The 71,347-nt window shown below is 48.7% G+C and overlaps 1 protein-coding gene and 1 pseudogene across 2 annotated transcripts; both read right to left on the reverse strand.

The window, feature by feature from the left end:
- Nucleotides 1–750: 750 nt before the first annotated feature.
- Nucleotides 751–60,245, reverse strand: LOC102395261 (Fc gamma binding protein). Of its 2 annotated transcripts, XM_044932333.2 has the most exons (21): nucleotides 59,430–60,245; nucleotides 42,529–42,585; nucleotides 39,843–41,090; nucleotides 37,346–37,692; nucleotides 32,511–33,081; nucleotides 29,943–30,547; nucleotides 25,732–26,299; nucleotides 24,381–24,973; nucleotides 22,526–23,120; nucleotides 22,222–22,421; nucleotides 20,225–20,366; nucleotides 17,103–17,440; nucleotides 15,420–15,993; nucleotides 14,482–15,098; nucleotides 13,348–13,891; nucleotides 10,977–11,548; nucleotides 10,073–10,646; nucleotides 8,876–9,075; nucleotides 4,855–5,238; nucleotides 1,036–1,304; nucleotides 751–914 (listed from the first exon to the last, which is right to left on the reverse strand). In XM_044932333.2, the coding sequence occupies exons 2-21, from the start codon at nucleotides 42,581–42,583 to the stop codon at nucleotides 905–907; spliced, it is 9,006 nt and encodes a 3,001-aa protein (XP_044788268.1). In that variant the 5' UTR covers nucleotides 42,584–42,585; nucleotides 59,430–60,245; the 3' UTR covers nucleotides 751–904. The 2 variants fall into 2 exon arrangements, with proteins under 2 accessions (XP_044788268.1, XP_044788269.1); XM_044932334.2 differs by lacking the exon at nucleotides 39,843–41,090 and having other exon boundaries at nucleotides 59,430–60,230.
- Nucleotides 60,246–65,265: 5,020 nt separating this feature from the next.
- Nucleotides 65,266–71,347, reverse strand: part of LOC102396031 — a 7,761-nt pseudogene continuing 1,679 nt past the window's right edge.

Here is a 71,347-nt window from a genome sequence, read left to right on the forward strand (position 1 = left end):
CTACTGCAATGGGTTGCCATTCCCGTCTCCAGGGGACCTTCCCCACCCAGGGATCGAACCTGGGTCTCCCATATCACAGGTACATTCTTTATCATTTGAGCCACCAAGGATCCCAGGCTCTAGAACTGTGTGAAATTTAAATGTTTGTTGTTTATAAACCACCCATTTCATGATATTTTGTTATAGCAACCTGAGTGGACTAAAACATATGAAGAAACTGAGTGGCAGAGAAACTACCGTGCCCAGATTATAAAGTTAGAAGCTGTTGATATTTTCATTTTCTACTTCTTCCCTCCATCCAAATGTTCATTTTCTCATCCATCCATTCTTCTCATCATCCAACTGCCCATTTTCCCATTTCCCCATCTACATCTTTCCCAATCTATCTATCTGTCTCCATCCAGCCATCCCCTCACCTGCCAGTAAATATTCATCATATGCCAGGTTCCCCAGGCATCTGACACCTGATGTGCAGGAAGGAGGGGCTTCCCAGGTGGCTCCGTGGTAAAGAACCCACCTGCTAATGCAGGAGATGTGATAGACTCAGGTTTGATCCCTGAGTCGGGATCCCCTGGAGGAGGAAATGGCAACCCACTCCAGTATTCTGCCTGGATCCCATGGGTAGAAGAGCCTGGCAGGCTACAGTCCACAGGGTCGCAAAGAGTAGGACATGACTGAAGCTACTTAGCAAGCACGCATGTACAGGAAGGAAGGTCATGGATAAGCAGACATGAGACAGACACACTGGTGTGCAATTTAATCGAAGATATTTATTGAATGCTTTTCCGGTTGGCCTCGGTGGCTCAGCAAAGGGGTAGAGCGGAGGGGCACATACGATGACAGTGCGTCCCTCAGCCTCCAGAGGCTTCAGGTCCTGCAGTCTTCCTTCCCGCTGGATGACTGATCAGTCCTGACTGTGAGACACAAACACTTAGCACTTTTTGTAGACAGAGCACCCACCCTGACTTCCCCCTTCCCATGAGGACGCAGGTGCCCCAGCTCCAAGAAGCCTGGCCTCCGAGCTGTATCCCTTACCATGGGGAGAAGTCCTGTGCTTTCCAATTCTCCAACGTTGTCTCTTGGGAGTTAGGCCAATCGTTGCTCCAGTCTGCGTCAAAGTTTCCACAGGCCCCACACACCTTCCCAGCATGGTCATCGCTGACCACCACAGCCAGCTGCCCATCAGCGCCAAGCTTCACCTGAACCCCCTCCTTCTGCTGGACTAGCACAGAGCCGTCAGGGTTCTGACTCACGGACACAGATGCTAACACCTCAGCTGGGAGATCCACTTGGAGACCATTCACCTGGTGGTTTTGGCAGGGGGAAAGGTGGGTGAAACACAGAGGTGAGGCTGGAACTACAGAGAAGCTGGACTGTTACAACAAAGGAGACCCCAAGGAAGACAACGAGTCCAAGGAGCAAACGCAGAGAGGCAGATGCTGAAAGAGATAAGGCCCAGATGGATGCACCAAATGGAGAGATGGACACCTAAGATAATCAGAGATGTGGATGAATGGATAGAAGCACAGAGAGTGGATGGATGAAGAGATGGATCGATGCATAAGTAGGTGTGCACACAACATTCCAAAGGCACCTAGGGTTGGGGGGAGGCACTTGCACCAGAGAGATAAACAACGAGTCAAACCCCAGCATCATCCTGTCTAATTCTAGTTTTCAAAATAAAAAGAACCCTTGAGCATGTCCTGTTAAGTTACTGGTTCCCTAACAAGGCAACTTCATCCCTTATTTTTGCCACGCTGATGTCTGAAGACAAGTCATGACCTAGCCAGTGTAATAATCATGTGAGAAAATGACCGTTTGTCCATCACAGGCTGTGGACTCAGTAACCTTGGTAACCTGGTGTGTTTTTTTCTTTTAAATAAGTGTTGTCTGTTTTCTCTGATGAGTTAACCCTTGTAAAGTTAGACTCCCTGGAGAGCCTTCTTTCAAAGAAAAGTTTCTTTTTTTCAAAATGCTTTTGTATGTGACGCTTCCTCTGCCAGATGACTGGAAAGTCGGGTACATAAGAAAGATAGGTAGACAGATCTGAAGAGGTAGATGGATGGACGGATGGTGAATCAATGGAAGGAAGGAAGGGAGGCAAAAAGGAAGGACAGGTGGAAGGAGGAGAGGAGGAGGATGGATGGATGCAGTGAAGGACAGCTGGAGAGGCGGGCAGGAAATCTCAGCAGGCTGCAAGCTTAGATGGTATAAGAAGTGGGACTGAGTTATCTGTGTTCCCCAGCACATGGCCTGGTGCAGAGGGAACGGGGATGAATGTAGCCACAAAACCAGCTGCTTCCTGGGGCCAGACCCTGATCTGGGTACTGGTAACAAAGTGACGACCAAGGGGAACAGGATCCCTGCCCACCTGAGGATTATATGCCAGTGAGGGAGCATGTCAACAAACACAAAGAAATAATGGATGACTTCAGAGAGTGACTAGCACTGGAAGGGGATAAAACAGAATGACCTCACAGAGGCTGGGCTGAAGAGGGAGAGCTTCCGTAGGGAGTTGGGAAAGGTCTCTCTGTAGAAGCGGTGAGACTGGAACTGAGATCTGAAGGATGAGAAGGAGCCGAGGCTTAGGAAATCTGGAAGGAGAGCACTGCGGCAGGGGGAAACGCAGAGGCCTGGCGGTGGGAACAAGCGTGGTCCACTGTGTGAACAGCATAAAGGCCAGCTCGGCCTGTTAGCAGCACAGCCCATGAGCTCAGGAAGGAGTTGGAGGCGATGAGGTTGGCGAGGCCAGCGGGACTCTGATCGCATAAAGTCTTCCAGGCCATGGAAGGGAGGTGGCTTGAGTTTGAAATGTTGCTCTGAGAAGTCACTGCAGAGTTTTAAGCAGCAGAATGGCCCAATCTGATTCACATTTCTAGAGCATCTGTCTGCTGTGTAGAGAATTGTTTCTGGACAGATGAGCAAAGGAAGGTCCTGAGTAGGGGTCTGCAGTAATCTCACTCCTGGGCATATATCCAGAGAAAAAACACAGATCAAAAAGACACATGTACCCCAGTGTTCATTCACTGAAGCACTACTTACAAGAGCCAGGACATGGAAGCAACCTAAATTCCATCAACAGACGAATGGATAAAGAAGATGTGGTACATATACACAATGGAATATTACTCAGCCATAAAAAGGAATGAAATTGGGTCATTTGTAGAGACATGGATGGACCCAGAGTCTGTCACACAGACAGAAGTAAGTCAGAAAAAGAAATATATTAATGCATGGATTTGGAATCTAGAAAAATGGTACAAATGAACCTATTTGCAGGGCAGGAATAGAGATGCAGACACAGGGAATGGACATGAAGACGTGGAGGAGGGCAGCGGGATGAACTGGAGGTCGGGATTGACCGTATACGCACGGCCACGTGTAAAACCGACTGCTATCGGGAGCGTGCTGTATAGTGTGGGGAGCTAGGCGCTCTGGGACGACCTAGATGGGTGGGAGGAAGGTGAGGGGACACACGTATATATATGCCTGACTCCCTTCATTGTACAACAGAAACTAACACAACATTATAAAGCAACTACACCCCAATACAAAAATTAAAACCATATTCAACATAACAAAAGAGTAGGGGCCTGTTCACCTGAATTATGCGTCCAGCAGACAGTCAGTCAGAGAAAGAGTGACTGGTCTAGACTATGCTAAAGAGAGAACACAAGCTTCCTGGCTGAAAGCAGGGCTGAGTCTTGGACCATCTCCCTGCACGGGGGAGGAATGCAGACCATCCCCTTGGGGAGGGGGGTGTGGAGCATAGGCTACACCCCTACTGGACCTAGAAGACACTGGTGCGTGGCTCTGCAATCCAAGAACAGGCCATGGAAACAGGACACGGGAGCTTTAGAGCAGCCTGACGACTGTGTTTGGTCATGAGGCTCTATGACACAGGCCATGGCGGAGCAGACTATGAGTCCACATCAGCCCTCAGTCCGGCCAGAGAGACTCTCTCTAGACATTTGGAATCAGGGTGGTGAGAACTGTGGAGTTTGGCAAATGCAAGGCAAGGATAAGTCAGTGGAAGTCAAGAGACAGAAGGGAGGACCCATCTAGGCTGGAATGGACTCAGGAGACAAACAGTGACAGGCCTGAGGGGACCCTGAGAGCAAGCTGAAAGACAACTGAGGGCAGAGGCAAGTGGCCTGGAATTGATGGAGTTCAAAGAATGGTCCCACTGAGCGAGCACTGCGCCTGGAGTCTATCTCGGTCCCCTGTGTCCACACCGTCACCACCAGCACTCCATTGCCATCAAAGTGGTTCAGGGCATGGGTGGTGCTTGTGGGTTCAAGGCTTGGATCTCTCAGGTACTCTCTGAGTGACCTGAGTAAATGACTTCACCTTTTTGGGCCCTGGTTTCCCCTCTGAGTAAACATAGATAATGATAATCCCTGTTTCATGAGTATGTTGGAGGGAGTCACAGAGAATGAAGCTGACTGGTGATCAGCAAGTCTTAAACACAGAGGTACAAATCCAGGGCACCTAGATCCAGCCACTGCTGAGGCTGTGTCCCTGGATTTTCTAGTTACATGGGCTGATAAATTCAGTTTTGCTCAAGGCACTCTGAAATTGGTTTTCTCTCACTTGAAACCATAGAGTCTTGCTTAACACTAACATCTAAATGGGTAAGTTACTTGACTGTGCTTTTGCTCCTCAAGAACTCAGCCGGAAGAGAGGGACTAAGTTTGAAGTATTGACACAAATACAAACCCAGAGAAACAAATTGCAGAGATCTGTGAAGAAAACAGACGTTAGGACAGATAGACAGTTCCACAAGGAACGTAGGCACACTGCAACAAGAAGAACAAAGCCCAGGGGAGACACAGTCCCTGTGTCCTGGCTTACCCATACGCCCTTGTTTTGGGTCACAGTCACCAGCCCGTCCTGGAAGAAGATATGAACCCGGGCCACGGCTTCCACTTTGCCTTTGCAGGGCTGGACATCGGCAACCACACGGTACCAAGGCACGGTCTCCTGTGATCCTGGGCAGCGGAAAGAGATCTCGTAGACACCAGGGGAGCTGACGGCGCTGTGGGCCCCATCGAAGGTGGTGAGGTTGGCACCCACAGAGAGGGAACAGAGGCCATGGGGGACCCAGCAGTCCCGGGTCCCCGCCTGGACCTCGCATACACGGCCCAGTGGGCAGCTGGCTTCCTGGCATGTCAGGCCGGTGCTTGAGGAACAGGAACAGCGCTGGCTGCAGTCTGAGGTGAGCAGGGAGGAGTTCACCTGTGCACAGAAAGGGGCAGGTGACAAGGTGCGGTGGACTGCAAACGCGGCCACCACCTTCCACCCTCTGCATCCATCCAGGGTGACTCTGCAGTAACTTCCTCTAAGAAATGGAGTTTAGGACTTGCCTGGTGGTGCAGTGGGTGAGTCTGCCAACCAATGCAGGGGACCTAGGTTTGACCCCTGGTCCAGGAAGATCCCACATGCCGAGGGGCAACTAAGCCCGTGGGTCACATCTACTGAGCCTGTACTCTAGAACGAGAAGCTGCCGCAGTGAGAAGCTCAGGTACTACGACGAAGAGTAACCCCTGCTCACTGCAACCGCAGAAAGCTCACGTGCAGCAACGAAGACTCAACCCCAGCACAGCCAAAAATAAATAAATAAATTTTTTAAAAAAGAAAGAAATGGAGTTTATTTCCCGTTTCCCATTAATCTGAGCTGGACTCAAGACTATGCCTTGGTTATTGCAATGCAGCAGAAGCAATGCTGTGCCAGGTTCAAGCCTGGACCTCAAGAGATCTGACAGCTTTACTACTCTTTCTCGGAACCCTGTCCAGCCACCACAGGCTAGCCCACCCAAGGAGGAGAGATCTCATGGAAGAGGGATGGCCAACCCTCAGCTGATCCACTGGGGGACTACAGAAGTATGAGTGAGCCCAGGGATGGCAGAAGAACTGCCCTGCTGAGCCCAGGCCAAACAGCAGAGCTGCAGAATTGTGAACGGTTTTTTGTTTTTTTGTTTGGCATCTTCTTTCCAAGAAGTCCTGCACTTCTAGACCCTCCAGGCTACCATTCTGCTATTAATAAAACCAGGATGAGGGACTTCCCCGGTGGTTCAGTGATTAAGACTCTGCCCTGCAATGCATGGGACACGAGTTCAATCCCTGGTTGGGGAACCAAGATCCCACACACTGTGGGGCAACTGAGTCTGCATGCTGCAACTACAGAACCTGTGTGCCACAACTAGAGAGAAGCCTGCATGCTGCACTAAAGACCGCATGCAGCAAAAAACCAAAAACCTGGGATGAATGGGGAAGGAATGTGGTAATCTATCTTTCCTTTATTTGACAAACATGCTTCTGAAGAAGCAGGACAGCCTCATGGTTCAGAGGTGAGTCCAGGCTGCTGGGGTATGAACCGCAGACTCCTCCCTTGCTAATGGGTAGCCTTGGGCTGACTTCTCTTTGTCATCTGTAAAATGGGGAACATAACAATAGTCCGTGTCTCGCAGAATTGCTGTGACTATCGAATGACTTAACATCTATAACCAACTTAGTGCATAGTGAGAGCTCCAAAAACATCAATCATGGGCTTCCCTAGGGGTCCAGTGGTAAAGAATCCATCTGCCAATACAGGAAACACAAACCTGTGTCGAACCCCATTCCAGGTCCAGAAAGATCCCATATGCCTTGGAGCAACTAAGCCCGTGTGCCACAACTGTTGAGCCTGTGCTCTAAAGCCCGGGAGCCACAACTACTGAGCCCACATGTTACAGCTACTGAAGCCCATGTGCTCTAGAGCCTGTGCTCTGCAAGAAGAGAAGCCACCAAATGAGAAACCCGTGCACCACAACTAGAGAGCAGCCCCCACTTGCCACAACTACAGAAAAGCCCGACCAGCAACAGAGACCCAGCACTGCCAAAAATGAAATAATTTTTTTAAAAATCCATCACAAAAATAAATCAGCTCTTAACTTTCGATTCCCATTGTTAAATGGCTATAGTTGTGCTACCTACTGCTGCTGCTGCTGCTAAGTCGCTTCAGTCGTGTCTGACTCTGTGCGACCCCATAGTCGGCAGCCCACCAGGCTCCGCCGTCCCTGGGATTCTCCAGGCAGGAGTCCTGGAGTGGGTTGCTGATTCCCTCTCCAGAGTGCTACCTACTACACTGCTGTAAATTATTGTTATTTTTCCTGGGTGTGATGAATGTGGAGGGTGAGGCCCAGTGCTCAGCGAGTGCCTTTCAATCACCCCTGGCTCCTCAGACACCTAGGGTGCAAGGATGATGGTTAACCCCCTTTTACAGATAGAGAAAATGAGGCTCACACAGAGGACTGCAGTAGGTCCAATAACACCCTCTCTACAAAGATATCAGGTCCTAATGCCTAGAGCTACTAAATGTCACCTTATATGGAGAAAGGGTGTTTGCAGATGTGATTAAGGATTTTGAGATGGAGAGATTAATCCTGGTAGGCTTTAAACACAGTCAAGTGTATTCTTAGAAGCAGGAGGCAGAGGGAGATTTTAGGGCACACAGCAAAGACGGGGGGACATGTGGCATGGAAACAGAAATTGGAGTGATGTGGCCATAAGCCAAGAGCTTCCCAGGTGGGCCAGTGGTAAAGAATCCACCTGCCAATGCAGAAGATTCGGGTTTGGTCCCTAGGTCAGGAAGATCCCCTGGAGGAGGAAGTGGCAACCCACTCCAGTATTCTTGCTTGCAGAATCCCATGGACACAGGAGCCTGGCAGGCCACAGTCCATGGGGTCGCAAAGAGTTGGACCCAACTCAGTGACTAAAATAGTGAGGGTTAGTTGTTCTGTCCTGTCTGACTCTTTGCGACCCCATGGACAGGAGCCTGCCAGGCTCCTCTGTCCATGGGATTTCCCAGGCAAGAATACTGGAGTGGGTTGTCATTTCCTTCTCCAGGGGATCTTCCCGACCCAGGGACCAAACCTGCATCTCCTGCATTGCAGGAGGATTCTGTACCATCTGAGCCACCAGGGTAACCAAAAACAACCAAAGACAAGGCCATAAGCCAAGGAATGCCTGCAGCCACCAAAAGCCAGGAGAGACAAGGAACAGATTTCGCCCTAGAGCTGTCATCTTGGCCCACCTATTCTGGTTTCTGACTTCTGGCCTCTATAACTAAACAAGAGAATAAATTTCTCTTGTTTTAAGGCATCAAGCTACGGTCATTTGTCACAGCAGCCACAGGAAACTAATACGGGGACTTCACCAGCATTGAGTCACAGCAGGGAAATGTGGCAGCCTTCCTGTCCCCATCCTCGAGGGGGTCAGCACAGAAACCCTGAGTCTCCACAGACTTAGAGGATGAACTTATGGTTCCCGAGGGGGAGGATGGGATGAAGAGATAGGGCATTCAGGATGGACATGTACACACTGCTATGTTTAAAATGGATAACCAGCAAGGACTGATTATATGGAACTCTGCTCAATGTGATGTGGCAGCCTGGATGGGAGGGGAGTTTGGGGGAGAATGGATACATGTATATGTATGAATGAGTCCCTTTGCTGTCCACCTGAAACCATCACAACATTGTCAATTGGCTATACCCCAATACAAAATAAAAAGTTAAAAAAATAAAATAAAATACAGAAAATCTGAGTCTCCCTCAAGCTCCTCCATCCTCCTTGTCCACCTCAAGCTCCGTGCTGCTGTTTAGTCCCTTCAGTCATGTCTGAATCTTTGCGACCCCATGGACTGCAGCCCATCAGGCTCCTCTGTCCATGGGATTCTCCAGGCAAGAACACTGGAGTGGGTTTCCATTTCCTTTTCCAGGGGATCCTCCTGACTCAAGGATCGAACCCGCATTTCCTGCATTGGCAGGCGGGTTCTTTACCTCTGAACCTCAAGCTCCTCCACCCTCCCTGCCCACTTCAAATTCCTCCTTACCGGCAAGTATCGGCCATCGTGGGTGCAGCCGCAGTCTTGGACAGGAATGCAGACACCCTGGGACAGCAGGAAGCGGTCGTCACACTCACAGCCCTCAAAGCAGCGGGTGGTGCAGCCCGTGAGGCCAGAGAGAGCCGCGCAGGAGCCCTGGCAGGAGCGCGTGCAGACGGAGTAGTGGCTGTTGGCGGGGCACTGGAGCGCTGCAGAGAAAGGAGTGGGGTGCGGTCACAGCTGCTCGCTGAGAAATGAACGGGACCCACTGCACACCTGGATCTGAGCTGCCGGTGCTGGGGACACAGCTCCAGCCCCTGCCCTGTGGGGCTCATGTCAGTGGGACAGACTGTGATGGCCAGTGTGATCAGGGGAAATACAGACAGAAGGTCAGGGCCAGGACGGGAGCTGTGAGGACCCAGGGGAAGCACGCATAGTGAGGGCCTGGGCTCTGGCTAAGCAACGGGTGGATGGTGTGGCTGCCTTGAGATGACGATCAAGGTTGAAAAATAAGAAGATTATGTTTGGGGTGAAATGCTGATGTCACATGGGAACACAGGAGGTGTGTGAGGGCCCCCTAAGGACACCTAGTGGAAAATGCTCAGGAGGTCACTAGACCCATGAGGCTGGCAGTCAGGAGAGAGGTCAGAGAGGGAGACAGACAGTGTCCACTGCCTGCGTGTAGGTCCTGCCCTGATAAGAATGAAGGAGACACAGCTCGGCCCTGGGGTCATGAGTGGCCACTGCTGTGTCCAGGAGAGTCCAAGGAAACACAACCCTGTCCTGGGGGTTTGAAGGAAACAGATAAGCCCTGACTGGAGGTTAGCTAAGAGGTACAGTCTTGGGCTAGGAGTCTGAGGAGCCTGCAATCTTGTCCTGAAGGATCTAAGGGGTGATGGTTCCATCTTGGCGGGGGTAGGGCGGGGGCCTGGGTGAGACTCAAGTTTTACTGTGTGACCTCCTGACCTGCCCGACCCACCCTCCCAGATCACCACAGATGTCCAGGAAGGGCCCTGAGAACTGTAAGAGAAGGTTTCAGGAGAGCAGGCCCCTGAAAGGAGTCAGAAGGGCCAGTCAGCCGGGCAGGAGTGAAGCCAGGAGCAGAGTGTGCTAAGGGAGGAACTGGGGCCCTGCCCCTGAGATGCAGACAGGACAGGGGGCACCGAGCCCAAGCCGGAGTCCTCCCAGGGGTCCCCAGACACTCACGGCAGAAGCTGTCTGTCCTCCAGGGCTTCACGGCCATGCCGGCCGCCTGGCAGGCCGATGTGTAGGCTGCCAGGCTGCGGCAGAGGTAGGTGACGTTGCCCTTCTGGGCACAGAGGTCATACACGCACTGGCGGAAGTACTCAGAGGGGCTCAGCGCCGCGTGGCAGGCTGAGAAGGGGCCGTTGGCGTCCCGGAGCTGCCCGCAGGCCTCGAGGCTCTCGTATGGTGCCGTCTGCTCTGCTGAGCACACAGGGCAGCCTTGGGGTCCACAGCCCTCGCTGCAGCCCTGGGAGGAGCCAGGCGCCCGCCATGCAGCTCCAAAGGCATCCACGCTGGGGGCCGTGGTGCCGCTGGGCAGGTCAAGGTCGTCATTCCAGTTGCCATTGAAGTTGCCACAGAGGCCACAGAGCCGGTTGCGGAAGGGGGAAGGGATGGATATGAGGATGTGGGCGTCGCCATCAAAGAGAAGCCGCAGGTCGTTGGTCGTCTGAAGAACGATGTTCCGGCCCTCGGCCGTCACCCGCACATGACCCACAGCCACGGGCAGGGCTACGGCCTCACCATCCACAGTGACCTGGACGGAAGGGCCAGGTGGGTCAGGGACTCAGAGAAGCACAGGTCAGCCTGTCCCCTCGGACTCCCAGGCTACAGACTCTCTCTCAGTTCCACTGGGGTGAGGCCATGTCCCCCAGAGACTTCCCAGGGCAGAGTATGCTCCCTTCAGAGACCCCAGGCTGACAATGTCTCCTCAGTCCCCAAGGCTGGGGCCATGTCTCCTTCAGGCCCCCAGGACAGATCTATGTCCTCCTTAGTCCCCTTGCACTGGGTTCATATCACTCTCAAAATCCCTAGGTTAGGCCCTCTCCTCCTCAGACCTCCCCAGGGCAAGGCCGGGTCCACTTACCTGCGGCCCTCGAGCCAGGGTCACCACCTGGCCGGCCACAGTAACCACCACACGTTGGGGATCTCCAGCTGCATTCTTCTCAAGCACAATTGTAAAGTCCTCGTCTCCAGGCTGTGGGTGGCAGACCTGGGCCAAGATATAGGAGCAGGAGCCATGCAGGTCATAGACGCGTCCATCCAGGGTAATGTAGTGGATGCCCCCATTGGCCAGGCAGCGGCCACAGCCGGTGGGGCGACAGGCCTGGACGCCGTCCTGCACCCGGCACTCCTCGTAGGGCCTGCAGGTCTCGCCCTCCTGGCAGCTGACTTGGCCGCCGGATCCACACTGGCAGCGCCGCCCACACTCAGGGCCCGGGTAGAAGGTCTCGCCCAGCGGGTAGTAGCGGTCCTCGTGGAGGCAGCCGCACTGGCCCACAGGCACACAGGTGTCTCCGCTGAGCACGAAGCCGGCGTCACAGACGCAGCCCTCACGGCAGGTGGACTTGCAGCCCTCAGGCGCTGAGAGGCTGGGGCAGCTCACAGGGCAGGAGTCACCGCAGAGCTGGTAGTGGCTGTGGGCAGGGCACTGGAAGGCTGCGGGGACAAGAGGGGAAGGAAGCAGGGCGTGAGGGAGGGGGACGCTGGGGAGGCACAGAGCAGGAGAAGCTGCTGGGGTGACTCTGTGTGTTTTGCCCGGGATATCTCATGAGCGAATCTGTCCAGGGATCTGAGTGAGGCGTCTGACCCAGCACGGCTAGCAGGGGATTCAGTGTGGGGATCTGGGAAGCAGGTCTCTCCAGCCAGGCTGCGTGCCAACCTGCTCAAGTATTTCTAAAGATCAAGTCGGTCTGACTGGGTGACTCCAACCTCATATATCTGACCAAGATATGCAGGATTAGAACTGACCGTGAGTATCTCAGGGTGTGAATCTTGCTGGGGTGTGGGGCCAGATGCATCTTGGGGTATGAATCCATCTGAGTATGCCTGCCTGTGGATGTCTGATCTGGAAGCCTCTCACAGTCTCTCTGACAGGGTCTGTCAGTGTGTGACTCTGACCACACGTGGATCATTGGGTGAAGCCGACAGGATAAATGTGACCAGGAGATCTGCCTGAGGGGAACTGCCCAGGATTCTCGGACCATGAACCTGTATGTATCTTCCTGGGGCTATGTCAGGGTCCTGATTCCACCCTGATTCCACCAGATAGGTATATTTGCCTACGTGTGTCTCTGTGTAAATGTGACCAAGTGTCTCTAACCAGAGGAGGCCCTGTCTGAGGTTATGAGATGAAATCTATCTGACCCTGTGCATTACCCTGTTTTAAAAAAAAAAAAAAAAACAGTCTAGAGGCATCTGGAGCTTCCCTGGTGGCTCAGTGTAAAGAATCTGCCTGCCAATGCAGGAGACCTGGGTTCCATCCCTGGGTTGGGAAGATCCCTTGGAGAAGGACATGCCAAACCACTCCAGTATTGCCTGGAGAATTCCATGGACAGAGCAGCCTGAAGAGCTATAATCCATGGGGTTGCAAAGAGTCAGACACAACTGAGCAACTAAATACCACCACCACCAACAGAGGCATCTGACCAGGTGTAGCTCTCTAGGTCTCTCTGACCAGAGGTAACTGAGAGAATCTCCTGGGGTGATCAGTCACCCCAGTCTATCTGAGTGCATAAATTCTGACAGTGTACTGGACTGGATATGGACATCTCTTTGCTGACAAAGGTCCATCTAGTCAAAGCTATGGTTTTTCCAGTAGTCATGTACGGATGTGAGAGTTGGACCATAAAGAAGGCTGAGCACCAAAGAACTGATGCTTTCGAACTGTGGTGCAGGAGAAGACTCTTGAGAGTCCCTTGGACAGCAAAGAGATCAAGCCAGTCAACCCTAAAGGAAATCAACCCTGAATATCCATTTGAAGGACTGATGCTGAAGCAGAAGCTCCAAAACTTTGGCCACCTGAGGTGAAGAGCCAACTCACTGGAAAAGACCCTGATGCTGGGAAAGATTGAAAGCAGGAGGAGAAGGGGACGACAGAAAAGACAGTTGGATGGCATCAGCGACTCAACAGACATGATTTTGAGCAAATTCTGAGAGATAGTGAAGGACAGGGAACCCTGGTGCTCTGTAGTCCACAGGGTCACAAAGAATAAGACACAATTTAGGGACTGAACAACAACGGGACCCAGGGTTTCTAGCCACGTGTATGAGTCTCTCCCATTGCAGTATGTCACTGGGTATATTCCAGTGTGTGAATGCCAAAGTATTTCTTTCACAGGCTAAGGGAAGGCGGGATGGTGCCTAAGCCCTACGGAGAAGGCTCTTGTCTCAGAGCCCAGCAAAGAGGGTAGGAGGACAGACCCCACTATGTGTACCGTGCATGGATCACTACTCACGACAGAAATCCGGCCGCCTCCACTCGCCGAGCTGAGCCCCAGCGGCCTGGCAGGCTGCCACATAGGCGGCCACGGCAGGGCAGAGGCCTCCTGGATGGCCCTGAGCCTGGCAGGCGTCCAGCAAGCAGGCCTGGAAGTACTGCTCGGGCGGAATGAGGCTGTGGCAGGGAGCCAGCGGGCCTTCGGGGGACGAGATCACGCCGCAGGCGTCGGGGCCGCCGAAGGGCTCCTGTTGCTCGGGCGTGCAGGGTTTAGGGCACGGCCCGGGCACGCACTCTCCGCAGCCCGCGGCGCCGCCCACTTGCCAGCGGTCGGGGTTCCCCTCCACCGCGTTCAGGTCGTCGTTGGGGTTCTTGTTGTAGTTCCCGCACAGGCCACAGAGGGCGCCCGCGTACGCCGCCGGCACGCGCAGGCGCACGTTGCTGCCTCCGTCGAAAGCAAGCGAGATCCCGGAGGCGGTGGTCACCACCACGTCGGCACCGCTCAAGTAGGCGTGCACACGGGAGTCCAGCTGGAAGGGCAGGGCGACCAGCTTGCCGTCCACCTGAAGGGGCGGGGTGGGAGTGGGGGTTACTGAACGTCGGAGGCACAGGTTAGAATCTTGACTCCACTGGGGGCGGGGGCGGAGACACCTTGTGCTCGTCACCTTCCCCTCCTTGTAATAGTTAATAGTTGTAGCAGTAATAACGAGGGCTTCCCCGGTGGCTCAGTGGTAAAGAATCCACCTGCATGCAGGAGAACCGGGTTCGATTCCTGAGTGGGGAAGATACCCTAAAGAAGGAAATGGCAACCCACTCCAGTATTCTTGCCTGGAGAATCCCATGGACAGAGAAGCCTGGTGAGCTACCGTCTGTGGAGTCGCAAAGAGATGGACATGACTGAACTAATTTTTTTTTTTTTTTTATAGACAGGATATCATTGGCTCCTCACACTACCCTCTGAAGCAGGTACTTTTCTTAGACCCATTTCACAGAGGAGTAAACTAAAGCTTAGACATGGGGAAGCCCCAAACCCCCTACTGTGAACCCCTCCATCTGCCCCCTTAGCCTGTGAAAGGCAGTCAAGGAATTGGCAGACCCCTAACTGTCCCAGGAAACCCCAGGGCTGGCACGTGCTGGTCCACAGACCGCTCACCTGCAGCTGCCGGGGCCAGCCAGCACTGAGGGTGAAGCTGTGGCCATAGATGTACAGGGTCACAGTGCGGGTGTAACTGACGGCCTGGCTGCCCCGGTGCTCGTTGGCTACCGTGACGGTGAAGTTCTCAGCCCCCTCGGGTAGGTCATGGCAGGGCGCACTCAGCAGGTACTCGCAGGCGCCTTGGAAGTCAAATCGGTGCCCATCCAGGGTGATGTAATGGGGGTCACCCCAGGCCTGACACTCAGCTGTGCTGACAGGTTGGCAGCCGTGCTGGCCTGAGGGCAGCAGGGCACACTCTTCACCTAGCCCACAGCTGGCAGGCTTGCAGACCAGCGAGCCACCTCCGGGCCCACATTGGCACCTCTGGGAGCAGGTGGCATCAGCCCAGAACTCACTACCGGCCTCGTGGTAGATGCCGTTGGCCCAGCAGCCGCAGCCGCCTTCCAGGGGGACGCAGCGGTCGGCACTCAACACGAAGCCTGAGTTGCACTGGCAGCCCTCCACGCAGGGGCCCTCACATACTGCAGGGCTGGTGGGGGGCGTGGGAGATGGGCAGCTGGCTGGGCAGGGTGGGCCACAGAGCTCATAGTGGCTGTTCTCCGGGCAGGGGAGCTCTGTGGGTGGATGAAGAGAAAGAAAGAGAGAACAGTTTCAGGAGGTGGGGTCTGAGGATAGGGTGGGACGAGCCAGAGAGAGACCAAGATGGACAGAATTAGAGACAATGGAAGACCCAGGGATGGGAAGAGAGAAGAGGAGAAACAGACAACCAAAGGCAGACACAGAGACGAGGGCCAAGAGAGCGAGAGACAAAAACAAACACAGCAAGACCAAGAGAAACAAACAAACAGACCCAAAAGCACTGGAATGAAATCAAACCAGCTCCAAAGCGTCGGGACCCCTGGCGGCAGCTCCTGCTCTGTCCCCCCAGCGCTCACCACAGCCGGCCTCCGTCCTCCAGTCCTTAATGACGATCCCAGCGGCCTGGCAGGCGGCAGCGTAGGCAGCCAGAGCCTGGCAAAGTATGTCCTTGGCCCCACCGCCCAGGCAGACATCCAGAACGCAGCCCTTGAAGAAGCTATCGGGGGCCACATGGTCATGGCAGGCGGCGAAGGGGCCTCCGGAGCCAGGGGCCAGGGGTCCGCAGAAGCCAGGGCCCCCGTACTCCTCCAGTCGGTCCTCAGCGCAGGTCGGGCAGGACCCCTGACATACATCCCAGCACAGTGGGTCCCAGCCTGGAACCCTCCAGCTGCCGCCCCAGATAGGTATGGAGGGAGCCAGGGTGCCATTGGGGAAGGCTTGGTCGTTGCTCGGGTTGCGGTCCATGTTCCCGCAGAGCCCACACACGGCACCATGGTAGCTGCTGGGCAGCGTCACTTCCACTCGCCAGTCCCAGTCATAGGTGACCTGTAGCCCGAAGTCAGTGGCCAGCACTGCTTTGGATGCACCGTGGGTCACCAAAAGCCGCCCGTCGGCCACAGAGACAGGCAGTGCCCTCAGCACACCGTTCACCTGGGGGGAGAGGAGGGCGAGAGGCAAACCAGGTCACTGGAGATGCGGAGGCCCAGATCTGGCCCCCTGCCTCCCTCGCTCGTCCCGCCGTGGCTGGGAGCTGCCAAGGCCTTCCTCATGACTGCTGCTCATAGAGTCATTTGACAAACACTTTGGAGGTTTGCTCAAGTCCAGGCCCTGGAGAATGAAAGCCCACCCCGTGGCTTTCTCTGGGTTTCTCTTTTGATCTCCATCTCCCTCCCTTCTTCCCTCTCTGTCTCTCTTTCTACATCTGGACCTATTGCTCTCTCTGGTCTCTCTCTGAGTTTCTCGCACTCTGTCTCTCTTTCTCTTTCTCTGGGTCCTCTTCCCTTCTCCGTGTCTCTCTCACTTGCGCATTATTTCTCTCTGCATGTGTGTGTGTGTGTGTGTGTGTGTGTGTGTGTGTTTTACTGTCTCTCGCTGGGTCCATCTCTCTGGTCTTTCTCTGGGTCTTCCTCACCTAGTCCCTCCCTCTCTCCTTATTTCCTGTGTATTTTTGTGTGTCTGGCCATCTCTGCCACTCACTCACCATCGTTTATCGAGTGCCTACTCTGTTCCATAAATCATTCTCTCCCTGTGAGCTGCCATTAATCTGCATCTCCGTTATTCTGGGCAGAAAGGGCAGCCCATCTCGCTCTCTCCGGATCTCCTTGAATTTCTCTCCATGTCTGAGGCTTGGGGCCTCTCATTTGTTTCCTCGCAAACAATCAAGGGTGCTTACCTGGGTCAGACCCTCAGCTGAGCACTTTACGTGCATCACTCACTGTGGGGCAGTGCCTGCTGTGATGCCCATTTCACAGATGAGCAAACTGAGGCCCACTAAGTCAAGTCATTTGCCCAATATCACACATCTCATAAGGAGAGGGTGGATTCAAACCTGGATGTCTAAAAAGGCAAATTCTGAAGTCCTGCATTAAAGCCCTTAATGAAGGGCTAGACTCATTTAATTCCCAATAGTGGGGTGATGTAATTATCATTGCTCTTGCTATTTTGTTTCAGGACTAAGTGAAGAGAGAGAGCCCTGAGCTCCCCATCTGTGACCAGCAGAACCCTTCCCACCCTACCTGGGGACTCGGGACCAGCCTTACCCGGACTTTGCCGACCTCGCCTTTGTGGATGGAGATGTTTGTGTTGAGGGTGGTCACGGTGACCAGCCTCACATAGGACACTGAGGGGTTGCCCCGGTTCTCATTCTTGGTGGTGACAGTGAAGGGTGTCAGGCCCTGGGCATTGCTCCCTGGGCAGTCGGTTGATGCCAGCACATAGTTACAGGTGCCCTGGAAGTCAAATTGCCAGCCGTCGAAGGAGTGGTAGTGTGGGTCGCCCCACAGCCAGCACGTGGCCTGGTAGTTGGGCACGCACACGCCCTGGCCATTCTTATTCTGGCACGTCTCCTGTGGCCGACATGTCACACTGTGGCACGGGTCTGGGGACAGAGGAGAGAGGACCTTGAAGGGCTGCCAAGTGGAAAGCCAGTTTCTTCCCAGAATCAGCCGGGACACCAGCTCTGAGGGCTCCTGGGGTGTGGGGGCAGGGGGGGGAAGACCAGGTTCCAGGGTCCTTCCATTTGAGAGGCTGGCCCCCAGTCTGCCATTTCTGAGACCAGGCCCAGGGTGCCCCCGCTCCCATGTCTGAAACTGTGTCCAAGACCCTGTCAAAGGTCCCACTTCTGAGACTCAGGCCCCAAGACACAGGTTCTAGTCCCTACCTCTATGACCAGACTCTGGGGTCCCCTTGCTTAAGATCTCAGCCCCGGAGGACTGAGGTCTGAGACCACAGGGGTCCCTGGTCCCTGTGCCAGCCCTGCGGGCATCCCTAAGGATACCCACAGCCAAGGGTCCTCTGTGTCCCAGGTTCCTGGCACCCAGATTTCCTCACACCTGGGCCCCCAGCCTCCTGGAGGCTCCACATCTGAGACCCGGGTCCTGGTGGTCTCTGTGCCCAAGACCAATGTACTGCATGAACTTTCTGGTGGGAAACTAACCTCAGAGGTCCCAGCATTTATGAGCCTGACCCCGGGGCCCCTTTTTCTAAGTCTCATAGCCTGCTGAGCCCTCTGTTCCAGACTCCATCTCCCTGGGATTCCTGTGCCTAACACCCTGGTCTTGGGAGATCTCATTTCTCAGGCCCTGCCTCCGAGGGTCTCTTTGTCCAGGACTCCCTTCCTAAGGCCACTGAATCAGTGAGCCCGGTTTTTGGAATCCCTATGCCCAAGTTGTTATTGTTGTTTAGTCGCTAAGTTGTATCCAACTCTTTTGCTAGCTCATGGACTGTAGCCCACCAGGCTTGCCTGTCCATGAGATTTCCCAGGCAAAAATACTGGAGTGGGTTGCCATTTCCTTCCCCAGGGGATCTCAACCCAGGGATAGAACCCACGTCTCCTGCATTGACTGATGGGTTCTTTACCACTGAGCCACTAGGGAAGCCTCTAGGCCCAAGACCCCACCTCCTCTCTCCCCGTGTGCTAGTTTTCAGTTGACTGCTTCTTAGCTTCAAATCCTCCAGTGGAGTTGGGCTTTGTCAGTAGAGGGAGCTAGAGGGTCACAGCAGGAGGAAGGGGCGGCTCCTGCTTCTAGCGGGCCTTGCTCTCTGGGCTCCTGGTGGCAAGTGGCACCAGCAGCTTGTGGGACACCTGCTCAGTGAGGCCCCTTCTGGTTTCCCTGTGCACCCCAGCAGGCGGCTTCCCAGTGAGTTTGCCAGCACCCCAGTGAGGGTTTTCCCGCCTGCCAGCTCCAGCCTGCATAACCTGTCTGCCACCCTCCAGTAAGATCTGCCTCCCATCCTTTACGTGGGGGCCGTCTTCCCAATTCCTCCCTTCCTTCGATGCTCTGCTGTAACCTTTGGGGCAGGGGCTGCTCCCTACATCTACTCTTCTTGTGTTCATTAGCGTTCTTTTTAATCCCTGAGTAATCAATATCTATTACAAGCAAAGAATTCTGTTAAACTTTCCCTATTTAAGCTCCTTTGTGGCTTCCCAGGTGGCGTTAGTGGTAAAGAATCCCTCTGCCAATGCAGGAGACTTGCATTGGGGCAATGCAACCCACTCCAGTATTCTTGCTGGAAAGTCCTATTGAGAGAGGAGCCTGGCAGACTACAGTCCATAGGGTTGCACAGAGTTGGACACGATTGAAGCGACACAGCATGTGTGGTTTCTGTCTCCTTTTGGACTCAGACCGAGATAACAGGGTCCCTGGGAGTCCCACTTACCCTGCCCATGAGCCCCGAATGTCAGTCAGTCCTGGAGGTATATCCCTTTAGCCTCAGGAATAAGGGAATTTTCTCTGCCCTTCACCCAAGAAATCAGTCCTGGGGTGTGGCTTTGTATCTCAGACTTAATCCTGAGAGGTGTCACTGTCCGAGGGTGTATCTCTATAAATCCTGAACCTCCACTTGAGGCAGGTGCTGTATTCAAGACCCTGGCCTTCGGGAGGTCTCCGCCTGAGATCTCAGGACTCTACTTTCTTTCTTTCTTTAAGATATTTTTGATGTGGACCATTTTTTAAAAGTCTTTATTTGTTACACTGTTGCTTCTGTTTTCCGTTCTGTGTTTTTGGTCCAGAGGTCTGTGGGATCTTAGTTCCCCGGCCAGGGATCGAGCACACACCCGCTGCCCTGGAAGGCGAAGACTTAACCACGGGACCACTAGGGAAGCACCAGGACTCTGCTTTCTGTCCCTGTGGGTCCCGGTCTCCCCTGCCCCTTGGGGATGGTGACTGAAACCCTGAGCCTAATTCCGCATACCAGTGACCAGCAAACTATGCACTGCCAGCTGCCTGTTTCTGCAAATAAAATTTCACTGGAGTCACACCCCTTCACTTACACGGTCTACAGCTGATTGCGTGCTGCAAAGGGAGAGCTGAGTAGGGACAGAGACCATATGGCCTGCAAGTTTAAATATTTACCCTCTGGCCCTTTAGAGAAGAAGTTTTCTGTTCTCTGCCTTACTCAGAGGGTCTCTGCTGTCTGCCTGGGGAAACCTATTCCTGAGGGTTCCCACTGGCTGCTTTCTACCATAACAGTCCCTGCCTCCCAGCCTGGAGGGCCGCTGCTCCGGCCCCGGGAATCCTAGCCTACGGGTCCCCAGGTCTGAGACTCCAGTTGTTAGTCCTCTGTGCCTGCCACCATGAAGATCCGGGTGACACCACCCTCAGCTCCGGAGTCCCTGTCCTCCGTCCCCCTTGCTGCACCCTCCCTGGCCCCAACCCAGCACCTTTGGTGACGCAGCTCAGGACGCCTCCCGAGGGCTGGCAAACCTGCCCGGCACTGCAGCTGTGGTTCTGGCACACCAGGCCTTTTCCGGGCTGGCACACACACTGCTGCTGGCAGTTGTCTGTGAGTACCACCTTCTCGGGCTGTGGGGACAGAAGATATGGCTGTCAGGGCCGGGCTGACCCTGGCAGCTGCAGTGTTCCAGGCATAGGCGGTCCGGAGGATGTAAAAGGGACATCTTCCGGCAGCGTGGCCCCTTGTCTGTGAAACTAAAGCACAGCATGGCCTTGGGGTCCAATTCATTCATTCGTTCGCTTTCATTCATTTACTCTGAAATTTCCACTAACTGCTGTATGAGAGAAACAGTGTAATGTGGGAATTAAGAACATAGGATCTGGAGCTGATTGCCTGGGTCTGAAGCTGGTTTCTGTTGTTTCCAAGTTACATCACTCTGCACAAATTGAGCTTTGTCATGCCTGAGTTTTCTCACCTGTAAGTTGCAGGTAATAATAGCACCGACATTAAAGTATGTTGTTGGTGTCATTTAGTCGCTAAGTCGTATCTGACTCTTTTGCAACCCCATGGGCTGTAGCCTGCCAGGCTCCTCTGTCTATTGAATTTTCCCCAGGTGAGAATACTGGAGTTGGTTGGCATTTCCTCCTCCAGGGGATCTTCCCAACCCAGGAATCGAACCCACATCTCCTGCATTGGCAGGTGGGTTCTTTACCTTTGCACCACCAGGGAAGCCCTATTAAAGCATAACTGAGTTAATAATACATATAAAGTACAGATGAAATGAAAAGGGATTTTCTTTAAATATCCAGACTGGAGAGGAGGTAGAGATGAAACAAGACTGGGAAAATGTTGATTATTTTTGAAACCAAGTGATGGGTACAGGGAGGTTTATTATACTGGTCCCTTGACTTTTGCCAGTGTGAAAATTTTTATAGTAAAAGGTTTATATATAACATTATAATATGTATATTATATATGAATAAATAAAATGTACATATACTGTGGGCTTCCCGGGTGGCGCTAGTGGTAAAGAACCTGCATGCCAGTGCAGGAGATATAAAGATGCAAGGTCTGTCCCTGGGTCGGGAAGATCCCCTGGACAAGGAAGTGGCAACCCACTCTCATATTCTTGCCTAGAGAATCCCATGGACAGAGAAGCCTGGTCGGCTACAGTCCATAGGGTCGCAAAGAGTTGGACACGAATGAAGTGACTTAACACACACACGTGTGTGTGTTGTTTACACAGCACTTAAAGCAGTGACTGGCACATAACAAGCACCATCTACCTGTTTGCTGTAGTACTATTATTATTCGTATGAGGAGGAAAACAGAGAGGGTTCTTGCCCTGACAGAGCTCTCAGACCTTTAAGGGAGACAGACTTTACATAACACACGTTCAAAGGAAAAGCAGTAACTCTGAGCATGGGAGAGGGACACAGAGGGAGTGAGCCTCTGGTATAACAAAGTTGAAATCTACACCTGGGATACAAAGCCAAAACTTGACCTGAGGAACCAAGGGAGGGTTTCAAGTTGTGGGTGCACGCATTCTGCCAAGTCGCTTCAGTCGTGTCCAACTCTTTGTGACCCCATGGACTGTAGCCCGCCAGGCTCCTCTGTCCATGGGGATTCTCCAGGCAAGAATTCTGGAGTGGGTTGCCATGCCCTCCTCCAGGGGATCTTCCCGACCCAGAGATCAAACCCATATGTCTTACATCTCCTGCATTGGCAGGCGGGTTCTTTACCACTGGCGCCAAACGGGAAGACCTCAAGTTGCGGGACCTCTGGTCGTATTTAGAAAGGTCTTACTTGCTACTGTGGGGATGGTAGACCAGAGAGAGCAAAAGTGGACAAACTGGACCACGGTGGGGCCATGGCGAGGGGAAGAGGAACGGATAGAGAGAATTTCAGGAGGCCAAATGGACAGGCTGCGGGAGGGGGTCCAGCATGCAGCCCCCATTCTGCCCAGGACGGCAGGGTCTCTACCTCGTAGTAGATGCCATTGTGGTAGCAGCCGCACTCCTGGATGGGCACGCAGCCTTGGCCGTCACTGAGGAAGCCCGAGTCACACTGGCAACCCTCGGCGCAGCTCTCTGGGCACTGCGGGGGGGCGCTGAGTGCCGAGCAGCCCAGGGAGCAGGTGTCTGCGCAGACCTTGTAGTGGCTGTTGGGGGGGCACTGCATGGCTGCAAAGAGGGGGTGCAGGTCAGGGCCCTGGGAGTGAGAGGTGGTGGGACCCAGGGTCTGCCCCTTCCGTGTCTCTGCCTCCCCCTCCCTACCCTTCACTCACGACAGAAAGACTCGGTCCTCCAGGGTTCCACGTGGCCTCCAGCCGCCTGGCAGGCACTCACATAGGCGTGGATGTTGCTGCAGAGAATGCTCTCGTTGCCACCGCCCACGCAGAGGTCAAAGACACAGTCTTGCAAGGGGCCCTGGGGGTCCAGGAGCTTGTGGCAGGCGGCCAGGGGCCCTGTGGGGCTGGTGAGGAGCCCGCAGAACTCCTGCTGCTCATATTTGTTCTGCAGCTCGGGTTTACACTCCAGCTCCGCGTCACAGTCCTTGTCACCCGGCTGGCAGGTGGGGGGCGGCAGGCAGGGTGAGTCAGGCACCGCCTCCTCCCAGGAGTTGCCAAACTCATTGGCACTGCCCGCCTGTGAGCCATCCGGCTTCTGGAAGTCGTCCTTGGGGTTGCCGTTGTAGTTCCCACACAGGCCACACAGCTGCTGGTAGTAGTTGCCTGGGACAGTGACCCGCACGTTGTACACGAGGTTGTAGGCCACACGCAGGCCGAAGTCAGTCTCGATCACGACGTCTGAGCCGTGTTGGAAGACATGGATCCGGCCCTCATCTAGCACCACGGGCAGCCTCCTGTCCACGCCGTTCACCTGGGAGGCAGGACAGGCCGGGCTTCAGAGGGTAAACTTCGAGATCCTAGATCAGGCCCCTGCCTGACACTGAATATCCATGGGATCTCACCTCTCTGGGTCTTAGTTTCCATATGTGTAAAATGGGCATAATAATAGGGTTCATAGTGGGTCAATCAGTGGCTCCCCAAAGATAAGTCCACCAAGAACTTCAGAATATGACAGTGTTTGGAGAGGTAATTAGGGTAGAGATCTTGAGATGGGATCATCCTGGATTAGGGTGAACCCTACATCCAATGACAAATGTCCCTAAAAGAGCAGGAAGAGGAGAAGGTACAGGGAGACCCAGAGGAGAAGGCTGTGTGAAAAATGAAGACAGGCTGGAGCAATGGGGGCACAAGCCAGGAACACCTGGAAGCCCCAGAAGCGGCGGGAGGCAGAGGAGCATTCTCCCCTAGAACCCCTGGAGCGGGTGAGTCTCTTGCCCACACTTTGATTTTTGACTTCTGGCCTCCACAGCTGTGAGAGAATAAATTTCTGTTGTTTTAAGCCACCAAGGTGGTGGTGAGTTGTTACGGCAGTCTCAGGAAATGAATATAGGTCTCAATGGAGTAATGCTCTTAGGACAGCAGGGACCAGGAGGGAGGGGCAGGTGGAGGGGAGGGTGGAGTGGAAGGGGGAGGGGGTTTGGGGGGGTGTCCAGAGGGGATAATCAAGGGCCAGGGAGGGCTTCCACAGTGGTTCAGTGGTAATGAATCCGCCTCCCAATGCATGGGACGCGGGTTCAATCCCTGGTCCGAGAAGATCCCAAGCCTGTGTGCTACAACTACTGAGCCTGTGCTCTAGAGCCTGGGAGTCACAACGACTGAAGCCCTGCACCCTAGAACCTGTGCTCTAAAACAAGAGAAGCCACTGCAATGAGAAGCCCGAGCACCACAAGGGAGAGTGGCTCCCACTCGCCGCAACTAGAGAAAGACCGTGGACAGTGACCAAGACTCAGCACGGTTATAAATAAACAAATTTAAAAAAAAGAAAAAGGGCAAGGAGAGGGAAGACTGAGCCACATGGGAGAAGGCCCAGGTCCCCAGGGTCTCCGCCCTCCTCGGTTCCCCACTGTAGGCTCTGACTGGCACCTCCTCTCCTAGGGGAACCCCATGCCCCCCACATCTACTCAGAGCTCTGTGCCCCACGCCCACCCCTTAGCTGAGAGCTGTGCACTCCCCATCCACAGACCTCCCTCTACCGAAGACCCCTCCCCTTCACGTTCTGGGCTGTTCTCACCGTGACTTTCCACTGATTCTGCTCCAGCCGCAGGGTGAAGTTGGCCACCTGGACGGTGATCGCCTTGGTCACACTGACTTTCCCGTTGCCCCAGGCCACGTTCTCCTGCAGGACAGCAAACTGGGGCAGGCCAGGCCGAGTCCCACAGGTCTGAGCCAGGACGTACACGCAGGTACCCATGAAGTCGAAGCGTTGGCCGTCGAAGGTGGTGTAATGGGGGTCTCCGGATGCCTGGCAGGTGGTAGAGCCCACAGCCACGCAGCCCAGGACGCCATTGGACGGCTGGCAGGCCTCGTGAGGGCCACAGCTGGACGGCACACAGGACACCAGCCCGCCCTCCTCGCAGTAGCAAAGGGAATCGCACTCGGGTCCCGGGTAGAAGGTCTGTTCGGGCGGGTAGTAGGAGCCCTGGTACATGCAGCCGCAGGAGGCCAGCGGCACGCAGGACTCACCGTTGAGCACGAAGCCCTCGTCACACACGCAGCCCTCTTTGCATTCGAAGCCGCAGCCCCCAGACACCGGGAGGTCTCCGCAGGACAGCGGGCAGCCATAGGAACACTCCTCGTAGTGACTGTGGGATGGGCAGCTCAGCGCTGCAGGGAAAGGGGCCGTCAGGACGAAGCAGCCTTGCTCCCCAGTGACACCAAAGACCCCCTGACACACACGTGCACACACATATGCACACACACACTCACACGTATAAGCAGTCCAGTGGCAAGGAGCCCCTCAGTTCAGTGGGGCCCAGGAAACATTACATCACAGTTAATCTAATCCTGATAATTAAGATTCTATTCCAATTTAACTGTGGTCTGGGGTCATCTGTACTGTCTTTAATGACCTTATTCAAGTTGGTAACAAATTGTGGATCTGTGATACATATTTTAAACATGCATAGGCATGTGTCTCTATAATCTATGCAATGTATTTGTAAATGCAGTATTTTTAGCTTCTTTGTTCTATAGCAGTAATGTAGTACTGGTGATAGTAATTCTATAGAAAATTAAAATATTTGTCCAGGGTGGTAAAGAAAATAGTGAAAAAGAATCCCCATTCCTTGCTCCAAACTCACCACCTCAGATTATAAAACACGGGGTTTCCACAAAAACAGAAAACCCTGAAACTGAACCCAATCAAGTCTCTCTCTGCACCGTCCAATCCGAGAGCCACACATGGCCCATTTAAATGTAAGTTAGTGACAATGAAGTAGAAACCTGTTTCCTCATCTGTTAAATGGGTATAACCACACCCCTACCTCATGGAGCTGTTATAAGAATTAAGTGACTTAATGCTATCTATATATTAATGAATGTACATAAGGCCGAGCCCCCCAGCTGTCACTCTCGGTACTCACGGCAAAGTTCCTCACTCCTCCAGGGGTGCACGGTGAGCCCAGCAGCCTGGCACGCATCAGCGTAGGCCGCCAGTGCATCACACAGAGGCCCGGACTGGCCTGGCAGGAGGCAGCGGTCATAGACACAGTCGCGCACAGCACCCTGTGGGTCCAGCGTTCGGTGGCACTCCCGGAAAGGACCACTGGGGTCAGCGAGGATCCCACACTCCTTCTTGCTCTGCAGCTGCTCAGCCACCAGGGAGTCCAGCTTGGGACAGTCGCCTGGCTTGGCTGCGCCACAGCCTGGCCTCGTTTCCTCCTGCCAGCTATTTCCGAAGGCCAGTGCGTTGGCAGCTTGGCCTCCACTCTTCAGAGCAAAGTCGTCAGCTGGGTCCTCGTTGAAGTTCCCGCAGAGCCCGCACAGGGCCCCAGCGTAGCTGGTGGGCACCTTGACGGTCACATGGGCGTCCCAGTTGTAGGTGACTGTCAGGCCAAAGTCCGTGCGGATGACAGCGTTTTGGCCCTGGCGGAACACCTGCACCTGCCCATCTGCCGCCTGGAAGGGCAGGTACTGAAGGATATCGTCTACCTGGGGGAGAGATGGGAGAGGACCAAGAGGTCAGGGTAGTCGAGGCTCTGTGGCCCTCCCTTCACTCACTCAGCTCTGGCTCTGCTGGGCTCCTTGCTATTCTCCTGATGCCCCTCAGGGCCTCTGCACTTGCTGTTCCCTCTACCTGGCCCACCATCCACCTCCCTGTCCATGGGATTCTCCAGGCAAGAATACTGGAGTGGGCTGCCATGCCCTCCTCCAGGGGATCTTCCCAACCCAGGGATCGAACCCAGGTCTCTTACGTCTCGTGTACTGACAGGCTGGTTCTTTACTGCTAGCGCCACCTGGGAAGCCCTTCATCCTTCAAGTATTTGCTTAAATCTAAATCCCTAACCCATGGCCTTCAAAACCTACAGGCTCTGTCTCCCTTGTTTCCTCCCTGACCTAACCTTTCTCCCATTCTCCTCCTCACTCTTTCTGCTCCTAACGCACACTGGCTTTATTTCTTCTTCTTCTTTTTTTTTCTTTTTCCTACTATGTGCATGCCTGCTAAGTCGCTTCAGTCATGTCCGAGTCTTTGTGATCCCATGAACTGTAGCCCTCCAGGCTCTTCTATCCGTGGGATTCTCCAGGCAAGAATACTGGAGTGTGTTGCCATTCCCAGGGGATCTTCCCATCCCAAGGACAGAATTCACATCTCTTGCATTGACAGGCAGATTCTTTACCATGGTGCCATTTGGGAAGCCACCATTTTTCCACTACATTTATGATTATTGTTTTATTATAAACAGTACAAATGATGAGCCAGATTAACAGGAATATTGGGTCCCAAGCATAAGAGCTTCTATCCCATGGGTCAAGGTGCACCTCCTTCCCAGGTATCTACACTGATTGTTCACCAACCAGGAAGTGCTCATCGTTCAGAGTTTTTACGGAGGTTACATGACATAGGCAGGGTTGATGAAGTCATCTGCCACTTGCTTAAGCTCAGTCTCCAAGTTCTCTCTCCCCACTGGAGGCCCAGGGTGGGGACTGAAAGTTCCAACCCTCAGTCACCTTGGTTTTCCTGACAGGCAACTGAGCCTTCACTCTGAAGCTACCTAGGGACCTGCCCTGATTCACCTAATTAGCATAAACTCTGGTATGGTTGAAAGAGGCACTTAATGACGAAGGTACTGGCTTTTTTGATAGTCGCCCAGCTCTCCTAGTTTAGTCTAACTTTAGGGGTTTTTCACTTTGCCAAGAACACTGCCTACCACTTTTCTCCTGGCTGCTTCCCTTCCATCCTTTAGGACTTGGCTTAAATCTAAGCCCCTTCCCTAGAACATCCTGCTTAACTTTGGCTCCTGTCCATCTTTGTGCCGGCACCACCTCCCACCTCCCTCCCTGGGCTCCCTGCTGTCTCCCAGAGCGGATCAAGTGCACCCCCACCCCTGGGCCTTTGCACTTGCTGTGATCTCTCCCTGGGATACCTGGGATACCACCCATCACTCTTTATTTAGCCACCTCTACTTCACCTTCTAGGTGTCAGCCTTGATCCAAACTCCTTAATGAATGGCCTAAAAGGCCATAGTGTGGTGGCATGCATGCAGCTTCTTAGTTGTGGCATGTGAGATCTAGTTCCCTGCCCAGGGACTGAACCCAGGTCCCCCGCATTGGAAGCATGGAGCCTTAACTACTGGATCACAAGGGAAGTCCCCATGCAAGCATTCTGACAGTCTCCTGGACTCACCAGGCTCAGCCCAGCCTCAGGGCCTTTGCACTTACTGTACACTATGCTTGCAACACACCTACTCTCTCCCACATCCTCATTTTTGGTCTGGTTCCCTCCCCATTATCCTTCACATCTCAGTTTAAAATCAAGTCCTCTACCCACCAGGCCCTGCTTGCCCCCTCTCTTCTGACCTCATCTCCCACCAGCCTCTCTACCCCACCTCTCCAGCCTCACTCTCTCAGGTGCAGCCTCTTTGGGCTCCATGCTGTTCTTCAGCTCAGTCCAGCCTCAGCCTTGGCACCTGTTGTTCCCTCTGCCTGGCAACCGCCACTCTTCACCTGGTGGCTTCTTCCTCATCCTTCAGGTTTCAGATTAAATCTAAAACCTCCATCATAACCATCCCCGACATCATCCCCTCCCTCGCCCTCCCCTCCCTCTCTCCATTCCAGCCCTGCTGGCCTCCGTGCTGTCCCTCTACCCTTCATGTTTGTTCCTGCCTCAGAGCCTTTGCAATTGCTGTTCCTTCTCCCTGGACCACTCTTCCATCCGCTTCCCTCCCTGCCTGTTCCATCTCTTTATTCAGGAAAAGCAACAGAATGTAGAGGTTAAGAGTATGGACTCTGGTGCCAGACAGCCTGGCTTCAAATCCTGGCCCTGTCACTCTTTAGCTGTGTGACCTTGAATAGGTGACTTAACTTCTCTGAGCCTCAGTTTTCTCCTCTAACAACACTAGCTATTTCACAGTGTTGTTACAGAGGTTAACAAATGAGTTACTGTACATCAAGCATTTAACTCACAGAAGTAAATTATTCCCAAGTGGCTCAGTGGCAAAGAATCTGCCTGCCAGTGCAAGAGCCATAAGAGATGCAGGTTAGATCCCTGGGTCGGGAAGATCCCCTGGAGAAGGAAGTAGCAACCCATTCCGGTATTCTTGCTTGGGAAATACTATGGACAGAGGAGCCTGATGGGCTATAGTCTACGGGGTCGCAAAGAGTCGGACACAACTGAGTGACTGTAATGCATGCATATCTCTATCTATCTATCTATCTATATGTATATATATTGGCTATTATTGTTCAAGACTCAGCTTAAATGTCATCTCAAATAAATGAGAATATAAATATTAAAATTATGCCTTCTGTTTAGCTACAATTTCTCTATTCCAAACACTAGGCTTTGTGGGCAGAATTCCTTTACTCTAAGGCTGTTCTGAGGATTACAGGTTAAGGCCTGTCAAGGGTTTAGTGCAGCGTCTGGCACATGGAACACTCTCTTGGATTTCCATTTCCAGTTCATTCTCCTCCCTAAGGCAGGGGCTACTGCCTCAAACTGCTCAATAATAAGCATCAACTATCACTGTAAATCTTAAGAAATCCTGCTTCTCAATTTTTATCTTTTTTAAAGAAAAAAATCAGTGGTTCTTGACTTCTGCTGGGTGGTTGTCTCTTTAAGAACCCTCTGTCCAGAAACCTATGACCCGTGGGCACATTTGTAAGCACCCCCTACACCTTGCAACCCCTCCCTGCCAACACACTTTTTGTTCCGGACCTTTCAGGTCACCTCACTATCCGAATATCAATTGTCCTCCAGAGAATGCCCAAATCTTTACCTTTGGAGGGTTCATAGCAATAAAACATGAAGTCAATATTTACTGAATACTTGTTGGGTGCCAACGCCTCTTTTAAACATTCTGCAAATAACAACTGGCCGTATCTCCACAACCACCTTATAAAGCGACAGCCATTGGGGAGGCACCATCTTATTATCCTATTTGTCAGAGGACAAAACTGAGGCTCCAAGAGACAAAGACACACAGCCAGGAAGGGGCAGCACTGCCCAGCTTGTGGGGGGTGGCAGGCCTAACTACTGACCACCAGGTCTTCCAACAGACCCCCATCCTCCACCAGACCCATCCCCTTTAAGGGGGATTCTGGCCCCTCCAGCCAGCCTCGGGTGCCCCTCGCTCACCAGCACTCGGCCAGGGTACTCCCGGCGCACCGCCACCTTCACGCCGCGGGCCTCGACTCGCACGGCGCGCGTGTAGCTCACGGTCTGGCTGCCCCGATGCTCGTTTTCCACCAGCACCCGGAAGGTTTGCAGCCCTGAGGCCTGGCCGCACGAGCCAGCCAGCAGGTACGTGCAGGTGCCCATGAAGTCGAAGCGTCGGCCATCGAAGCTCACGTAGTGCGGGTCCCCAGACCCCTTGCAGGTTCCGAAGCGGTCGGGGTAACAACCCCGTAAGCCGTTCTGGACGAGGCAGCGCTCGCCCTTTGGGCAGCCCTGCGTGTCGCTGCAGCGCACCTGGCCGGTGGTGGCGTCGCAGGTGCAGCGCCGCTGGCAAGTGGTGTCGGCCCACACCTCCTGGCCAGGCGCGAGCGGGCGGCCCTCGTAGATGCAGCCGCAGGACGAAGCCGCCACACAGGCGCCGCCGCTCTCCACGAAGCCCTTGAGGCACACGCAGCCCTCCACGCACTGGCGTGCAGAGCAGTTGGACGGCGCCGCGTCGGGGTTGCAGGAGGGTTGGCAGGCAGGGGCGCAGAGCTCGTAGCGGCTGTTGGCTGGGCAGGACAGGGCTGCGGGGACACGGGAGAGTGAATCAGGCCTGCGGGAACGTGCTAGGTCCTCCCTCCCCAAGCCACTGCGTATCCGCGGCTCCCCATCTTAGTTAATGGACGCCCATCCTTCTGGGTGATCAGGCCCCAAACCTGAGATGTAGTTGATTCCCTCCCCTTTATCTGCCGAACAACAAGTTGTCCGCAAATCCTGTGAGCTCCATCTTCAGGAGCGATCCGGAATCTGACCTTTCTCCGTGCACCACCCAGTCCCCACCCTGGTGCTGTCAGCTCTCAGCTCCTGCCTGGTCTCCCGGCTGCTCCCATCCTACATCTCATCCTGTTCCTCACCTGCAGCCAGAGGGATCTGTGAACACTTGAGTCCCCTCTCCTGCTCAGAGCCCTCTAGTGGCTCCGTCTTGCTCAGGTTAAAAGCCAGAGTCCTCCTATTGGCCATGAGGCTCCCCAGGTTCCACGGTCTGCCCCCTCACCTCCTTGTCCTCATCTCATCCTTCCAGTCTGCCTCTGGCTATCTCCACCCTGCACAGTGGCCTCCTCTCGGGTCCTCACACTCCCCCCTCTCCTTTTCTCCTCTGCCTGTACTGTATTAGCCTTTCCTCATTGAAGGCATGCAGAAGGTTCCTGGAACCCAGACAGCCTGGGTTCAAATCCCAGCTCTCCCCTTCTTAGCTGTGTGATTATGAGCAGACACCTCCAATCTCTCTGTGCCTCAGTTTCCCCATCAGTAGAATGGGATAATAATAGTCTCCTCTTTGTAGAGACATCCCATGCAGAGTGTCATTGCTAACTCACTCTGTTCCCTAATCCTGGTCTCTGCTCCAAAGGCACTCCCTCACAAAGGTCTTCCCTGAGAACTCTCTTCCTGAGCCTCCCATTTACTTTTATCCCATGAATTCTGTTTCTTTTGCTCTCTGAAGATATTCCACAGTTTATGGCTTACTGTCTGTCTCCCCTGCTAGGACTATAAATTCTGTGAGAGTGGGGACCTGATCTGTCTAAAACATGGTGGAATCTCCAGCACCAAGGACAGGGCCTGGCCCACAAGAAATGCCCAGGAAATGCTGTGAAAACTAATGGGGAGATAAACGAATACACTGGTTCCTCTTTTGCACCAGGCATTGGGAAACTCAGTGGTGATGGTTGTGCTGGTGGTGATGGTGGTGTTTACTGGGCAGTGAGGACACAGCAGTGACCAAGACAAACCCCAAATGGCCCCAGTGTCTCCCTCAGACTTATGCCTCTCCGGAGTCCCTGTCTCAAGTCCTGAACCTGGAAGCCTTCTCCTCCTTCCTGCCCTGGGCTTTCTGCCTCCTGAACATTTCTCTGGGAGCCTCACAACGGCAGAGGCAAGTGTGTGTTGGTCTCCACTATGCCCATCACTAACACAGGGGTGGAGCCAGATAGGGGTTTAGGGGATGCATGAATGAATGAATGGATATATAAGTGAATGAATGATTCAGTGAATGGATACCTGGCCATGGAGCTTGGACTTTAACCAGAAGATGTCGGGGAGTCATGGAAGGGTTATAAGTGAAGTGATATTCACATGTCTGCTTTGGGACACCTCATGCCAAGCCTTTGCACATGTCCTTCTCTCAGCTTGGAGCCCATTGCTTGCCCCCTGCTTTCCCATCTAGTTCTAATCCTTTCTACAGGCTTCAGATTGGCATCCCTTTCTCTAGGAGAGTCTCTGTCACCCCACAGGCTGAGTCAGGAAGCTTCTCTGGTCTCGCATAGCCCCTCTGAACTTCCTTCATCCCAGCCCTGACCACTCTGGACCATCACTGTCTAGTGCTACATCTGCTTCAACTTTAGGCTCACTGTGGGCAGAGCCTGGCCATCTGGCCATTGCTGTGTCCTCAGCATCGTCCAGTTCCAGGCTGGACCACAGTCAATGTTCTGATGCAGGGGGCACCCCTTCCTCCTACCACATGCTCCCAGCCCCCACCAGGGTATCACTCACGGCAGTTGGCTGATGACCTCCAGTTCCCGACAGAGATGCCAAGCTCCAGACAGGCCTGGGTGTAGGCACTGAGGCCACGGCACAGGCTGGCTCGATCCCCATTGACCACACACAGGTCATACACACATTCCTTTAGGAAGGGCTGGGGGTCCAGGGCCTCGTGACAGGCAGCGAAGGGGCCGTTGAGCTGGGTCAGCATGCCACAGAAACGACTGTCCTCATAGTGCTGGGCCTGCTCTGGGGTGCAGGCAGGACAGTTTTCTTGGCAGCCATCCTCACAGAGGTAGTCCCCGTCATCCAGCTTCCAGCTGCTGGCAAACTCCACAGCATCGGGAGCCTGCTCCGAGTCAGGTGTAAGGAAGTCATCAGTGGGGTCACCATTATAGTTGCCACACAGTCCACGAACCTGGCCCTGAAAGCGCACGGGCAGGCTGAGTGCCAGCTGGGCATCCCAGTCGTAGCTGACCACCAGTCCGAAATCCAGCTCCACCACGGCCCGTGTCCCGCTCTGGTACACTCGCAGGCGTCCCCCAGACAGGGAGGCAGGTAGGCGTGAGCGCTGGTTGTCGATCTGCGGAGGGAACGAGGAGGGGAGGGTCAGATCCCCGTGTGGTCTGGCCTTCAGCCCCTCATCTCTTCCCACACGTGTCCCTCCTCTAACCACATGGGGATTCCTCCCTCCTGTTAGTGCCACCCAACAAGCTTCAGCATCTTTGCTCCTGCCTTTCCCTTGGCCCAAAAGGTTCTTTTCCTGGAAATACACATGGCTCACTCCCTTGTCTCTTACAAAGACTTTGCTCAAATGTCACCATCTCAGGGAGGCCATCCCTGAGCACCCTATTTTATATGGCAACTCCTCCTTAGTCCCTGTTTCCTTTCTCTGCTCTATTTTTTCCCTCTAGTGTCTAACTTTCTAAAATGCCATCTGCAACAACTATCTGATGTTTATTGCTGTTTAGTCACTAAGTCATGTCCAACTCATTGCAACCCCACAGACTGTAGCCCACCAGGCTTCTCTGTCCACAGGATTTCCCAGGCAAGAATACTGGAGTGGGTTGCCATTTCCTCCTCCAGGGGATCTTCTCAACCCAGGGATTGAACTCACATCTCCTTCCTTTGCAGGCGAGTTTTCTACCACTGAGCCACCAGAGAAGTACTAATCTGATGTTTATCGTCTCTAATTTGACTAGACTGTCAGCTCCACAGGACAGGGGTTTTGATATCCTTCAATCACTGCTTCATCTCCAGATACGAGAACAGTACCTGGCAGAATAGCAGGCGCTCAGTAAGTGAATTAGGCACTGCTGTATTAAGTAAACACTCACCGGGCACTGACTCTGGGCCTGGCCCTGGCCTGGGAAAGCCCTGGAGTTACATTGATGACCAGATCCCACTCCACTGGGGGAGACAGTCACTATCTGTCACTAGATAGTTACAGATCCTAGTGATCAGGACTGGGACAATGGAGGAATAAGAGGCTGCAGGAGCCTAGAAAAAGGACCAGACCTAAATTTTCAGGTCAGGAGAGGCTTCCTGGAGGAAGGGACACTGAACTGAGCTGTAAAGGACCAGGGAGAGACAGAGCCACAGAAACCAGGAGGGAGAGAGGTGTTCCTTTGCAAATGTCCTTAGTGGAGACAGACAGTCCAGCTGGGAGATAAGGAATGTATTCTCTCTGTCCCCAGGACCATTTTCCTCTTCCTGAGCATCTCTTTCTGATTCTTTCTTCACACAGTCTTGTCTTAGCCAAGTAGATGGAGTGTAAAACAAGGGGTAACAGACAGAGAGGACAGCATGAGCAAGGTCAAAGGTAAGACATCATTCATTCAGTCAGCAATGCCTCCCTGAGTCTTCTTGTGTGTCCAAGTCTATGTCAGGCAGTGACTGAGACAGCCCACATTCACAGGCTCTCAGTCCAGGGACCACTGTCCAAATCCATCTCTTGCTTAAGACCAGGGGTCTTCATTTTTACATGACACAAGTAGTATCTGTTCAGTACAGAAAACTTACAAGGCACACATGATCAAAAATGAGAAAAGAGAAAACCACCTATATTGTTACAGACACACACACATATATTTATGCATCATGCAAGTTTCTTTTTCTACCTTTAAATACATTTTTAAAAAAATAATGAGCCCATCTGAAGTCACCATTTCATGAACCCCTATTGTCTCTAAAATAGTCTTGTGGGCATCCTAGCATCATTCTACCTGTAACTCTAAACCTTTGCTAAGTCACTGACCTCTGTAAGGATCTTACAAAGTAATAGTTCATCTCTCTGAAAAACTACACAGCAGATACAAGATCCTGGACATAAGTTCAAGGGATCTGAGGTCCCCCTGAGTTTGTGCTCAACCTATCTAGACCTCAAAAACACCTGCTTTAATCCACACGGTTATTGATCTCACAGATCCACCTGCACACTCACAAGATGAGAGAAGTACAAAAATATTCATGGGGACTTCCTGGCTGTCCAGTGGTTAAAAGTCCATACTTCTTTGGACTTTTAAAAAGTTGAAACCTGCAGAGGGCGCAGGTTTGATCCCTGACTGGGGAACTAAGACCCCACATGCCTCTCGGCCAAATAAATAAATTTTATAAAAGAGATCTCCATTAAAAACTATAACTTTAAAAAAAGAATATTCAGGGCAGTAGTGCTCATCATCATGAACACAGCATCCAATCACAGGGGGCTGAGCAAAAGGAACCATGATGCATTCAGCCAATGGCAGGCTGTGCAGCTATAGAAAGGAAAGAGGAGGCTCCCTCCCGACTGAGGAAACAGCTCCAGAATGCACTGTTCAGGGCAAAAAGTCAAGTGCAAAACAGAGCCCACGTACAGTACTGTTTGCTAACAAAGGGGAGAGGTAAGAATGTGTGTCTATATTTACTTGTTTTGGCATAAAGAAACCCTAGATGAACACTCAAGAGATCAGTAAAAGTCGTTACCTGTGGGGAGCAGGGGAAAGCAGGTGGAGATGGGGGTAAAAGCAGGACCTTTCAAAACGTGCCTTCTTGTTTTGAGCTGTGAATGCTTTATCTATTAAAAAATTAATTGCAGCAACAGGGAAGAACTTTGAAACTATTATGCTGAGCTTAAAGAAGCCTTCCACAAAAGGCTTCTTGCACTGGCTGATTCCGTTACTATGAAGTTGTTGAACCAGCAGAAGTAACCTCTGGTGGAGAAAAGTTAGAACTACGATTGCCTCTATGAGTGAGTTGGCCATTGTCTGAGAAGGGACATGAGGGAATTTTTCAGAAGGATGAAAACATTCTATACCTTGACAGAGCTTAGATGTGCACATTTATCAAAACTCAGTGAACCGTCCACTTAAGATGCGTGGATTTTGTTATGTTTAAATTTTATCTCAAAGGTAAACAAAAATGTAAACATATTATATTCTAGTTAATGGTATACATGTTGAAATCTCTAGGGATGAAGTGTGTTGATGTCTAGAACTTACTTTCAAGTGCAAAAGAACAAATTTGAAGTCAGTTGTAGTAAGGTAGATGAACCTGGAGCCTGTTAGACAGAGTGAAGTAAGTCAAGAAAAACAAATATAATACATTAAAGCATATATATGGAATCTGGAAAAACAGTACAGATGAGCCTAATTGCAGTGAAGGAATGGAGATAACAGACATAGAGAACAGACTTGTGGGCATAGTCGGGAAAGGAGAGGGTGGGGTCAACGGAGAAAGTAGCACTAACCTATGTACACTCCCGTAGGCAAAACAGGCAGCTGGTGAGAAGCTGCTGTGCGGCACAGGGAGCCCAGCCTGGCGCTCTCTGATGGCCCAGAGGGGTGGGATTGTGGGCAGTGGTGAGAGGCTCGAGAGGGAGGGATTATATATACACATGTCTATGTACATATACAGAGACATATAGTTTTGACTGATTTACCATGTTATACAGCGGAAACCAACACAACATTGTAAAGCAATTATCCTTCAATTAAAAATAATTTTAAAATTAAGTGAATAAAAACAGGGATTGTTGAGTGGACAGAGGGACAGGCAGATGATAGATGTGTGATGAACTAAGAGGAGTAAAGTGTTTAGAATCTAGGCAACTGGCAAATGAGTGTTCAATGTACAACGATTTCAATCTTTCTGGATGTTTAAGCATGTTCATAGCAATGTAGTAGGAAAAAAATCACTCCTCATTTATTTTCCTATTATTAGATTGCTGTTATTTATGTTGGCTGAGTAGCGATCCATTTACCAGAGGCAGAATAGCCTAGAGGTTAAGATGCAGGCTTGGGAGCCACCCTGCTGGTGTTCCCAGCTCCATCTCTTACTAGCCTGAAGCTCTTGAGTAGTCATTCATTGTTCTGGGCCTCAGTTTCCTCATCAAAAAGTGTTAATAGTGCCTACCTTCATAGATTGCCGTTAGCATTAAATGCATTAATACAATAGAAAGTGCGAAGAAACAAACCCAGCACATAGGAGGTACTCACTAAAATTTTAGGGTTTGGTCACTTAAGAAATTCCCATTGTTGGATATTTGTCTTCTTTCTCTCCCCGACCCTCACTGCCTTCTTGATACAATAATATAAACACATTGGCATAAACCTGTTTTTCTAACCATATCTCTGAGCATTCTTAAAACTTTTAGAAATCGAATTGCTGAACAAAAGGATTTTAAGGTTCTGCCACTGGTTTTCAAATCCCCCTTCCCCAGCCCCCACGCCCTTGGCCCACTTCTCTGCACCCTCCACCCCATGGCAAAGAGCTTGGGTCTGGGGTCCGACACCCAGACATTGCCTCCTCCATCTGACGGGCAGGCGGCTCCTAGGTATTAAACTCTGATGCCTCCTCTGGATCCTTACCCGGGCGAAGCCAACTTCCCCACGGGCCAGTGACACTGCATGGTTGTAGGCGCGCACGGTCACCAAGCCCACGTAAGAGACACGGCGGCTGCCTCGGTGCTCGTTCTTGGCGTCGACGCTGAAGGCAGGCAGGCTGTCATCGTTACTCTGCAGCTCCGCCAGTGAGTACAAGCATGTGCCCATCATGTCGTAGTAGCGGCCATCGAAGGTGGTGTAATGGGGGTCACCCTGGGCGCGGCAGGTAGCCACGGGGGCCACGCACCTGGCCTGCCCATTTACCACCTTGCAGAGCTGCCTGGCAGCACACTGCTTGCCTTCACAGGGGGTCTTCTCCAGCGACCGCTGGGCTGGAGAGGGAAGGGGGATGGCCACAGAGAAGGAATCAGGAGTGTCCACCCCAGTGGGAATCCTGGAGTTCTCCTGCCCTGGGGAGTTTGGGTGGCTGACGCCCAGCCGCCCATTCAAGAAGTGGGGAGACTTAAGTCTGGAATCTCACAGGGAGAGAGCGGCTCAGGCTTGATTGTTCCTAGGTTTGGTGGTTCCCCAGTTTAATATGGCTCAGCCCCGAGGAACTGGAAGGTGGTGAAGAGCCACTGGCAGGGACAATCACGGAAAGGCCTTCATTTTTGTTTTTTCTCTCTGTTTCCCCCCTCTCCTCTACCTTCCCACCCAGGGTAAAAGGCTAAGGAATCCTTTTTTAAAGATAGAAAGTGGGGACTTCCCTGATGGTCCAGTGGTTAAGATTCCATCCTTCCAAGGCAGGGGGCTCAGGTTTGATCCCTGGTCAGGGAACTAAAGTCCCACATGCTGTGTGGTGTAGTCAAAAAATAAAAATAAAATAAAGATAGAAAATGGAAAACAGACTGTTCAACAGAATGGAAATGGCAGAGTTAGGTTGCCTATATTCGAATCTCAGGACAACTAATTACCTGTGTGACGCTAGAAAGTAATTTAAAATTCTCTGTGCCTCAGTTTCCTCACTTGTGACATGGGGGTGATAGTAATACCTTCTTCACAGGGACAGTTGGGAAGGGGAGAGTGGCCAGGTTTAAATAAGCTAAAACATAAGTTAGGGTTTGGAACTGATCTCAGGTGTTAATGAGGTTATTATCTGTTATAAACATTCACCTGTCTTTTCCCCATTACTAATCAAGCCCAAAGTGGCCCTTTGCAGCTGAGTGGCTTCCATGCCCTGGATGGTGGACAGGAGTGCTGGGGACCCGTGTCTAGGATCCTTGCTTCGGGAGGGGGGCCCACACAGGAAGAAACAGCTCTTCCTCCCCTGTCCCCTGGTCTTCAAAAGCTCTTGCCTTCTGACTGCTCACAATAATGGCTCACCCTTGCGTGGCCCTGCTCACTAGCCTGATACCCGCTAAAGGCTCCACTGCCTTAACTTATTGCACTGTCACTTCACAATCCCGTGAGGGGTGCAGGCGTTCTTCCCATTTTGCAGATGTGGAAACAGGTCCACAGAGGTGAAGTCACAAGCCCCAGGTCACACAGGCAGAGGTGGGATCTGAACCTGGGAAGTCTGGCTTCAGCATCCGTGCCCTCAAACGCTGCACTGCCTGGGGGCGGCTCCTCGACAGGCTGGGCCCCCAAGCACACACAGGGCCGGATCCTAGAAATGAACTATGTTAACACATACAAGGCCCCTAGAGTGGTCCCTGGTATTTTGAGAAATACTCCCCCCATGGTATCCATCATTGTTATATTAATACTTTTAGATCTCCTGAGTTTGGCTTTCATATATGAGGTGTATGTGTGGGGGAGGGAGTTAGTAACTGGTATAGTTGTAGCTTCCCAGAGGGGCTCAGTGGTGAAGAATCCACCTGCCAATGCAAGAGATGCAGGAGACGAGGGTTCAGTCCCTGGGTCAGGAAGATCCCCTGGAGGAGGAGGAAATGGCAACCCACTCCATTATTCTTGTCGGGAAAATCCCATTGACAGGGGAGACTGGCAGGCACAGTCCATGGGTTTGCAAAGAGTCAGGCATGACTGAGTGACTGAACACACACATAGCTGTCTATCAGTTGCTAGAATAACAAAATATTTTCAAGCTGGTTGGTAAGAAACTGCTGACCTGATCCTAGCCCGTAAAGATCCCTTCCTCTTGGCACCCTGGCTCTCCCCAGACCCCCTCCTTCCACAAAAGCAATAGAAAAAGGGCTGATGCCAGACACCCTGCGGGCTTCTAGAACCCTGCTGCAGAGCTGTGTCTGGTATCTCTGCAGACTGGTTGGGACCCTGGGTCTTGCCAGTTGCTAAACATTTAGAGAATTGCTTCTGTGGTAGGGTGGGGGGAAGAGGACAGGGAGGACCTGGGAAGGCTTAAGGAAAGGAAGGATGGCAGGGAGGATTCAGCTAAGTGGGAGGCAGCCCAGCTGACCCAGAAACCACAGATGAGCACAGAGAGGATGGGAAAGGGGAAAAGGCAGGAGAGTCAGCAAAAGGGTTACCATCTGGACAGGGTCAGTGGTCATTTTTTGTCACTCACTCCGGCCACAGGCAGCTGCTGTCCCGAAGCTCACGTCCTGGTATAGCCCAAAGGTGAGCAGCCCAAAGCTGGTAGCGGCCTCGGCCACATGGACACTGTCAGTTGTGCCAAAGTCCAGTTCGGCATATGAGAACTCACTGCCTGGCACAGCAGCCCAGGAGAGTTTGGCCCCTAGCCTCTGCCCATCCATGGTCAGCTCGCCAGCAGCCTTGGTTGGCGCCACCACCAGGGCCACACCCTTAGAGCCTGGCACGCTCCTCATCACGTAGGCAGGGCAGTAGGCCGCCACGTCTGGGATCAGGACCAGGTGGGGGTCATAGGTCTCTCCATCTTTGGTGGTACCCACACCAAACATCAGGACTTGGATGCCCACGTCTGCAGACAGGTAGAGTGGCCGGGACTGCTGGATCTCAAACTCTGCCACGTTGCCTGCCTGGAGCCCCCGGGAGCCAGTGGTGCCCCCCCAGTGGTAGGTCAGCTTTGTGGCCTGGCTGGCCATGACGTAGACCACATCATGCTGGCTGTGGAAGGACAGAGGGGGCACCACGTAGCGGGTGCCCCAGGCAGACGTGGGTAGCAGCTGCTCTACTACATGGTTGCAGTTCGAGTTTTTCTGGGCACAGCTGTGGCCGGAGAGGACAGCCACAGGGCTGCTGGCAGTGACCTTTGACCCCGAGAGGTTAGATGTGCTCTGTACCTGGGCCACCTGGTAGGGGTCCAGGGTCACATTCAGGACACGGCCCGCTGCGTAGGACTTGCCCTTGAATGTCACCGACCCCTTCAGCTGTATACTGACAGAGGCACCGGCTGCACCCGCCACCACAGCAAACTCCTTGAGGTTCCTGGACGAAGGGCTGGAGGGCGTGAGCACAAAGTACTCAGTGCCCAGGGCGCGGACAGGCCTCAGCAGTGTCACATCCGCCGTGTTGGGCTTAGCGTTTACTGCCTGCACCGAGATGGCACGGTCAGCGCGGACCACCACCGCATGCTGGAAGGTTTTGCTGCCGACCATCTCAGCCTTGGCGCTGATGTTGACCAAGACTGACTGCCCTGGCCTGACAGTGACCTTCTGTGTGGTGCCATCTGCCCGGCTGAGGATGGAGACTGAGGTGAGGCTGTCCGACAGACTGGAGAGGAGGAGGCAGAGATAGGCCTTGCTGTACCCGGGATTATAGTTCTGCAGGAAGGCCGTGAGGAATTCCTCACCCCCGCTGCTCTGGGGGTCCACTGAGGCCTCCTGGGTCAACCCTGGGGTGAGAAAATGCAGTCGTGGGTCTTGCCTTATCCAATCCCCCCTACCCCTGTCAGAGAAGCAGCCTCCTGCCCTGTGCCTGGCTCGCAGGTTGAAACACTAACATGAGTTTCTGTTTTCTCTCTTCTCTCTCCTTTTCCCTTAGTCACGCAGTGGTCACCTACCAACCTTTCTGGCTTTTGCCTTCCAGAAGCCTGAACACTTCAGACAGGGCTCTCAGGCTCAAATGCTGATGGGGCCCAACAAGAGACATAAATGTGTGAAACAGAAGGGGCAGACTGTGTGGCTAGAGCATTCATATGCCATACGCATTGCTACTGGCTTTAATCTGTTGTGGTTATGATGTCTTATAGGTTCTCCCTTAAAAATGTCAGATCTTACCATTTTTCAAAAGAAATTGGAGAGTTGAATTTCTGTGTGAAATTTCCAATCCAAAATTGTTTTAAGTAAGCAGTATGGGGACGTCCCTAGTGGCTAAGACTCTGAGCTTCCAGTTCACGGAGCCTGGGTTCAATCCCTGATCAGGGAACTAGATTCCATATGCTGGAACTAAAAGTTCAAGTGGTGCAACTAAAGATCCCACTTGCTGCAACTAAGACCTGGTGTAGCCAAACAAATAAATAAAACAAATATTGCACTGTGAGGCCCAACCTCAGGTGCCAGTTTGTGATTTCTGTGTTCACAGGATGAAGCATGTGTGCAAAGGGTAAAAGGGGATTATGAGAGTATGGACAAAATGTCTCCTAGCAATAGAGAGGAGTGGGCACTTTTCATCACCTCCATTAAGGAAGAGATCCTCTAGGGCTGAGAGGAGACGGGGAGAGGAAGAGAGAGATCACTCTATGGGGTCTTAGAGAGTGTTGTGGGGGGTTACAGAGGGACTGTCTGCTGAATAAGGGGAGCCTTGAAGAACATCCCACCCAGTGTCCCGCAGCGCCAGGGGATCAGGGGGATGAATGTAACTAGAGTAACCTAAATAGATGTTGACTGGTAACTAGAGGCCCCAGATGTCCCATCCGTCCCCCGAACTTTGGCTTTATGTAGGACTCTAGTCCTGGACAAAGCCCTAGAGAATTAGGCACCAAGCCCACCCTCCCAAATGATGTTAGTGAAATTTTCCATCACCTCAACAGAATGAGGCTCTAAGTCAAAACTTGAGTTGAGCTGCAGAAAATCAAGAAAGTAGCAGTTCTTACCTACTTGAATTCGGGGACTAAAGATTTTACCTGCTTCCCTCCAGAACTGACAGAGGATGGGTGAATTCCACCACATTTCTCTGCCCGACTTAACGGCCCTCTCTCCCAATCTCAGCTAGCCTGAGGTCACACTGGGAGATAGGTTTGCAGAGGTGGCTCCAGTGGAGGGTGCTGACCCAGGCAGGCAGAGTTCTTCAGTCTGGAACCAGGACATAGATGGGATTTCGGTCTAACTTACCCCACAGGAGGGTTGCTCCGGCCCAAAGCATCCACCAGCTCCGCAGGGAACCCATGTCTGCAGTGGGAGAAGAGAGGGGGTCATGGGAGGCGGATCTGTCCCTGTCAGAGGATAAAAGTGGCTTGTCTCTGGACAAGAGCTACCTGGGCACCAGGAAGGCTGAGGTGAGCTGGGTCCAAGGGCCAACGTATGTATAAGGGGAGTTGGACATCTGGTGGGTCTGGTGGTTGGGCAGGGAGGGCAGAACAGGAGTTGGATGTCCGGTGGGTCTGGTAGCGGGTGAGATGGGGAGGCCTGGAGCCAGGGGCAAGGGTAGGGGACCTGATGTCCTGCTTCTAAAGGTGACGCAGCCTCTCTCACCTGCAGGTTCCTGGAGCTGTGGGAATGGCCTCTGGGCTGGCCTATATAGCGGAGTCTCTTAATTCCTCAGGCCACACCCTGGGCCACCTGCCACACAGATGGTGCCAACTTCCTGGAGGAGGCTTCTGACCCCAGGTCAGCTGGAATGGGCACCCTGGAGGCCTGTGAAGGGTGAGGGCAAGCCTGCATGCCTGATTCCTGAGAGGGGTGTGAGAACAGCTGGTGGCTGTGCCTAGGGAGTCTGCTAGAGACTTCAGTCCTGGCAGGGTGGTGTCCCCAAGAGAAACAGCTGGGGAGCAGGGTGCTGAGGGCCTGGACCTGGGCTCCCAGAGGGCAGGGAGCAGGAGCTGAAAGTGGCATTTGGTCCTGTTTGCTGGTTTGATGGCTAGATTTGTTTGCTTTTTTTTTTTTCCTTTCGGCTCCTGCCAGGAACAATAGTGAAGGACTCACATCCGGGTCCCCAGTCCCCTCAAGCTCTTCTCTGGCTCCCAGCTACCCATATCCTGTTTCCAGTCACTCAAGGCAGGGGGGCGGGGGAGGTCAGGTGTGGGGGGGGCGGGGGGTGGGCAGGAATCTGAGCACTTGACCCAGTGCTGTGGAGTGGGACACAGTACCTCCACCCCCAAACCACAGGGTCTCCTGGGTACCTAATCTGCAAAATGGGAACATCAGAAATAGCCTCACTGGGCTTATTTGTCTCCCAGAGGACACTGTAAACTCTCAAGGACTGTAGCGGGGAGGCAGGCTCTTCTGGTGTGGCCCCAGGTGGGGAGCAGGTGGGATGCAGGGGCTGGAGCTGCCTGCAAAGAAGGATGGAGGCCACTGTTTCCTGGTTCCACGTAGACAATGGGCTCTGCTTTCTGGAGAATTTGTTTTCTGGGAGGTGTTTTATTTTCCTGAGAAGGGTCTAGCTGAACAAGTTTTGGGTGATGTGGTGCCCCCATCAACCCAAAATCTGCCTGGGATGGGAGATGGAGTTCTAGGTCACATCTAGGGGAGCAGAAGCAGAGACAGATGAGAGGAGGTATGGGTGTTCAGAGATGGAGTCACTTCCTCCCAAGGGGCTGGCCTGACCCATGCCCTGCTCTCCTCCTCCCAGCCTCAGGACTCATTGTTTGCTGGGGAGTCTCCCCTGGGAACAGCAGCTGCAAAGCCTGGCTGTCCTCTCAGACAACACCCGAGCAGCTGCTGCCCCCAGGACTTCTCCTCCCTTATCGCAAGGCCTGGGCCTCCAGGCGGCCAGGGTGGGTGGGAGCTGTCATAGCCCCCACCCAGGGCAGGTTCCCAGAGGAAGAGATAAAGACTCAGAGTTGACTGAAACCCAAAGTCAACCGGGAAAATGAGGTGAGCAAACAAGAGGCTGAATGAGAGCCAAAGGTATCAAGAAACAGGTAGGGGTGAGGGGATGCATGGGGAATGAGAGCTTTGTGTGGTGGCTTCCTGGGTCCTGAGGGAAAGGATTGGGAGGAGGGGCTGCTGCGAGTCCTGAAGAAGAGACAGCTATTTGCAAACAAAGATGTCAGATCTTCTATATCAGATAGATACCCCTCATTTAGCCTGAGACATCCAGAGAAATAAGGGCTGAGGGGCAGAGAATTAGGGTAAGACCCAAGGTGATTCTTCACATCAATCTCTAAGCCTTGAGGTCTCCCCTGATTAACCCAGAGAGGAGCCTTCCCCCATCCAAATCCATGGCTGCATTCTGCAGACAGAGTCCCCAGAAGTGAGGTGGTTGTGGAAAGTCCCCACAATTTAGGATGTGACACCCCTGGGACCTTCTCCCTCCTCTCAGAGCCCAAGGGGTATGAGTGCGGTAGGTGTGTATGGAGGGGGGCATGTTATGACGCACTTGTGCCCTACTCCATGCCATATCAAATTCTCAGAAACCCCACCGGTGATCCCCGAGATAACCTGTGGGGGCAGTTCCTTGTGGTCAGTGAAATCACATCCGTCCTGCACCAGCAGTCCTGGGCTGAGCCCAGACAAGGGGGTGTTTGTGTGTCTGAGCCTCTGCCTCTCCCTGCTGACAGGCTCTGTTGGGGGCAGATCTGTGTTGGCCATACCACTGGAGACCCCTGGGACCCTCTGGCTTGTCTGGGTTTTGGAGATCCGGAGCACAGGTGGAGAGAATTTATTCTGCAGCTCAATTCAGAGTACATTCAGATCAAGGAGGTCAAAATTGCTGGAAATGTTGAACTTCATTCTTTCATGCTCTGGATCCCACAAGGGGTCTTTACACCTCCTTGGGGATTCCTCCATCTTGCCACTAAGCTCCCTGAGGTTCAAACTTGACCTTCTTCCTCCTTTGCTCAAGAACATTCCATGCCTCTCTGTTCCTGTGAATGCAAGTCCACACTCTTGGCAGGGCTGTCTGAAGTCCTAATACCCCACTTCCGGCAACTTTCATCTTGCCGGTGCAGTTCCTTCCACTCTTCATCATGTTCTACCTGCTAACTCCAGGCCTGGAATCTAGATATCCTTTTCTGCATGTGTCATTTCCCAAGAACCCAAGGTAAGGCTAACCTCTTTTATTCCTCCTACGTGGTACTGGCCATCCACTTCTTTGCTTTACAGGAGCTCCCTTTATTTGTTTTACCCTCTTGAAACTTCAGACCTGCTACATCTATGGTCCTATTCTGCACCTGCCCAACCATCTCTCTCTCACCCACAACAATCTGACTTCCATGTGCATTGAAATCATCTGCTAAACCCTCCAATGTAGCTCCTCTGTAACATTTGACATGAACACTTCCTCCTTAAAAATTTCGAACGCCTTGGTTTCCATATCACTTTCTTCTGGATCTTGTGTTACTTTGGTCTGTTTCCTACAATAACTCTTTTAACATTGGTGTTCCTCAGATTCTCTCTCTGCTTATTTCTCTAACTGCCTCTTTTTTCCAGGAGATCTTTTTGTTGTTGTTCAGTCACTAAGTCATGTCCGACTCTGCAACCCCATGGACTACAGCACGCCAGGCTTCTCTGTCCTTCACTATCTCCTGGAGTTTGCTCAAACTCATGTCCATTGAGTCAGTGATACTATCCAATGATCTCATCCTCTGTCACTCCCTTCTCCTCCTGCCTTCAATCAGCATCAAGGTCTTTTCCAGTGAGTCAGCTCTTCCTATCAGGTGACCAAAGTATTAGAACTTCAGCTTCAGCATCAATCCTTCCAATGAATATTCAGGGTTGATTCCCTTTAGGATTTACTGGTTTAATCTCCTTGCTGCCTAAGGGACTCTCAGGAGCCTTCTCCAGCACCTCAATTCGAAAGCATCAATTTTTCAGCTCTCAGCCGTCTTTATGGTCCAACTCCTACATCCGTACATGACTACTGGAAAAACCACAGCTTTGACTATATGGACATTTGTTGGGAAAGTGATGTCTTTGCTTTAAAAAAAAAAATATATATATATATATATATTTATATTTACAGCTGTGCTGGGTCTTCACTGCTATGTGGGTTTCTTTCTAGTTTCGGGGAATCAGGGCTGCTCTCTAGTTGCAAGGCACAGGCTTCTCATTGCAGTGGCTTTTCTTGTTGCAAAGCACAGGCTCTAGAGCACAGGCTAAGTAGTTGTGGCTCATGGGCTCAGTTCCTCCATAGCACGTGGGATTTTCCAAGATCTGGGATGGAACTTGCCTCTGCTGCATTGGCAAGTAGATTCTTTACCACTGAGCTACCAGGGAAGTCCTCTCCAGGATATCTTATATGTGTCCACTTATACTATTTTTGTGATGATGAAACTTCTGTGTTTTGGGCTGTCCAGTGTGGTAGGCAATAGTTCCATGTATATATTGAGCTCTTTTAAACATTTTTTTCTTTTATTTATTTGTTTGGCTGTGTTGGGTCTTAGTTGCTGCACACATTATCTTCTATCTTTGCTTCTATCTTTGCATGAGGGATCTTTAGTTGTAGCAATGCAAACTCTCAGTAGTGGCAGGTGGGTCTAGTCCCCTGACCAGGGATCGAACCTGGGCCCCCTGCATTGGGAGCTCGAAGTCTTAGCCACTGGGTCACCAGGGAAGTTCCTCTATTGAGCTCTTGAAATGTGACTAATGTAATGGAGGAACTGAATTTTTAATTTAATTAATCCATTGAAAATTAAATTTAAATAACCACCTGTAACTTATGTCTGTATTAGACAGGATAAAACTCTAGAAAACTCTATCTGCCACCCATACCTACCTACCCATCTATTCTCTTTTATACCCATTTTCTATTCCTGGTCCCCTTATAGAAACCATTCTAATTTGATTCATGGGAATATTTTTAATGTCCTCTTGAAATAAAATACACATATTGGTAAATGCACAAATCATAAATGTATGCAGCTCATTGAATTATTTAAAAATGAATACATCCTTATAACCCACAACCAGGTCAAGAAAGAATATTTTCAGCAGTCCAGAGCCTTCTGAATTTCCCTTCCTAATCACTACCCACTCCCTACTTGCCATGCTTGCATGCAGTCACTCAGTCGTGTCTGACTCTGTGCAACCCTATGGACTGTAGCCTGCCAGGCTCCTCTGTTCCTGGGATTCTCCAGGCAAGAATACTGGAGTGGGTAGTCATCCCCTTCTCCAGGGGATCTTCCTGACCCAGGGATCATAAGGAGTCCCTGTTATGACTTCAAATACCACAGATTGTTTAGCTTGCTGGGTTTTGTTTTTTTTTTTCCCCCTTTTCTTTTTTGGCCAAGCCATAAGGCATGGGGTATCTTAGTTCCCCAACCAGGGATGGAACCCGAACCCCCTGCATTGGGAGCTCGGAGTCTTAACCAGTGGACGCTGTTTTTGAACTTTACACAAATGAAATGTCCATATTGTTTTGTGTCTGGCTTCTTTCACTCAGTATTATCCTATGTACATAACTGCAGTTCATTTTCATTGCCATATGATACTTGCTTGTTTAAAAATCACTACATATTTCCCCATTCTACTGTTTCCACTTTGGGCTAATGAATTCTATCTTTTGACACACGTGCAGTTTCTGTTGGGATGTGCTGTGGAGTTCCCAATGCTGGGTCACTGGGCTCGGCTTTAGTAGATGCTACCAAACATGTTTCAGTTTCAACTCCCATAAATGACTGGTACAGTTGCTCCTTAGCTTCACCAATATTTGGCCTTTTTAGACTTTGTAATTTTAGCCATTCTAGAGGTGTAGTGATGTTGTGTTGTGGTTGTAATGTGCATTTCCTTGTTCTTTCAATGAGGTTGAGAACTTTTCACATAGTTATTGGCGATTAGAATCTCTTTGCAATTGGTGATTTTAGTGATATGCTTGTTCAAGTCTGCCCATTTTTTAAAATTAGGTAGGAGAAGGCAATGGAACCCCACTCCAGTACTCTTGCCTGGAAAATCCCACGGACGGAGGAGCCTGGTGGGCTGCAGTCCATGGGGTTGCTAAGAGTCGGACACGACTGAGCGACTTCACTTTCACTTTTCACTTTCATGCACTGGAGAAGGAAATGGCAACCCACTCCAGTGTTCTTGCCTGGAGAATCCCAGGGACAGGAGCCTGGTGGGCTGCCGTCTATGGGGTCGCACAGAGTTGGACACGACTGAAGTGACTTAGCAGTAGCAGCAGTCTTTTGGTTTGGTCTGTATGACCAAATTGTATGACCAATTAGTCTGTATGAATTCTTTATATGTTCTGGGTACGAGTCAGTTATAGGTTCTATATTTTGCTTTTTTTCTCCCACTCTGTGATTTACCTTTTCAAAATTTATCTTTTTCTTTTTTTGGCTCAAACCACATGGCTTGTGGGATCTTAGTTCCCTGACCAGGGATTGAACCCACAGCAGTGAAAGCACCAGGTCCCAGCCACTGGACTACCGAGGAATTCTCTCTGATCACTTTCACTTTTTTAATAATGAAAAATTCTTAATTTTAATGTGGTTCATTTCATCAATCTATAACATTTTGTGACTGGCCTTTTTTTTCCTGTGTTGAATTCATCTAATCCATAAACATTTTTGGGCTTCCCAGGTGGTGCTAGTGGTAAAGAACCTGCCTGCCAATGCAGTGAGACATAAGAGATGTGGGTTCGCTCCCTGGGTGGAGAAGGTCCCCTGGAGGAGGGCATGGCAACCAGCTCCAGTATTCTTGCCTGGAGAATCCCACGTACAGAAGAGCCTGGTGGGCTAATAAGACAAAGATTTAAAAAGCAGCAACATAAACATTCTTTTTCCCATTTATATAGATTTTCTTGGATTTATTTCACCAGTATTTAAATTTTTTTTCCAGAACTATTCTGGGGATGGGAAATAAGAATTCTGAGGGGACTTAGAGAAAACAGAAGAGTGATGTGAGCCCTGTCACTTTGGCATGTGCTGTGTCTGAAGAAACTAATAAACATGTGCTCTGAAAAAAATCCCATGGACAGAGGAGCCTGGTGGGCTACAGGCCATGGGGTTGCAAAGAGTCAGACGTGACTTAACGACTCAACCACCAGCAGCACTGAAGACTTTCAAAGGGACACTTTGTTTTCGAGGAAATGGTCAGTGAGAGTCAGAGCTATGGTGGCTATTGACTCTGATGAGGAATGAATAAGTATTCCTTGCTGTTCCCAGGAACTGTAATCAAATGTTGACACTCTTTTACACCTGGACTCTGTAGAGCAGGTTCTCCTACCTAAGGTGGAAACATGACACAATCCAGGAAGCTGAAAGAACACCTCCCAGCCAGAGATAATACCCTTTTTCTCTTCTTTGAATAGGTGAACGACAGGTGCATGGCAACTTCCTGCCCGAGCCATGCCCTTCTCCCTCAGCCATAGATGGTTCTGAAAGGCAAAGGAAAGGCAGCAGGTAGTGGGCAAAAATATCTAACTTAATATTTCAAAGCTGAACTGATGTAATCCCTGTGAAGAGAAGCTTTTGGAAAACCTTTAAGACTGAGAACTCAAAGAGTTGAGTTCCCTCCTAGAACCCTGTAATTCCTTTACCAAAACACATTTCACATCATCTTGTAATTGTTTTTTTGACCTCCTTGATCTGAATAGGGATGTGTTTATTTTGCTGATTAGTGAATCCCCAGGGCCTGGTATAGTCCTGGCTCTCGGCGAGTACTTAACAATTATTTCCTGATTGAATGGAATGGAGAAATACGCAAAGATCTGGAGGAGTGAAAGAGATTTGCGGGGTTCAGTTCTGTCTGTTATATTGGCCTGTGATGGAAGTTGTCCTTTCCATAGCGTTAATGGAGAGTGGTATATATATTTTTTAATATTTATTTTATTTTTATTGGTTATTTGGCTGCACTGGGTCTTAGTTGCGGCATGTGGGATCTTTGATTTTTGTAGCTGCAGGTGGTATCTAGTTCTCTGATGAGGGATTGAACCCAGGACCCCTGGATTGGGAGTGTGGACTCTTAACCACTGGACCACCAGAGAAGTCCCTGGAGGTTAGTAGAGACACTTTGCAGAGGCAGAGTGGGAGAATCAGGCTGCCTGGTCATTTAAAATGGATATGCTTGTTATACTTCAAGTATACAGCTCAGATCAGTGGTCTCTGTGCTCATCAGACCTTTTCTAGAAGAAGTAACAGTTGAATATTTTAGGTTCAGTCAAATTTTGTTATGATACACAACATACATGTATTAGCCAGATATGAATAAATATAAACCATGGGAACTACATATCTGAAATTTACATAAATATTTAAAGATTTTTAAAAATGCAAATGCCCTGGTGGTTAAGAACCTAAGGTCACTTGGCCCCTCTGTTTCTCATTTGTCTATCTTTTTTCTTATATTCTTGTGGGTTAATATGAGCATTTCTTACAATTCCATTTTGATTTGTAGGTTTTTTTGGGGGGTGTGTTGGGTCTTCTTGCAGCATGAGACTTCATTAGCTGCAGTGCACTGGCTTCTCTAGTTGTGGCTTGTGAGCTTAGTTGCCCCTTGGCATGTAGGATCTTACGTGCCTGATCGAATCTGTGTCCCCCTGCATTGGAAGGTGGATTCTTAACCACTGGACCACTAGGGAATCCCCTATATGCTTTTTGGGTACATTTTTGTTGTTGTTCCATCACTCAGTCATGTCTGACTCTTTGGGACACCATGAACTGCAGCATACCAGGCTTCCCTGTCCTTCACTATCTCCTGGAGCTTGCTCACACTCATGTCCTTTGAGTTGGTGATGCCATCCAACCATCTTGTCTTCTGTCATCCCCTTCTCCTGTCTTCAATCTTTCCCAATATCAGGATCTTTTCTAATGAGTCAGCTCTTCGCATCAGGTGGCCAAAGTATTGCAGCTTCAGCTTTAGCATCAGTCCTTCTAATGACTATTCAGGATTGATTTCCTTTAGGATTGACCTCCTTGCCATCCAAGAGACTCTCAAGGGTCTTCTCCATTACTTTGGATAAAATTTCTTAGCACTTGCTTCAGGACTTACAAATGAATATGCAACTTATTACTCAATATTTTACCACTTTGATTGATGTGCTGAAACTTTACTTCCATGTAGGTTCTTTCACCTTCTTCACTTTAAAAAAATATAATTGTTTCAAGTATCACCTCCATCTATAGTAAGCACCACATCAAATGATATAATTTTTTTCTTCAGCCATAATTGATTTTAAAAACTCATGAGCAAGGTAATATAGTTAGTCCTGAGAAACGTAATATATCTACCCATTCTGTTATTCTTTCTTTCTGAAGTTCTGAGACTTCTGTTATCATTTGGAGCTTGGAGAACCTCCTTTACCCATTCTTTAACAGCTGTTCTACTGAAAAGACACTAGCTTTTCACCTAAAACTTATTTCCCTTTAATTTCTGAAGGGTAGTTTTGCTGGCTATAGGATTCACAGTTGACGGATCTTTTCTCTTGGCACTTGAAAAATATGATGTCATGCTTTCTTCTCAATGGTATTAGATGAAAAATCCACTGTAATTTGATCAGTGTTCCCCTGTAGATAATGTATCATTTGTCTCTAGTGCTTTCAAGATCTTTCTTGCCTTAGTTTTCATAAGGTAAGTAAGTAAGTGTTAGTTGCTCAGTCATGCCCGACTCTTTGCGACCCCATGGACTACAGCTCACCAGGCTCCTCTCTCTATGAGATTTTCCAGGGAAGGATACTGGAATGGGTTGCCATTTCCTTCTCCAAGGGACCTTCCCAACCCAGGGATCAAACCCAGGTCTCCTGCACTGCAGGCAGTTTCTTTACCCACTGAGCTACAAGCGAATCCCTTTCATAAGGTAATTGGTGTGTATTTCTTTGGATTTACTCTGTTTAGCTTCTTGAATCTGTAGGTTTATATCTTCTGCCAAATTTTGTAAGGGTTAGTCATTATTTCTTCAAATACCTTTTCAGCCCTGCTCTTTCTTTTTCTCCTTCTGTTACTCTGTGATACAAATGTTAGATTTTGCATAATTGTGCTGCAGGTTCTCTAAGGATTTGGTAGTTCTTTTTTCCTGTCAATTTTTTTTTCTGATTTTGTTTTTTGTTTTTAATAAATAAATCACATTTTAATCACTTGGCTTTGTTTAATCCACAAGATCAAGTTCACAGCTTTTTATAGTCTGTTTTCCCAAACCATGTGACCTAATGTGTTCTCTGAAACCTTTAATATTTTAAGAAAAACTTGTTCCGCCTTTCATTTTGCAACCCCAGAGATGACTTCCTTACACTCCCCATCAATGGCCAATGAGTCACCTCAAAGAAACAGTGCTGGAATGGTGGTAAACTACAGTCTCAAAGACCCTCAGAATAGTCAAAGAAAAAGAAAAAAGTTATCAAGGAAGACAGCCTCCAATGTTCCCTGGAATGGCTCTCCCTGAACAATCCACTCACACCCTGTGGCCACTCTGGCCAGGACCCTGGAGCATTCTGTTCCTTCTGCCATCTGTAGCAGGTTCTGCAGGGCTGAAAAGGTGTTGCACAGACAGGTCTGAAATTCGTTTCTGCTGGTGACCTATGCGGTTCACAGCCATACCAGGCCAGCAGCAGTTCTCAGCCGTGTGCCCTGAGCCAGCTGAGAGCCATGGCAGACTGAAGGCTCATGACATGCATTACGTGGTCCCTAAACAAACAGAAATAAGGGTTTCATTTGCTTTATTTCCCACTCTTCTGGAAACTTTCCCCCTTGGAGATCAGTTTTCTTGGAGCTGAACTCCTCAGCCCTGGAAGTAACACAGGTACTGAGGGATTCATTGCCTAATGTTTTGCATGCCTTCCCACCAAGTCCCACTTACGTGTTACTATTTTGGCAGTGATCTCTGGCAATCAGAGAGAGAAGAGGAACCTCCCCTTGTTCTGAGGGTATCAACTGTGACAACACATCCCTGCTATCTCAAGTAGCAAACTCTAAGAAAGAAAAGTTTCTGCATGGTAATACTAATGCAAAAATCTCAGGCTAGGATCATACTGATTCAATGGCCTATACAAGGAATTCCTTAAATTACTCTTACCCATGCCCCACCCCCACCCCTGCCCACAATGGTAGAGAAGGGTTTATTTTTATCCCCATCAGAGTAGAAAACCTTTGCATCATTTATTATAGTCTAAAAATTCACACTGGTTTCTCAATGCTTTGTGCCAAGAGGTCAGATACTTTATTTCAAATGAAATGCTTAGATGCTTTTTTTTTTTTTTAGCTAGAGGCTAACCCGAGGGCCAGTGGCTGATCTACAATCTGTACTACAGCACAGATTAAATCTGCAGTTTCTTCCTTTCCTCCCACCAAAACCATCAAACCCAGCAAGCTCCTTGAAAGAGAAAATCAGAAAACTCCTGATCTGCAGTGATCAATATGAACACAGGGAATGCTCCTCAAAAGACTGACCAAGAAAGCTTGGTGGTGGTTTTTCTTCTTAAACTTGGGCAAATCACACAGGCCTTTGAGGCTCACCCCACTCCCATTCCTAGAACACAAAAAATGTTATTTGAAAATTTCTCACTCCCTTACAATATACTGAGGTGTCAGGGAGTGTTTAACGGGAGGATTTCTACATGCTATTTCTCATAAGTCCTTGTTTCTTTTTAAGCCGAACAGCAGGCTGCTCCCAGGAACTGAGGTCATTGTGTGAGACAGACTTGGGTCTTCTTTAGTAAATATTCTCTTTACGACAAAACTGCTTAGTCTCACCCCCCTTTTTGAGATATGGATTGTCTCCTGACCTTGTGACCATTATTATTCCCTGTTCCCTTGGTAATGGTTACTGTACATTTAGTCTTCTGATCTTTATCATTGTCAAAAGAAATTTCTTGTACTACAGCCTATATATACTTACAGAAAAATCATTAAAGCACCTTTGCTCCATCAGAGCTTGGGTCCCCGTGTCTTTCTTTCTTTCTTTCTCTCTCTCTCTCTTCCCCTCCCTCTGGCTCTCTCTTTCACTTTCTTATTGTCAACTCCGGACTGCCAGGTCCTGGTCCATTAAAGGACCCCAACAAGTGGAGCCCACAACAAGGACACTGCTAAACGTGGCATTTCGGACGGAGTGACTCCAGGAGGTCAGGGCCTATTGAGGTCGGTGAGTACTAAGACTCAGGTCAAACGGCTGGAAAGCCCCATTATTTCTCTACTTTACTTCACCATTGTTTAAAGCTCAGGGACTTTTGGTTTCGCGCCAATGAATAGAGGCTTACTTTCAAACAGTGATTAAATGTAATCCTTGTTTCCCTGATAAATGCAGTTTTGACTTAGAAATTTGGCACCAGGTCAAAGAAAATGTTGAATGAGCTGCCAAACAAGAAAAAAATACTCCAATTGATTTCTGGCCATTTCAAGGTAAATTTTAGCCCTCCTAATATTTGACAACAGACAGAACACTTATTGCATGAATATGAATTAGATGATGAAACTTTACAAAAGGCCCAATTAGAACAACATAAAATATTTCAAAATTTTCTTACTAGCCCTGCCCTGGCTGCTCCCGGAGAAGGCAATGGCACCCCACTCCAGTACTCTTGCCTGGAAAATCCCATGGACGAAGGAGCCTGGTAGGCTGCAGTCCATGGGGTCGCTAAGAGTTGGACACGACTGAGCGACTTCACTTTCACTTTTCACTTTCATGCATTGGAGAAGGAAATGGCAACCCACTCCAGTGTTCTTGCCTGGAGAATCCCAGGGACAGGGGAGCCTGGTGAGCTGCCCTCTATGGGGTCACACAGAGTCGGACACGACTGAAGCGACTTAGCAGCAGCAGCAGCTGGCTGCTCCAAATGCTCCTCCTCTGCCAATAGGCACAAAAGTCTCTCCTTTGTTGGAACCTAATGAAAGTTATGCTAATTTTTTAGCTAGATTAGAAACTGCTATTTCCTATACTGTAATCGGAGAAGAAACCAAGAAACAGCTAGAGAAATTACTTGCTTATGAGAATGCAAATCAGGAATGTCAAAGAGCTATTGCTCCAATTGGTGAGACTGGGACTATTATTGATTATTTGAAGGCTTATCGCAATCTAGGATCAGAAAAGCAAAAGATGCAAATGCTAACTAAGACAATGGCTGCTACCTTTAGAAAGGGAAATAAAGGATGCTTTACTTGTAGAGATAGAAACCATTTTAAAAGGGACTGCCCTAAGAAAGCTAATAAAAAACCTCCAAGAATTTGCCCTCGCCGCTGTAGAGGAATGCATTGGGCCAAAGATTGTAAATCTAAATTTGATATTGAAGGAAAACCTATTCCAGGAAACTCTAAACAGGGGACACCCCAGGTCCCCTACAACAAAAACCAGGGGCAAATTCCATCTTTTCCCTCAAACCCTCCACATCCAGCAGTGCTGCCGTCAATATACCAGCCCTAAATGATTTTTTCCTTTACCCTCAAGCAGTCCCTTCTAGAGTACCTACCAGACTTTTTGGACCCCTGCCCTCACAAACCTTCAGTCTTTTTTTTGGCCGATCTAGTTTGGCTTCTAAAGGGATTACTGTTCACCCTGGAATAATTGATTCAAATTATAAGGAGAGATTCAAATTATGATGTCATCTCAGATTCTATGGCAATTAAAAAAGGGGGACAAAATTGCTCAATTACTTCTTTTGCCTTACATTTCTATTAACTCCTCTAATAATGTACGGACAAATGGGTTCAGCTGCTGCTGCTGCTGCTAAGTCGCTTCAGTCGTGTCCGACTCTGTGCGACCCCAGAGACGGCAGCCCACTAGGCTCCGCCGTCCCTGGGATTCCCAGGCAAGAACACTGGAGTGGGTTGCCATTTCCTTCTCCAATGCATGAAAGTGAAAAGTGAAAGTGAAGTCGCTCAGTCACGTCTGACTCCTAGCGACACCATGGACTGCAGCCTACCAGGCTCCTCCGTCCATGGGATTTTCCAGGCAAGAGTACTGGAGTGGGGTGCCATTGCCTTCTCCGAATGGGTTCAGCAGTACAGATCAAAAACAATCCTTAAGGACATCATTGGTATCTGAATATGCCCAACCAAATATAAATATCAAAATTAATGGTAAAAGATTTTCTGGTCTCCTTGGCACTGGATCTAATATTACTATTATTTCCAAACATTTATGGCCCAAATCCTGGCCTATACAAAAGGTCTGTTACCAAATTGCAGGAATTTCTCAAACCAAAGTACAAGAAATTTATCAAAATGTTCAAATCTACCCATATGAAGGACCAAAAGGCCAGCCTGCAACATTAAGGCCTTATATGATAAATGCACCCCTTAATTTAATAGAAAGAGACTTATTTATGCAATGGCAAACTCAGATATACATTCCACATTTTTCCTAGGAGCCACTACTCATTTAACAAACAAAGCAATTAAAATAACTGAGAAGAATGACGAGCCTATTTGGACAGAGCAATGGCCCCTTACGAAAGAAAAATTACAGGCTACTAAAGAACTTATAGACACACAATTAGAATTAAAACATATTGAGGAATCTTACTCTCCTTAGAACTTTCCTATTTTTATTATAAAAAAGAAATCTAACAAATGGCATATCTTAACAGACCTTAGAAAAGTTAATGCATTAATGAAACCTATGGCACCCCACTCCGGTACTCTTGCCTGGAAAATCCCATGGACGGAGGAGCCTGGTAGGCTGCAGTCCATGGGGTTGCTAAGAGTTGGACACGACTGAGCAACTTCACTTTCACTTTTCACTTTCATGCATTGGAGAAGGAAATGGCAACCCACTCCAGTGTTCTTGCCTGGAGAATCCCAGGGACAGGGGAGTCTGGTGGGCTGCTGTCTATGGGATCGCACAGAGTTGGACACGACTGAAGTGACTTAGCATAGCATAGCATAGCATAGCATGGGTACATTATAACCAGGGATCCCATCACCTACTACTATTCCTCAAAATTGGCACATTATTATTACTGATTTACAAGATTGCTTTTTTAATATACCTTTACACCTTTTAGACCAGGAGAGATTCACTTTCTCTCTCCCTTATCCTAATCATATTGGGCCTCATAAAAGATTTCAATATACTATGTTACCTCAAAGTATGCTTAACAATCCTACTATTTGTCAAAAATTTTGTAGCCAAGGCCTTACATCCAATGTAACAGCAATTCCTTCATGCATATATCATTAATAATATACTATAACTACAAAAAGGAGAAATTATATTTTTGACACTGAATGGCCATGATACTCTTTAGACTCCAGAGAAAACTGATTAAAATAAAATCTTTTCTGAAATTGCAAAACTGGTTCTTCTTACATGTGCAGTTAAGAAAAGGTTAACTTCTTAAAATACTTTTTTGGAGCTCCAGTTCTGCCTGGGAAACAAAAACAGGCCTAAGAAAAAACCTAAAGTTAACTCTTATCATGTCCTTGGGATACACAACCCACTCTATCTGGGACTCCAGCCATAAACAAATTGGTGGAAATATATATATATATATATCAATCAAAAAGATATTTTAAAGCAGAAAAGATATTTCAAATGGAAAACTACCGAGGGAGGAGGGAGGAGGGTTCAGGATGGGGAACACATGTATACCTGTGGCGGATTATGTAAAGTTTAAAAATAAAATAAAATTTAAAATCTTCAAAAAAAAAAAATCTATGTCTCAATATATGTCTTTGTTTTTGGATAATATGAAGGTAACGAGCTCTATTTAAATTCACTTGTTTGCTAATCTAATTAAGACATGTCTTAACTCATAAACATTATATAATACTTTTATTATGCCTAGGTTTAAGGTAAACTAAATTTGTCAACAAAAAGGTAACTCTTTATACATATATATAAATATATAAATGAGACAAAAACTTTTAGATAAACTCTATTAAAAATAATTATATTTTTAATAGAATAATCTATTATTATAATCTAAAATAATCTCTTAGGATTGGGGTAACTTAAGTTTCTGGAGTTATGCTAAACTAAATAATAAAAGTTTATTAAATAGCTAGGTCATTTCCAAATGAAGTAAGATTTTAAAACATTAATTACTGAACATTAACTTCCTCTTATAAAAAGTTTTTTCTTACAGAAAAACTAAAGAGATTTTAAGCTATTAATAAGTATAAATATAAATACATATTTATATAATAAATATATTATAATATATAACATGATATAATAAATATATTCACCAATCTATAAAATGCTAATATACAAGACACTTCATAGTTGCTAAAGAAAAATAAGATGTATACTTTCAATAAAAAGATATCGGATCAGATCAGATCAGTCGCTCAGTCGTGTCCGACTCTTTGCGACCCCATGAATCGCAGCACGCCAGGCCTCCCTGTCCATCACTAACTCCCGGAGTTCACTCAGACTCATGTCCATCGAGTCAGTGATGCCATCCAGCCATCTCAACTTCTATCGTCCCCTTCTCCTCCTGCCCCCAATCCCTCCCAGCATCAGAGTCTTTTCCAATGAGTCAACTCTTCAAATGAGGTGGCCAAAGTACTGGAGTTTCAGCTTTAGTATCATTCCTTCCAAAGAAATCCCAGGGCAATGGCAAATAAAGTGATGAATACAAAAATATAAAAAAGGTTTATAACAAATGAAAGAAAATTTTATGACAAATGGATGTAACTCATGGCCCTGAACTTTCTTCCTCTTCCTTCTTACGTCTCGATCAGTACAAATTCTTCTTTTATAGGGGCCACACCTCTCTGTGGTGAAACTACACAACATGTTATAACCCACCTATTAGCTTACTTTACAATAATGAGAACACTTAATTCCATAAAAACAGACAATGGCCCTGCCTATATTTCTAAACAATTCAAACAATTTTTACATTCATTCTCTATTAAACAGATTACAAACATTCCTTATAATCCACAAACACAAGACATAATTAAATACATTACACACTGAAGCTACAAATAAAAAATTAAATAAAGAAAAATACACAGGAACACTTTTATCTTCCTTATCCAGAGCAGACTTTACTAGATTCTAACACAATATATTCTTTAAACCTATAACTAATGTTAATATAGCTTTATTTCTGTTTCCAGTCTGTAAGATTCTTAAAACAAAATAACATCAACTTCAATGCCTATTTCACAATACAAAACAAAAACAACATAAAAAAGACACCATTTGCTGAATAAGTTATTTGTTCCTAAGAATATCAAAAGTGCAAAATATTCACCTTCTTTTTAAGTCTGTCTTGTAAGTATCATCTTCCTTGACACACTGAAGAGAGATTCAACAGCTGCCAGGCTGCATTTCCTTTCCAAGGACAAGGTCAAATATATTAGGATATGAGCAACATTTCATTTATCAAGTTGTTCTGCATCAGCTTTTCAATAATTTCACTTAGGAAAAAAAATATTTGAATGTTTGCTCCTAATCCTTTGCCCCAAATAACACAAACCACTCTTAAAACACAGTCAGATCCCATTTCTCTTTATATCAGAAAAAATGTATGTACTGAATGAGAAAGAAATCAACCCATTATTTCAAAACCACAGCCAAATTTTCATAGTCAGTCAGTGATGACAACAAGACTACAGTACCTCATGGGAATTAAGACAAACTTGCTTACTAACACGTTGCTTGGTTGGAGCTGATGAACTCTACGTTAGACAGACTATGCCTCCGACACCTGGGCCTAATAAAAAAATATTTTTTAAATGGGTACATATATCTACAAAGGCTTGCTTTTGGGCCACTGACTGTCCCATCTGTTAAACATGAGGCATAAACTATCAACCAGAAAAACCTACCTCTAACAACATCAATGTTGTCAATTCCAAGATACCCAAAGACCAAGAAGTTAACTTAAAGCCAAAATTGGATCTATTTGATTTACATATATGAAAAGGAAGAACAATAGCATTGGCTGAGCAAGATAATGGCTCATACATTTGACACAGAAATAAACAAATTCATGGAAACAACATTCAAGAGGAAAGGTTTAAATAGTAAAGAGTCAAAGTGAAAATGAAAGTCGCTCAGTCGTGTCCGACTCTTTGTGACCCCATGCACTGCGTAGTCCATGGAATTCTCCAGGCCAGAATATTGGAGTGGGTAGCCTTTCCCTTCTCCAGCAGAGCTTCCCAACCCAGGGATTGAACCCAGGTCTCCCGCATTGCAGGCGGATTCTTTACCAGCTGAGCCACCAAAAGCTTCTCAATGTCCTCTTGGGGACATTATCTACCAGTCCCCAAACAGATCTCTAGATGATTATTTTTGGACTGAAATATTTCCTAGGAATGTTTTCATCATTATCACTTTCCTTTCTTTTTTATAACTATTGTTAATATAGCTTTATTTTAAATTTTAAAAACTTACCACAAGGAGATATTTTGACAAAAACAGAAAAACATTTTGAAACATTAAAGGACACCTCCCTTCCTTTGCCCATTTGATATCAAGATGGATTAACTAATCAATGGAAATCTAAGAAACTAATCTTACAGGGAAAGGGATATGCTTCTATTTCTCCAGATGGATCCAACGAACTCACAAGGCTTCCTCTTCAGAAGATTCAACCTAAGGGGGCTCCCAGCATTCAAACTAGAGATGAAACAACAAAAACCCCAGAAGGAAGAAATTCCAATACAAGCCATGGTGGTTTTAAAAAATTTCCAAAAAACGCCACACTCAACGTCACCAACCTTATGATCTCCCTACTTGGGGGCAGATAAAAACCCTTACTAATCAAGCTGAAAATCTGATTTCTCAACAGGGAATGCCTCAGAATCCTGAAAATATTTTTCTTCGCTACTCTTGCTTTGGGTATTAGTTCTAAAAGGTCTTGTAGGTCTTCATAGAACCATTCAACTTCAGCTTCTTCAGTGTTACTGGTTGGGGCATAGGCCTGGATTACCATGATACTGAATGGTTTGCCTTGGAAACGAACAGAGATCATTCTGTCGTTTTTGAGATTGCATCCAAGTACCGCATTTCAGACTCTTTTGTTGACCATGATGGCTACTCCATTTCTTCTGAGGGATTCCTGCCCACAGTAGTAGATATAATGGTCATCTGAGTTAAAGTCACCCATTCCAGTCCATTTTAGTTCGCTGATTCCTAGAATGTTGACATTCACTCTTGGCATCTCCTGTTTGACCACTTCCAATTTGCCTTGATTCATGGACCTAACATTCCAGGTTCCTATTCAATATTGCTCTTTACAGCATCGGACCTTGCTTCTATCACCAGTCACATCCACAACTGGGTATTGTGTTTGCTTTGGCTCCATCCCTTCATTCTTTCTGGAGTTATTTCTCCACTGATCTCCAGTAGCATATTGGGTACCTACTGACCTGGGGAGTTCCTCTTTCAGTGTCCTACCTTTTTGCCTTTTCATACTGTTCATGGGGTTCTCAAGGCAAGAATACTGAAGTGGTTTGCCATTCTCTTCTCCAGTGGACCACATTCTGTCAGACCTCTCCACCATGACCCTCCTGTCTTGGGTGGCCCCACACGGCATGGCTTAGTTTCACTGAGTTAGACAAGGCTGTGGTCCGTGTGATCAGACTGGCTAGTTTTCTGTGATTATGGTTTCAATGTGTCTGCCCTCTGATGCCCTCTCGCAACACCTATCATCTTACTTGGGTTTCTCTTACCTTGGACGTGGGGTATCTCTTCACGGCTACTCCAGCAAAGCGCAGCTACTGCTCCTTACCTTGGACGAGGGCTATCTCCTCACGGCCACCCCTCCTGACCTTGAACGTGGAGTAGCTCCTCTAGGCCCTCCCACGCAGCCGCCACTCCTTGGACGTGGGGTTGCTCCTCTAGGCCACCACCCCTGACCTCAGACGCTGCTCCTCTGCCAAAGCAGCCTGGCACTCTTGGTCCATTATAGGGGACTGGAATGCAAAAGTAGGAAGTCAAGAAACACCTGGAGTAACAGGCAAGTTTGGCCTTGGAGTACAGAATGAAGCAGGGCAAAGGCTAACAGAGTTTTTCCAAGAGAACACACTGGTCATAGCAAACACCCTCTTCCAACAACACAAGAGAAGACTCTACACATGGACATCACCAGATGGTCAACACCGAAATCAGATTGATTATATTCTTTGCAGCCAAAGACGGAGAAGCTCTATACAGTCAGCAAAAACAAGACCAGGAGCTGACTGTGGCTCAGATCATGAACTCCTTATTGCCAAATTCAGACTTAAACTGAAGAAAGTGGGGAAAACCACTAGACCATTTAGGTATGACCTAAATCAAATCCCTTATGATCATACAGTGGAAGTAAGAAATAGATTTAAGGGCCTAGATCTGATAGACAGAGTGCCTGATGAACTATGGAATGAGGTTTGTGACATTGTACAGGAGACAGGGATCAAGACCATCCCCATGGAAAAGAAATGCAAAAAAGCAAAATGGCTGTCTGGGGAGGCCTTACAAATAGCTGTGAAAAGAAGAGAAGCGAAAAGCAAAGGAGAAAAGGAAAGATATAAGCATCTGAATGCAGAGTTCCAAAGAATAGCAAGGAGAGATAAGAAAGCCTTTCTCAGCAATCAATGCAAAGAAATAGAGGAAAACAACAGAATGGGAAAGACTAGAGATCTCTTCAAGAAAATTAGAGATACCAAGGGAAAGTTTCATGCAAAGATGGGCTCGATAAAGGACAAAATGGTATGGACCTAACAGAAGCAGAAGATATTAAGAAAAGGTGGCAAGAATACACAGAAGAACTGTACAAAAAAGATCTTCATGATCCAGATAATCACAATGGCGTGATCACTCACCTAGAGCCAGACATCCTGGAATGTGAAGTCAAGTGGGCCTTAGAAAGCATCACTATGAACAAAGCTAGTGGAGGTGATGGAATTCCAGTGGAGCTATTTCAAATCCTGAAAGATGATACTGTGAAAGTGCTGCACTCAATATGCCAGCAAATTTGGAAAACTCAGCAGTGGCCACAGGACTGGAAAAGGTCAGTTTTCATTCCAATCCCAAAGAAAGGCAATGCCAAAGAATGCTCAAACTACCTCACAATTGCACTCATCTTACACGCTAGTAAAGTAATGCTCAAAATTCTCCAAGCCAGGCTTCAGCAATATGTGAACCGTGAACTTCCAGATGTTCAAGCTGGTTTTAGAAAAGGCAGAGGAACCAGACATCAAATTGCCAACATCTGCTGGATCATGGAAAAGCAAGAGAGTTCCAAAAAAACATCTATTTCTGCTTTATTCACTACGCCAAAGCCTTTGACTGTGTGGATCACAATAAACTGTGGAAAATTCTGAAAGATATGGGAATACCAGACCACCTGACCTGCCTCTTGAGAAACCTATATGCAGGTCAGGAAGCAACAGTTAGAACTGGACATGGAACAACAGACTGGTTCCAAATAGGAAAAGGAGTACGTCGAGGCTGTATATTGTTACCCTGTTTATTTAACTTATATGCAGAGTACATTATGAGAAACGCTGGGCTGGAAGAAGCACAAGCTGGAATCAAGATTGCTGGGAAAAATATCAATAACCTCAGATATGCAGATGACACCACCCTTATGGCAGAAAGTGAAGAGGAACTCAAAGCCTCTTGATGAAAGTGAAAGTGGAGAGTGAAAAAGTTGGCTTAAAGCTCAACATTCAGAAAACAAAGATCATGGCATCTGGTCCCATCACTTTGTGGGAAATAGATGGGGAAACAGTGGAAACAGTGTCAGACTTTATTTTTCTGGGCTCCAAAATCACTGCAGATGGTGACTGCAGCCATGAAATTAAAAGACGCTTACTCCTTGGAAGGAAAGTTATGACCAACCTAGATAGCATATTGAAAAGCAGAGATATTACTTTGCCAACAAAGGTCCGTCTAGTCAAGGCTATGGTTTTTCCAGTGGTTATGTATGGATGTGAGAGTTGGACTGTGAAGAAAGCTGAGCGCCAAAGAATTGATGCTTTTGAACTGTGGTGTTGGAGAAGACTTTTGAGAGTCCCTTGGACTGCAAGGAGATCCAACCAGTCCATCCTAAAGGAGATCAGTCCTGGGTGTTCATTGGAAGGACTGATGCTGAAGTCAAAACTCCAATACTTTGGCCACCTCATGCAAAGAGTTAACTCATTGGAAAAGACCCTGATGCTGGGAGGGATTGGGGGCAGGAGTAGAAGGGGACAACAGAGGATGAGATGGCTGGATGGCATCACCGACTCGATGGACATAAGTCTGAGTGAACCTGGGAGTTGGTGATGGACAGGGAGGCTTGGTGTGCTGTGATTCATGGGTCGCAAAGAGTCGGACACGACTGAGCGACTGAACTGAACTGAACTGATGCTTGCTTTGCTTGCTTTTGCTTCCCCCGCTCAGGCTGACTTGATTGGTCACACTTACTGGGCTTATATACCTAACCCCCCTTTTTTATTGTAGGTTATAGAATGGACAGATATGGGACCAATCGTATCCACTAATGGCTCAACACATATGCCCCCTCCTTGGAGCTTGGAAGGGCCCTCTCATTCTGAGAAAGAAGGAAGACTAATTAACATTTCTCTAGGCTATGAAATCCTTCCCTTATGCATGGGCCCAACAAAATTATATATTAATGTTAATCAACAAAAATGGGCTTTCGTCCTGCCTCCAAAAAGGAACTTCCACATGCTGCTTGGATTATTTACTGCCCTTTCTTTGTCCATGAACCATGTTTATACTACTGAAACTTTAGGGAAAGAATTAAAGAAAGAACAAAGAATGTTCTTTACAAAGGGTTTACTAATATGCAAAGGGTTTACTAATAAGAAGCTTAAATATATTCCTGTTCATTGGGACAAATGTCACACCAAATCAGGAAAATTAATGTTTGTGGCTAATCATACAATTGCTGATTGGGGACCCCATGGTATATGGTTATCTAACTGCTCAGATGATATTAACCGCACTATAATACTTGAGTGATTATATTACTGAATATATAGTATATTGTGATTATTGAGTATAATACTATAATACTACAATGGAACATTACCATGACAAAGGACATCTTGGGTGACTTGACGGTAGAATGGCGCCTTCCCCCCCCCCCCCAACGCCCTCCCCCCCACCAACGTCCTAGAATCGTCCTTGATAAACAGATTGGGCCTAAACAATGAGCCATCTGGAAACCGCTGCAAACACCGAGGAACTTGGGACTTGAACTGGACATTTCACAGGGACCAATCACAGGGAGCAATTGTAGTCATAGAAACTATTTCTTTCGTTATAATCAATCATATTTTATATAAGCCTATGTTCCACTTCCTTTTGTTGTAGCTATAGGAAATTTACAATTCAATAAGACTTTACATTCTGTAACTTGCATAAATTATAAATTATATACTTGTCTTAACTTCTCCATTTCCTTAAGAAATGACTCCCTTTTGATTCTTTGATCTTGACATAATCTGTGGTTACCAATAAATCTCCAGCAGCCCTGGGAAGAAGGTCCCATGGCTGGACTTGCTTCCCGGTTACTTACTAAATTGCTCCCATGATCTAAACGATTCATTGGATGGCTGATTTTTGGCATTTTGAGATTAATAGCTATTTGTACCAATGCTGCTGTCACTGGTATTGCTTTACAAACCTCAATTCAAATACATAATTTTATTCAAAATTGGACTAAAGATGCCCATGCTATATGGGCCACTCAGGCTTAGAAAGATGAGGATATTCAAGAGAAAATACAAGAACTAAAACACCACCAAATGGGTTGGAGATCAATTAACAGCTGTACAAAAACAGGTGATGCTAAAATGTGATTGGAATTCTACTCAATTTTGTGTTACTCCTGTTCATTTCAATAATAATGCCTACAACTGGGAACAAATCAAATTTCATTTACAAAACATACATGATAATGCCTCTCTGAATGTACAATTATTACAAAAAGAAATTTGAAACCTTTTCTAAAAGTCTGTTCTCTTCCACTCATTTGAAAACTTTAGTTAAACAACTAGCTGATCATTTATCTGGGCTAGACCCACGCGGACGGTTTCAGAGCATTACTCACAGCATCGGGTCTGGAACTGTAATTTTAGTGATTGTCTTGACAATTATATTTGTCATCTACCGTTGCCTTCATGCAAAGATTATTAAAACGAAACAAACTCTAATGGTCAGAACTCTTTTTACAAATATTATAAATAAATAAGGGGGAATTGTCAGGGAGTGTTTAATGGGAGGATTCCTATTGCTGTTTCTCACAAGTCCTTTGTTTCTTTTTAAGCGGAACAGCAGGCTCCTCCCAGGAACTGAGGTTATTGTGTGAAACTTGGGTCTCCTTTAGTAAACATTCTCTTTAAGACAAAACTGCTTAGTCTCGCCCCCCTTTTTGAGATATGGATTGTCTCCTGATCTTGTGACCATTATTATCCCTTGTTCCCTTGGTAACGGTTACTGTACATTTGGTTTTGTGATCTTTATCATTGTCGAAAGAAATTTCTTGTTCTACAGCCTATATATATTCACAGAAAAATCATTAAAGCATCTTTGCTCCATCAGAGCTTGGGTCCCCATGTCTTTCTTTCTTTCTCTCTCTCTCTCTCCTCCTCGGGCTCTCTCTATCACTTTCTGATCTTCAACTCTGGACCGCCAGGTCCCAGTCCCTTAAAGGACCCCAACACTGAGGGAGAAGAGATTTCTGCTTTACCCTCTACTAAAAACTAAAATTAACGGGACCCTATAAACAAGTCAGGCAGCCAACATGATGCTGGTAAGTTCAGCAAAAGATGACTGGGTTGAGGAGAGAAGAATCTCAGGGAGAGAGCACTCGGGTCTTAGTTAGGCAAGCCCAAGCATGAATAGTTTAGTGCTCTTCCTCAGATGAAATGCCTTCAATTTCACCTCTGTCTCCCCCAGTTGCCATCCAGAAGGCTTTGGCCACCTTTTCTGCATGCATCTTTCTTTGCTCATGGGGAAGCAGCGCAGCCTTGTCTTTCATTTCTTTTAACTTTGAAAACAGTCTTTCAAAATTCTCCAAATCTCCACCACTTGTAGAAAGACTGGCAAGTTCTCAAATATCCAGGTCTAACATGGGATCCACAATGCTATCGACCTGCCTGTCTACTGTGTCAGAGGCAGCCCCTCGATGATCCAAGAGGGATTTGGTCCTCTCTGCTGCTGGAACACAGGGCTGCTTTGAGTGGCAGGTCTCTGCTGATCCAATGCTATGGTTTGCTCCAGTCAATGAGGTGAGACAGTTAAGGCCTTGGTTCCTCTCATTCTTCATCACTACGTTGGACCAGACATTGGCATTCAAGGCTTGAACAATTGGCTTTACTCCTGTTGATTCTGGGAGGTCATCATCTTCCTCAGGCAACTCTTCCGGACTAAGTTCTACCAATTCAAAGCCATGTTTGATACACCACTCTTGAGCTTTCTGTCGGTTTACACTGTTTTCAGACACTCTATCGCAAACCAAGATCATCACCTCAGGTAACCGTGACTCTGCCAGAGGAAGCCAGGATGAAACACTATCAAGACCAGATTTTTGTGTGCTATCAAAGTAAACCACAAATGCTTGGCCAGACTCTGCAATCTCTGTGGTGATGAGAAATTTGTTTGGCACCACACACACATTGATATCTGCTGAGTAGTATTTATTATCGATGGTCCAGGGATAAAACCTCACAGCATCATTGGCAGTCACTTCCACAACAGCATCTTCTGCTCCAAGAATATGTTGCACCAGCCGGTCTGAGGAGAAGTTGGAGGAGCAGCTAGTAACGAGCACGCAGGGGATGCCCGCAGCCATCACTGCGCTGAACCAGTTCCTTCCCAGAGCCACTGATTTTTTTTTTTTTTTGATTGGGCAATTTCTGTTGTTTTATCTTCAGAGTCACTTATGTTTTCCTCTGTCATATTCATCCTCCTCTTGAGTCTTTCCAGTGAGTCTTTAAATATCAGTTATTATATTTCTCAGTTTTATCATTTCCATTGTTTTATATTTTCTATATTTTTGATGAAATTTTCTATTTTTTCATTAGTCTCAAGAGTATTTGTAATTGCTTGATGAAGCATTTTTATGATGGCTACTTAACATCTTCATCAGATGACTCCAACATCTAATTCAACTCAGTGTGGGCATCTGTTGATTGTCTTCTCATTCAAGGTGTGACCTTCCTGGTTTTTGTTATGATGTGTGATTATTTTATTATATCCTGACATTTTGGATATTATGATTAAAAAAAAAAAACAACTCTGGATCTTATTTAACTCTTTCATTTTAGCAGGCAGTTGCCATGTCTAGGTTTAGCATGCAGGTCCTGGCCTAGTTTTGTGTGCTGTGGTTCCAGGGACAATTTAATTTTCAGAAGATTTGTAGTGTTATTCTGGTCTTTCTACTTTCCCTAGTTATGGTTGCACTTGCATCCAATTTGTTTTGGTACCACCGGTAGAAATTGAAAGAATTTCCTAGTGTCTGCATGATGCTGCTAGATTATAGGTAGGAGACACTGGCATGAAGGGGTGGAGAGCACTTTCTTCCTGGACTGCCCAGTGCCAGCAGGGCTCCTGCTCGATCACTGCTGATAACTAGCCCATGGGAGAGAAAAGCACCTACTTGAGTGCCTTCTGCTGCTGGATGAAGGCTAGAGAGCCAGTGGGTGTGGGCCACCTCCTGTCATTGGGTCAGTTGAGAAATGCTGGTTCACTGTGTTATTCCTCAAGTCCTAAGGTCCCAAGTCACTTAGGCTTCTACTTTATACCTTTCACAGACTTCTTAAAAATAGCTGTTGTATTATTTCTAGAGTTTTTTTGCCCATATCAGAGAGAGGTAGGGAGAAATAAACCTCTGCCAACTTGTCTGGAACCAGAAGTCACCATTTATTATTCTAATATTTATTGGTAGGGTTTTAAAAAATTTCTTATGTACCCAATCCTATTGCTTATGAATGCGCTCAGTTGCCTCAGTCATTTCTGACTCTACAACCCTATGGACTGTAGGCTCCTCTGTCCATGGGATTCTCCAGGCAACAATACTGGAGTGGGTTGCCATGCCCTCCTCCAGGGGATCTCCCTGACCCGGGGATCATCTCCTACATCTCCTGCATTGCAGGCAAACTCTTTACACACTGAGCCAAGTGGGCTTATGAATAATGAGTTTAATTAGTCTCTTTATCATCTTTATATCTTTTCTTTAGCCTATCTAATACATAGTAGAATAAAAGGCATGATGAGGGCATTCTAGTCTTGCTCCTGATCAGAAAGCAAAAGCTTTGAACATTTTGCTACTAAATATAAAGCTTGCATAGTATTTCTGTGAGTACACATTATTCTATTAAACAATTTCCTTCTATTTTTTAGTTTTTTACACATAAATGAATGTTTAATTTTATTAAATGATACTTCTGCATCTGTCTCATTTATGTTAACATCCAATGTTGATCATTATCTAGATGTAGGGCTGCCAGGTAAAATACAGGACATTCAGTTAAACTTGAACTTCAGATAAACAAAATTAATTTTCAGGATAAATATGTTCAATATAGGGCTTCCCTGGTGGCAGGAGACCCAGGTTCGATCCCTGGGATGGGAAGATCCCTCCAAGAAGAGAATGGCTACCCTCTCCAGTATTCTTGCCTGGAAAAATCCATAGACAGAGGAGCCTGGAGGGCTAGAGTCCATGGGATCAAAAAGAGTTGGACATGACTGAGCAACTAACACACATACATGTTCAATATAACTCTACTATAATTTTATAAGTAGTTTCCATGAAATTTATATGCTGAATCTGGCAACCTTCCTAGATTTATTATTTCATTAGGGACTTTGCAAAATGGGGATTGCTAATTTATCATTCTTTCTTCATTTACTAGCTACTACATACAGAAACATCTGTATACTAATATATACATACACTACTATACAGAGAAACATCCCTCATTAATTCCTTGGTTGTCCTGAGTTGCAGGTAATACGGAAAAAACAACTCAAATGCTTCAGTTTTCAGACTTAGCTCTTTCTGAAGGCAAACATTGGGTGTGTGTGTCTGTGACAGGTTTTAAACATATTTGCTCTTTAAATTTCCACCTTTGACTAGTAGGAGCCTCCTTGATTTATAGAATGACAAGATGTTCCAGGCTCATCACTGTACACTTCCTCACCAAACCCAGAAATCGGTCATTTCTCAAAGAGCTATGATTCCTACTAGTTTACCGAATTATATTTGGAGACCATAATCTGGGCACTAGACACAGAATTATCTTTTTGTTTAAATTTTTTAAAAATTTCGTAGTTTCGTTCGTGGCAGAGCAGCTCCCTCTCTGCGACCTACCGAAAGTCAGCCCTCCCCACAAGGGTTTGTAGCCGCATTAGCGGCGGCGGGACCCTGGAGCCTGTTCGTTTCTACCTCTCCCGACTGGCGCCCCCCTCTCCCTACCCAGCGGCGTCCTCGGCCCACCCTCGGCGGCTGCCTTGGTCCGCGAGACAGGAGTAGATGGCAGGGCTCGCGCGCAGGTCCCCGGACTCGCCCGCGCCCGTGAGTCTAGGGAGGCGTCCGTCTAGCCTAAGCCGGGGCCTCGGGTCCAGCGGCACGACCACGCCGGAGGAAGGGCGAGGGGGAGGGGGCGGCCCTCGCGGGACCTCTGGGCCTCAGCGCCTCGCCCCCTCCCGTCCCGGCCGGGGGCCACTCCCAGGCGCTGGGACGCAGAAAGGGGAGAAGCTAGGGGCAGAGCGGAGGGGCGACGAAACGTGAGGCTGTAAGGATCCGCGCCGCGGGTCCTCTGCCACCCCTGGCGCGGGGGCACAGGGGGCGGTCGCGGCCCTTTGATCTCGTTGGGAAAAAAAAAAGAGAGAGAGAGAGAAATGTATAAAACATTTGCACGATTCCAAAGCCCAGGTTTTATAATGTGGTATATTCCCAGAGGTCTAGCTGCAGTCTCTGTGCCCTCTATCACATTTCTTCTTCTCCCGGCTTCCCGGGTGATCAAGAATCCGCCTGTCAATGCAGGAGACACGGGTTCCATCCCTGATCCGGGAAGATCCCACATGCCACAGGACAGCTAAGCCCCTGAGCCAGCAACTATTGAGCTTGGAGAACCACAGCTACTGAGCCCTCACACTGCAACTACTCAGGTCTGCGCGCCCTCTTAGAGCCTGTGCTCTGTAACAAGAGAAGCCACGCCAATGAGA

This window comes from Bubalus bubalis, chromosome 18 (genome assembly GCF_019923935.1).
Source record: "Bubalus bubalis isolate 160015118507 breed Murrah chromosome 18, NDDB_SH_1, whole genome shotgun sequence".
Taxonomy (NCBI): Eukaryota; Metazoa; Chordata; class Mammalia; order Artiodactyla; family Bovidae; genus Bubalus; species Bubalus bubalis.

Bases quoted from the DNA above. Each gene is read 5' to 3' on its own strand.
- LOC102395261 (XM_044932333.2), bottom strand. From the start codon at position 42,583: ATGGGTTCCCTGCGGAGCTGGTGGATGCTTTGGGCCGGAGCAACCCTC. The intron at 37,693-39,842 runs GTGAGTGACAAA...TTCCCTCTCCAG, and splicing joins AGCAGCTGCCTGTGGCCGGA to CCCAGCGGTCGCTGGAGAAG. The intron at 15,994-17,102 runs GTAAGGCTGGTC...CTCTCCCCCCAG, and splicing joins GCGAGGTCGGCAAAGTCCGG to GTGAACGGTGTGCTGAGGGC.